The sequence below is a fragment of the Silurus meridionalis genome, chromosome 24 (assembly GCF_014805685.1).
Source record: "Silurus meridionalis isolate SWU-2019-XX chromosome 24, ASM1480568v1, whole genome shotgun sequence".
Classification (NCBI taxonomy): domain Eukaryota; kingdom Metazoa; phylum Chordata; class Actinopteri; order Siluriformes; family Siluridae; genus Silurus; species Silurus meridionalis.
Window position 1 is genome coordinate 7,888,763 of NC_060907.1, and position 57,931 is coordinate 7,946,693.

Consider the following 57,931-nt stretch of genomic DNA (forward strand, 5'->3'; position numbering starts at 1 on the left):
ATCTGAAGTGTAACACTTTTTTCTCCTAAATATCACATGCTTTGTGTTCTGTGCAGTCAAACAGCGCCACCTGTCGTAAATGAGCAACGCAACTTCAGTTCGAGGTTTTCCCTCCGCACACTGCTCACTTTAACCTTTCTCAGAGATCAGCTGCATCTATGCAGTTCATACAAACTAATTCCCCTTCATTATCTGTATAAAGGAACAGCAGTGGTGTGTTTCCAGGGAAACCCTTTTTTTTTATAATGGACGCGCAGGTAGTCAGTGGAAATGAGGTGCACCTGGACATGGCACTTTATAGACAATGGGCCGAGGAGCAGAACCGGTATGCTACTGTGATGGGTGAAGGAGCGAGCAAGAAAGAATATGAGTCAAGAAAAGCAGGAGAAAAAAAGAGGAAAGACAAGAAAGGAGACCAGAAAGAAAAAGAGACAACAGAGACGTGACAGACAAGCAAAAATGGGAAAGGTGAAGAGACAAGAAAGAGAGAAAGACCAAAGGAAAGTGATGCAAGAAAAGAGACAAGAAAGAGACATGAGATCAAAGATGATTGAGAGACATCATTTAGGAAGAGAAGGAGTTCAGAATGAAGGAGAAAATGTTGAGGGATTTAATGGTGCAATAGATACATGATGAGGATTTTAAAAAGTACAGCAAAAGGAGACTAAACATGAATAAGCTTGAGGATGAGATTAGAGAGAACTTGAGTTTCAGATATTTTGGGTCCTTCAAATCACAAGATTTGCTCCATTTTTTTTTTTTTTATCCCTGTAACATATACAGTTTATACACAACCATATCTAGCCCATAAAGATCTGTTGTCCAAATCCCTTTAGTATAATAAAATGCAAAAATGTATGAAGTGATAAAATGCATAATCACTACTTTACTAATCAGATTATAAACTCAAGTGCAATGCAGGACAAACATTAGAATCTGTAAAGTGGTGGAACAAAGTATTGTTGAAAACATTACCAGCTTCGTATTTCGTTATTCTCTCTTTAGAAACTGAGGTAACTGGGAAACTGTATTGTGGCTGTACTGCTCCTGATACACCAGCGATTAAACTGTAGTGTGATTGCAGGTTAGTTTCTGTGAGTCAGCATAGTGTGTTTGTATTTTTTTTAACATGCTCTAGACGGATAATTACATCAATTTAAACGTACCTTTCAAGCTGCCCATGACACCCTGGCCAATGGATATTACTACTTTCTTATTATTGTAAGCGTCTGCTCAGATTTTTCCCGAAAACGAACCCCACCTGCAACCAGCAGCTTCTTATCTGCCTATATATACATATATACACACTGATGACTAAATGTTAACTTATAAACAAATGTTCGATTTGACATGAAATTCATGTAGTGGACTTTTTCCTCTTCGGTTAAACAATGGTTTAATATAAACCTTGGATGCAAAAAAAATATATAATTAACCGTGTGTGTTCTAGGTTAGAAGTATTGAGTAGTATAGAAGGTCCTCCAAGCAAAGTGAAGGAGGAACAGAAAGTAGGGCAAATAAACAGAAAAATGTAAACTAGAACCCCAAAAATGATGTAAAATAAGAAAATGAGTCTGTGAGTATGTTAGGCTTTTTAATATGTGCATGATTTTACTATATCTAATAATTACAATATTCCAATACAAAGTAGTGAGTTGTGGGTGTGTGTGTGTGTGTGTGTGCGCACGTGTGTACGTGCACACACACTCTGTTTCTACATAAATGTTAAATGCTCTCGGAAACAAGTCTTCAGGCAAATCTTAACAGTTCTAAGGAAATTTGGAATCTGCCCCATATGCAGTAAACCTAATGAGGCCATTTCTTAAGGTTTCCCATTGTAGTATTTACCCCAAAGCGATGGGCACACATGCAGTAATGGCATCCCACAATGCATCGCAAGATGTAGATGAATGAATGATGTGCGGTACACAAGAATATTTTACACATGAAACTGGGAAACAAATGTCTGTTCCACATATTTTAAGCATAAAAGAAAACAGTTATCAGATACATTTTGAAAAAGGCAAATGTTTTCAGTAGGGTAGCCTTTAGCAGTCTCGAGCTCTCACTTGTCTTTCATCAGAGTACCAGATTTTCCATAATAAGCAATAAGTTCTTGTTTGTATGCAAATTCAGCCGAGTCACCAGACTGCCAGCTAATGTTCCCTCCTCGCTAATGACATAATCAAGTGATTAATTATATACTTACAACATCCCACTGGCCAACTTGCTGTCATTTACAGACACATTCATTTAGAGGCACTGTGACTAGCAATAGACTTTCTGTTAGTGATGGGCATGAAGACCTCTGCGATTTGATTCCTTAATTAGATTTCATCCCTTTGAGTGTCTTGTGTGAGTGAATTGAAGGAGTTCTTAGATTTACTTCATGCAAATGTCTGGTATGTGCGAGTTACATGAGTGATTGGACTCTGTTCATTTGATTTACTCATATTTCTTGTATATGTGAGCTGAAAAACTGAATTTTTAGACTCCGTGAAGCATGCAAATAGATTCTCTCCAAAGTGCAGATTTTAACACTTGAGAAAATCATAAGCTCCAATTTTTTTTTTTTTCAATGATCCAGCTAGTTCTCTTCTAGTACCTTTTTTTTGTACAATGTACAATTTTCAGGCTTGGAAATTAGCTCCATCCACCATTCAAAACACCTCCTCACCTTCTTAGTCCTGATTCTTTTCCTTACAAGGTATTCATAGTCTCAGCAGAGGTTCAGGAAAGTTCAGGCTATGAGAAGGCACTCAATCAAAAAAGAGTACCAAAAGTGTATAATATATTAGTAGATTAGCTTCCAGTAAAGAGAACTTCAGGGGAAAAAAGATCTCTGAATGAGGCATGAGTCTCACAGCAAGCGTGCAAGGCTGTGAAACATAATTGAAACATCAAATCATTAATTTATGAAATATTGTATTATGGATTTTTGTTTTTTGGCTCAGGCAAGAACCAGTCATTGACTCATATTAGAGCTCTACACACACACACACACACACACACACACACACACACACACACACACACACACACACACACAAGCATTGATTACAAAGTAGGTAATAACATGAGAAGGAAAATAGATTGACCTTTAAACTGATCGATGAGGAAGGGACTTTGCTATATTTCCTATGTTAGGGACCTGTTTTAATCAAAAATCCTATCGAATGTGCATGGACCAAAAGGGCACATCATTAGTGGGTTTTTTTTTTTTTCACTTTTTTCCCCTTCCCCATATTAGGTAAATGATTCGTTAAGAGGACATTTTCACCACCAGATGGCAGTGGAAGCTTTCTGATGTGGAAGAATCCCTTCATTTATTTACTTTATTCCCTTACATCATTTTATAGTATAAAACCAGTATTGATATTCGTTATAAATGAGCATTAATGATTGGATAGCACTGCTTAGTATTAGATTTTGTCCTTGTCCTTGTTGGATTGTTCATTTACACAAAGAGTAAAGTCTGTCTTTTTTTATCCTCCTATACATGCACACATGTAAAGCAAGACTTAAGCACTGTTGCTACATGCAAGATAATACAGCAGTGCAAGAGCATAATACAAAAAAGAGCAGTATGATACAATAAAATGGGATAAAATGTGAAATTTTAAATATTATTTATCTACAATTACAGCAGGAGAACCATCAAATTAACTAGACAATATATTTACAGTAGGTAGACTGGCTATCCAGACTGCGTATTATATCATCTATGCAGAAGTGCAGCAAATTATAGACATACACACTCACTCCAATAGGAGCGCCATTCAAACTGGTTACAACATGCATGCTTTATCAGAGCAGGAAATCACATGACTACAGCGCAACACAACACTCTAAACCATGCAGGTGCAGGTCAAGAGCTTCAGGTGACTGTCACAATAGGGAGAAGAAATGCATTCTCAGTGACCTGGCTGCTTGTTGGTTCTTGATATTCAATGGTTTGAGTATTTCAGGAACTGCATATGTCCTGGGATTTACACAACAATCTGTAGAGATTACACAGAATGGTGCAGAAAACAATAAATATTCAGTTGTGTGGGCAGAAATGCCTTGAGGTAAGGGGTGAATAGCTAGACCGGTTCAAGCTGATGCTGACAGGAAGGCTATCATAATTTAAATAGCCACTCTGTACAATTGTGGTGATTAGAAAAGCATCTCAGAATGCAAAAGACATAAATCTGAGGTGCTGCATTAATAGCAAAAGGTCATTAAGTTCCAGTTCTTTCAGCCAGAAACAAGAATTTGTCCAGATGCTTGCTAAATGAATAATTCCAGATGTAAAGGTGATCATGTTAATGTAGTGTGTGTGTGTCTGTGTGTGTACTGCAACACAGATCACAAGTAGCTGCGTTTGTACAGCATGTGTATACTTACTGATCGTATGACTTAAATTCAGATTTGGCAGAAGTTTTATATATATATTATTTTATTTTATTTTATTTTTTACATCCAACACACATTATCCAAAGCACTGCCTCTTTTCCTCACCTAAGTGCACCTTCCATTTCCCCCAGGTAATTTATCTCTTGTCTGTCTGTACCTCAAGGGGCACACGCCATCGTCTTTCAGCAGAGAGACTCTTCTGTGAACCATGGTTTCAGGCTCTAGTCACAGATTGGAACAGGTAACCCCCCTCCAGGCCTGTCTTTGGCTCGTTCCAGTGCTCACAGGCCACCCAGGTGGAAGAGCTCACTGCGTATCATGTTAGGGTCCCACAGCCGTCTCTTGCGCACCGTGTCAGATCTTATCGTTATGGGGCAATGACGGACAGCACACCTGGGCTGCAGGCCTGGGAAGGAAACACTACTGAGTTTTTTTTTTAAAAAACAGTATCTGTTAATGAATACATACCATGTATTAACTTATTTAATGTTATTCTGAGTTTAAAACCTCTGCTACAATGGATGTCAAAAGGACTGTCATTAAATTCTTTAAAAAATTTAGAAGCACTTATTTTTTATGTCAATTCAATCAATCAGTCATAGATATCTGTAAAATAAGTCGTGCTGGACTAAAAGCACATGGATATCATAATTTTAAAGAATTACCAGAGTAAAACTTGTAGGTCTCATTTTAATTCAACTATTTCAAGGCTTCAGTATATAGTGGTTAAATGTTTTTTTTTTGTTGTTAAGCATTGTAGACACTTTTGGATGGAATCTGAAAACTGCCCGTAGACGTCTATTTGCAATGATTGGTGTTTTGATATGCATGTTATTCCCATAATTGTCCATGGAAATGGCAACAGCGCTATAGATATTCCGGATAGGGACCAAGCTGGGAGATCATTAACAGTGTATGTGTTTGTAAAGCGTAAATGTGTTCCCATTTATATAAAACACATTGTGTGAACTAAATCCATTTCGCACAAAGGCATCTAAATTCCGAAGCTGTTTGTTGTTACAAAATAATAAAATGAAGTGAAATCTAGTTTCTATCAAATCCACTTTCACAAGTCATTATGTAAAGCTTTTTCTTGTGATGTGGCCAGACTTTTGCACCCTGCTGTATATTATGTAAGGTTTTATATCAAGATGTGTACCGATTGACCTCCCGTTCACTCTCAGTCTATCTGTCTCGTTTGCGCTCTCTGTCCTGGTCTTGCTCTCTGATTTTGTTTCTGAATACACATCAGGAAAGTAATGGCAATTTGTCAGACATGAGGAAACGCCTCAAGGCCATGGAGTCATAGAGAGGAGCGCAACTATGGGCCTTCTCTGTTTTCACAAGCTCTTTTCACTAACTCACTGTCACTGTTTGCTTGTCTAAAGCTACACACTGAGAGAAATCCTGTATGCCTAAGAAGTCACTAGAGTTGCATTTCTTTTAGAAAGGAACAAAAACTGCTATAAGAAATCATCTGCAAGCATGATTACATATTTATCGTTAGGCAAGTTTTGATTGCAGGTTTGGAAGTGTGACAACAAATGAACATGGCTAACTTCTCAATATGGTGCTAACATCTCAATATGGTGATACTTCAGCACACATTGTTTTCACCCACACAAGACAAGCATTCACAAAGACTAGATAAAAAAGGGACCTTTGTTTTACCACCCAAATAATTGTCAAACAGCTAGCTAGCATTTCCCAATTGTGCTAACCCTGGAGACAGAGATTTGTTGTGCTAAGTGACATTGATCTGGTTTGAATGAGCACAGGAATTGTAGGTTAGTGCTTCTGCTTCCTCACAAGTTCACATAAAGCTCCTCATGAAGTCAATGAAGTGCCGGTTAGCCACACAGAGGGTAAAAAACTCCTATTAAAGCTACAAAAGCATTTTTCTCTGAATACAAGATGTGATAAATGGACAAAATAAGTCCTACATTGCTGTTTACTAGCTTGCCAAATGAAAAGGTTAAGTGCAGCATGTCCTTTCAGTAATGAGAGAAGATTCTGGAAACACAGCAAGCAAAAGTATACAGCACAAACATACCAGTTGCCAGAGAAAACGGTTCTAAACTAAAAAAAAATCTAAATTCAGCAGTTTTTAGCATAAAATGATTTGCACTACTCTATGCATCATATGGCACTCTGGCCTTAGAGTTTAACATCAACCCCGTTAGAAAATGTGAAGTTCTAAAAAGGTCATACTATGAATTATTATCACTCTACCTCCTCTCCAAATAAAACTCATCTGTCTGAATTCTGTACTTCATTTGACGTCTTTATAATAAGAGTGATTAATCTGTCATGACAGCATGGTGTTATTTACATGCTGTCTCTCAGATTCATGCTCTCTGTTCTTCGCAGACAACTGTGACAACGCCTCAGGTATTTCCTTCTGTGGTCTCTAGATGTCTCGAAACCCCAGGGCGAGTCAGTGCTGAAGCCGTTGCATAACATGCGTACACTGACATATTTAGAGTAGCACCAATTTTCAGATGTAAACAGAGGCGGATGGAATTTTTGTTCCATCTAAGAGCCCATACAGTCGCTGTAGGTTTACCTTGATCTTATCCGAACTAGGGAAAAAAATGATTTCAAACTCCAAAGCTCTTTTTTTTGAAAACCTCATTTATTTGCATTTGATTTAACAAAGGTATGACCTGATTTAGAAAAGAAAGAAAAAAAGCTCTTTTTTTGGCAGCAGTTCCATTTTCTACTGCTACTATACCTGGTAGCATTGAATGTCCATTTTTTATATTAAATAAAACCTTTTGGTGAGTTTTTTCCATTTTTGGAGGCGTCTAATGTGAAAAAAATGGGGATGTTTGATGTCCTGGAGACTTTGTCATTCAAGATGAAAACACACTGCTGGCTTTTGACACATTCTTTTCTCTTTTGATATGCAGCCATGACCAGGAACACACTTCTCATGGTGTTTTCAAAGACTTTCACACTTTCCTTGATGCAAACAATCTATAAAAGAGACTAATTTGGTAGTTATATCGCAGACAAGAAAGATTTGTGAGCTTCAAAAATTGTCTGCTATCCTGAGGCGATGCCGAGAACACAATAAAGGGCTGAGACCTTGTCGAGTTTTAATGTAATAGTCTGTTTCGCAAAGATTTAAAGTGAGGACAGGTTTAAGCTGTCCTGTTAAGCTGATAAATGTGGGTTTGTTTGTTTGTTTTTTGTAGTTTATTCTGCAAGGAGGCCATCTTGTTTTGTACAAGCACAAATCCTGTATTGCTAAAGCAATAACTAACTAGGCATATCCTAAAATATAAAACTGTGTTGTCTAGGTGAGTCTGTTTGTTTATTTGATTTTCTAGTAGATATAGCTGTGAAAAGTCTGTTGCTATGCAACTGGGACTTATAGATAGTGCACAAGGAAGCTTGGTAGTAACTGAGGCTAGCCATTTCACTAGCTAGCATACTTATACCTCTGTAAAAACAGTGTGAAAGTGTAAACAAATCTGTCAGGAGTGTTTACATTTACCTCCAATGTTTTCATAAATAACTACGAAAAGACCATGTGACTAAAATCAGACTTCACCGAGCAAACCGCAGTAGATTGGCCTTGGGTTCACGTGAAAACCAGCCTTCCTTTTTTTCCTCTCTCTTTCTCTTGACATTTTTAAGACCATGGCTTGTCTCCATTCTGAAGACTTTTATATATTTTGAAAATTCCAAAAAACGCTGACATTGGATTCTCCATCCATGAACGATAAACATCTTACAGAAACCCTGAGGGACACAAACAAAAAATACTTTTCTTGTGTGTGATATTCCTATAAAAATGATCATTTATTTGAATAAGCATATACCATAAACCTATGATGTGCCTCAAATCCAGAACTACTTTCAGATTCGCTGTTATAGAATTGACCATACACCTCCATGAGACAGATTTCACAGCTAAAATGGTGCATGTTAATTCCAGATAAGTGTAGTTCTGACGATTAGTGCTGTAACCCAATCACAAGATGATTTGGATGCTCTTGCTTTAATGTTTCTATAGAAATGTTCAGAATCTAAGACTAATAATGAAATGACTAAAATGTCAAACCATATGTAATTTTTGATGTGATTTTTTTTTTTTAATGTTGGTGATTTTTCATTGCTGATGCATATTAGATATATTTATGTAACAATTAATGAAGGGGTCTTCAGTGTCAGTGCTTTGTAACATTTCTCTGGCATTGGACCGTATTCAAGACAGAGAGTCTTCAGTATTTTGGTTTCTCAGTAGCATGACAAGCAGCATTTTTTCTTTTTGTCTTAACTGCAAGACTGAGAGAAAAACAAGAGAGGCTGGTGAGCAAAAGCCATAACAGGAACTACCTAGTCTGGCAGAAGTGCCATAACATTTAAATGTAACTATAAACAGTTAAAGACAATGTGTCATTCTTTAAAAAGTATTCAATTAAATCAAAAGTTGTAATCATTGGCAAAATCACTGGTTGTTTAAGCGGATTAACTGTCAAAAATTGTATAACAAAACCTTCTGTCCAATCATAGTACAGTATTTGAGCTCTGCATCTGTCAGTTTGATGTCACAGTTTACACCGGATTGGGTTAATGCAAGTACTTGCATCCCTGAGTGACCATGACATGATATTGGACTCTTGGAAAGAAAACCTTTCAGCCACTGTACTTGGCATAAGCGTATCTTTTGATCGCTTTTTTTATTATTTTTTTTATACATGGGGAAAATCACACTTTCAACAATGCAATCTTTTTTTATAATACTGAAATTCTGTCAACCAAAGTATCTGTCATGTTATTTTTTATTTCTTGCACAGAGAAGACAAGTGTGGAATTTATGTGCTATTGGCCACATCTTTTAGTATGTCAGAATGTGCAGCTTCATTTTTCTAGTGGTTGTTCGTGACTGACAAGGCTAAACCACAGTAAGCTGAGCATATGTGTAAATGTAGGACACGTTTACTCTGAGCTACTGCAAACTTTTAAGCTGTATCTAAAAAGAAAAGGAACTAATGCTGCAAATTGGTCAGTTGGTAATCATTTCTAATATAATTAATTCATACTTGTTTAGAAAATGGCCAAGGGAAGGCAAGGAGCCTCCAGTGTCAGCAAATTGTAACTGTCTGAGATAAAGTCAGAGCTTTCCAGTCTCCTAATAACTTCAGTGGAAAATTTTGGGTCTCATTTACTAAAAAATGAAGGGGGGAAAATACTGAAAAGGGAAATAAGAAGTGCACTTTTGTGGACCTGACCATGAGATTGAACATCCAATTCCACATTTAGTCCCCATTTGCTACTATAAAAACCTCCACTCTTCTGGGAAGATGTTCCACTAGATTTTGAAGTGTGTTTGTGGAGATTTAGTAAAGTCAGGTACTGATGTAGGTGAGATGAGGAGGCCTGCGGTGCAGTCATTGTTCCAATTCATCCCATTCATTCTCTAATAAATGTTTATTATATAAGTTATTAAATGAGTTATCTAAGAAGTCACCATTTAATCACAATGTAAATTGTGGATATTTCATGAACATTAAAAGTACTTCCTTTTATAGGCAGAAATGTGTTCAGTGCAATAAGAAAAATTTGCTTTCTTATGAAAGTCTCTGCAGTTGGAAGAAAACCTGTGCTAAATGAAGTATGTGGTACTTTGATACCTGAAACATGAAACGTAATTCTCAACTGAACAATAGGTTATGTTTATTTGGTCATCGGCGATCAAAGGCCTGAGACGGATTAGATATTTCTCACTGTGGCCTGCAATGCACTCAAACACTTGCAGACACACTCATACGTTTGTATTACCCTCGGCTGTTTAAATGCGAACCAATTACGTGCCATTCACAAGCTAGAAGGCCAAACAGACCGCCTGGCCTCGGCAGCACGTGTCTAGAGATCAAACGTGAGTCTGTTATGAGCCAAAATAAACAATTTAGCATTGGGAGCCATTTCCAGAACTTCCACTGGAAAACAAGCAGTCCGATCTCCTGCGAGTCGGGCCATTGTAATGCAGAACAAATGGAGGCCATTAGCACAGCAGGCGGTGACATTTTTTATTATCCACCAGAGAAGATGTGGCAAGATGAAGGCACGCTGTGGTGACTGTGGTATTCCGATCAGTGCTTCGTGGAAGAAGGACTTCACATTCGAGTCTTGAGATTTAATCCACCACTATGGGTTTCGGGTGAGATTGTCAAGACTCGCAATGTGTTTTTGCTTTTCAGGGTTCATTTGTAAATCCTTCTGGAGTGATAAACGAGCTGTTGTGAGTGATGTCACTTTCTTACGAAAACCCGCATGGTGTTCGAGATGTTTCGCTCAAAAGAATGGAAGAAAAGTGAGTTATCGAAAGTTTAGACAACTTGTTTATTCGGCCAAGACGCTATAAAATACGTCAGTCATTTTTTTATTTTATTTTATTTTTTTGAATGCTGCTTGTTCATTAATTATTTTATTTAATGCATACTAAAATAACTAGAGGGGAAATCTGAGTAGATAATAATGACAGCTTAATTTCTTTAATAAGGGTGTGAATTGATGAAAAGTAAATTGCCAGTGGGTTGTTTGAGCTTCAACGCATGCCCTGTTAGTTTTTTAGGTAAACACACAACTAGGTTTTCCTTGAGGTGTGAAATTTGTCAACTTATTTCTTTTTTATTTATAAAGGAAAGCTGAATATTTTAGAAAAGCGATGACATACCACCTCAAAGGATTACTGGCGCTAAAACGATTCCACCCGAAAGTATTGCGATGTCAACACTTTGAAGTTAACGTTAATGGATAATTACCCGTTCTGCTTCATCCTGCGCCAAGATGTTGACACTACATGGTCGATTAAGTCATCCGGCTCCCTACTATGTGTGAACAGCTGAAAACCACATTGTGATAGATTCCCTAGAGGAACTTCGTGTAATCTTCTGTGAGGTGCTCGCTTTATTCTCTCTGTCTTTATTTCGAGACGGCGTGCAGAGGATGCCAGTTTCCGAAGGGTGACTGACGCATGTGCTGACAGTCTGTCATGATGTTTCAACATGTCCGTCCTCCTCGAACCGTGCTGCTTCTGGGATTTGTATAAACAAACCTACAGGTGTTTGGATGGAGCACATCTCTTTCAACTCCTACGCATGCCAAGATATCATCCATCACACTTCAACCGCTGTGACATTGTTTTCTGCAGGATTTCAGCGAATTGCACTTGTAGTTAAAGTGATCTGTGGGGTTGTTTTTTTTTTTTTTGGCACCACTAATCACATTACAACAAATTCAAAATGGTCTTATATACTGGACCATGTTTCGCTGTTCTTTTGCACCACCATTGACCATCATTCCCATTTAATCACAGCAAACCGAAATCCCTTTCTATCTGAAGCTTTTTCTGGATAAGCTCTGTTCATTTATGCCAATGCTGACTCAATCCTTCTAACAAATGTCAATCAAGATATAAATAACAAAATGATTTTTAAAATGTTAGAGCGTTCCCTTGAAATGCGTTGAAGTCAGTGAGGGCATGTTGAAAAGGGTATTAGAACACAATCCCTGTTTACAAGCTTTCAGCATTTGTTACAAGCTGGTACAAGAGCAAACTTATCTAATGAAGGTCCCTGGTGTCAAAGTGGCATTTTAAATCATAATGTGCTGGAAAATGTGCTGAAAATAAAGACTGTTACGATTATTTAAATGTCCCACTTAATGGAATGGTCATTTAAAGTAAAAAATAAATCAAAAAAAGTGTGAAAATCTTTGATCTCATTGCTATTATATTCAAACTAAGTAGTTTTGTTAATGACTGTCTTCTGTCTTTCTACCCAGTTTAGGAATTAAAAAGCTGTAATGGCTCGAATTAAGTAAAAAGGGTACATATTTGCTCTAAAGTTTCTGAAATGTATTTTGTGCTGTAATTATAATTAGCTCTTGGCTTAAGGTCATGATTTACTCCAAATTGGGGTTGATTTGGAACAGGCTGCAAATGGGGAAAAAACTGGTTCATAGGTGGTGTTTTTCTAGGCAAAACTAAAGCAAGCAAAAAAAAGTAAAATGTGTTGTGCCACTGTGCATCAGAATCCTGACTTCTTGACAGCTGAAGTTTTTGATGAATAACAGGTCAGAAAAGCATAATAGAAATGCCCATCTTTGTGGTACCTTCACTATATTTCCAAAATCTATCTGCGACTCTTTTCCAAACTGTTATCACAAATCTGGATGCACTCAATTGTACAGGACTTTAGATGCACTATAATAAAATTTAGCATTCACTTGAATTTGAAAACCCAAACCTGTTCCAGCATGGCAATGCCCCTGTGCACAAAGTGAACTCCTTGAAGAGCTGGTTTGGAGTGGCCTGCTATAGAGCTCTGATCTCATCCCTACTGAACACCTATAGAATGAAATGAAATGCAGACTGAACCCCAGGCCTCCTTACCTACATCAGTTCCTGTCTTTTGTAATACCCTTGTGGCTGATGAACACAAATATCCATAAGCACACTCCAAAATCTAGTGGAACATCTTCCCAGAAGAGTGGAAGGAATTATAAGAGCAATTTGGGACTAAATGTGGAATGCAATGCTCTAAAATCATAATGCCATACCTATGACCAGGTAACCCAATACTTTTGGAAAGATAGTGTATATCAGATAAGTAGCTAGCCATTATATCAGCAAATCTATCTAAGATATCAGGCCTAGTATAAGAGCATTTGGTGATTTATTCAGCCCACCTAACAATGGAGTGGGTCTGTTTGGACCTGGCAAAGCTGGCTCTGGAAGAACCCCTGTTTTAGACAATAGTGGTTTAGAACTGTGTAATAAACAGGCACAACCCGATGGAAACAATTACTCCATTATTCAAGAACGGTAAAGGGAAAACCTCTTAATAATTGTGAATGATGCTTTTTTTCATTACTTTAGAGCAATTTTTTCAGTGTTTATCATATTTTGTGTTGAACTATAAGGTCACCACTAGTCTGTTCATGCTTTTTCATGTTACCATTGTCAAATACATCAACTGGAGTGGTCTGGATATCAATAGACTTATATAAAGAAGGCATTTCCCTTGCGCTCTGCTGAAACCCAATGTAAAAACAGTGGCTAAAATGAGATGAAGCAAAAATAGAAACTTCGGTCGCTTTACAAGTCTAGCGCTGTTGAACCCGGTATTGGAATGAGCCAGGTCAATCTGGCAGACTATCAGACAAAAAAAATTTGAATGAATTGTGGAACTGTAAACCTCATCGTTAGCATACAGGAAAGAGAAATATAAAACACAATCATTCTGGCATTAATCACGGGTGACTGAGGCAGCGGTTGGGCCTGAAAGATGACGCGCCAAGAGAATCTCGTCTCTTGTTCTCGTTATCATGTGGATATGTCATGCTTGTGAACCGAGTATTGTTTAGGTATCAATATTATGACTAGCGTTCATTTGTTTCACTGAAAGAACTGTGACAAAATAATCACTTCTAGCCAAAAGACACTAAACTCAAATTAGAAACTGTTTCCATCAAATGGCAGATATCTCTCGCTGTTCATTTAATGCTTGTCTCTTTGTTTGTCATTTAACTGTGACAAAATGGAAAGAATCTGTTATAGCTTTTCTGGTTTAATTGTTTAGGTATATATCCTCTGGTATCATCAGAGAATGTGAAGATGATACAGTCAATCAGAATGAGAAATCAGGCCTTGATTCTGTTTAATTGTTTGTTTTTAAGCAACAACAGGACAGTTTATGTGTGTAAATCGGTTACCTGAACACAAGAGCATTCAGCATAAACTTCCAGTGATGTTACACTTCACTTTCATGGAGATAGACAGTGTCAAAGGCTAAAACGTTTTCCGAGGAAGATGGATGCTTGGGATTTTTTAAATACACAAAATGGCGTAAGTGTGTGTGTGTATGTATGTGGTTTCACACTTGCTCTTATTCACAGCCCATCTGCTAGTGTGTTCTTGATAAAATCCAGAGCATTATGGGAATGATGGATGGTGTGTCAGATGGCTCATCTGTGAGCATTTGTGTGTGTGTGTGTGTGTGTGTGTGTGTGTGTGTGTGTGTGTGTGTGTGTGCCGGCACTCATATTTTTATTTTTTTTTATGACGAATGAGCCAAGATCATAATCCTGATTTCAGATTAGGAGATTATATGCAACATTTCTTTCATAAACACCTTTTGTTTACTTCTGTTTCTTTCACACCTGGTCCTGCTTTGCCCAAACCACACCCGGTAATTTTCATTCACACCTGCGTCATGGTATTATTTTTGTTCTCTCATTTGTTTTAAATGTCTTGCTCTATTACAATTTCCTGGTGTGCTCTCTGGGCCATATTCAGAGTTGAGTTTAGAACATTTCCTGAAATGTTGAAGACTTTATTCAGATTTCAAAATGGGGTGTTCATAGTTCAGTGGTTAAGGCTCTGGGTTACTGGTCGTACAGTTGGGGGTTCAAACCCTGCTATTTCCAATCTGCCACATTTGGGCCCTTAATCCTCAGTGCTCCAGGGGTGCTGTATTATTGCTGACTCTGCACCCTAATGCAAAGAAAAAATTCACTGTGCTGTAAAGCACCTCTTTTTCTATCTTTTCCTTTTATTTTTCCTTGCGAGAAAGTGCCTTTAGACTTGAGTGCTATTCAGAGGATGTTGGATTTCAGCCTATTTTTCTTGTGCAATATCAGCATTTCAGTGAGGAACAGTTTTAATGCCCGGCACCACCGTTTGATGTTAAGACAATATGTCCCATTGACATTTGAGCTGTAAATACAATCAAACTACAGCCTAAACTATTTGACAGCATCGTTTAAATACAGAACATCAGTAATTAAATAATAGTAATGGCACTTTGAGAACACTGGAGGATATTGTATCTAACTTTTGTGGGGAAAAAAGATCTGTCAGATTTTTAAAGGCGGTATCTCACAGAATTGAAAACATCCATCACATTTCAGCAACCATTTTATGTTCACAAGGGAAAATATTATACAAATAAAGTAAAGACGTTTGGGCTCTGACATGTACCTATGTAAAACATAGCCATTATTACTACCTGTTTTAGTGTCACACTGGTAATTGGACCTCACATCATAATACATTAATACAAAAGAATTTCAAATTTGTTATCCAATGAATGTATCCAGGTTGAAAATCCACTATATAGAACACAAGCAGAGAAAAGATGATGATGATCAAGTGATCAGGAATGTCTCTGTTCTCAGTATTGTTTACATCACGGACTTCCTCCCTCTCATCCGCGTTAATCCCAGACTTGTTACCTTAGGCCTTGCTGAATGTTAGCTTTGTAAACTAGTCTACGTCTGCGGTGTGAGAGCCAGGAAATGATACACCGCGAAGAGACAAGAAATGAGTTGATGGGCAGAAAATGGTGCACAATGTAGGTTTCTTTCGGCTTCTCCCGTTAGGGGTTGCCACAGCGGATCCTCCGAAAATGGTGCACAATGAAAAGAAAAATATTTATCACATCACCAAATAGATTAAACTAAAGTAACAAGTTTGATTTAAAAATGTAAGAAGTACAAAGTACAAATATTTATGTAAAAATGTCATGAGTGAAAGTAAAAAGTTAGAAAGTAAAGTACTGATACTAGAAAAATTGGCTTAAGTACAGTAACGAAGTATATGTCTTTCATTACTTCCAACCTCTGAGTCAATGTGCAGCTTGTATAGCAGTACAGATTTACTGTCCTCTGAAAATAAGTAAACATACAGCCATTATTTGTCTAAATAACTGACAGGAAAAGTAGTCAAAAGTGTCAATATTTTGTGTAAGCACCATTGTTATGTAGCACTGCCTTAATCCTCCTGAGCATAGAATTCACCAGTTGTTGCTGTGATCCTCTTTCACTCCTCCTGATGAATGTTAGACATACTGTATGGTGCTTCTCCACCTTCCGCTTGAGGAGCCCCACAGGTGCTCAATATGTTTCAGGTCTGGAGACATACTTGGCCACTCCATCACCTTCAGCTTCCTCAGCAAGGCAGTTGTCAAGTTGGTGGTGTGTTTGGGGCTATATTATGGTAAAAAACTGCCATTCGGTCCAGTTTCTGAAGGGAGGACATCATGTGCTTAAGAATGTCACAATGCATGTTAAAATCCATGTCTCCCTCAATGAACTGCAGCTCCCCAGAACTAGCAGCACTCATGCAGCCCCAGACCATGATGTTACCACCACCATGCTTGACCGTAGGCAAGATACAATTTCTTGGTGCTTCTTACCAGGGTGTCAACACACATGCTAGACATCATCTGAGCCAAACATGTTTATCTTAGTCTCATCAGACCACAGGACATGGTTCCAGTAATTCTTGCTCTTGGACCAGTTGTCTTCAGCAAACTGTTTGTAGGTTTTTTGTGAGCCAGCTTCAGAAAAGTGTTTCAGAGTGCGGAACATGTTCTGAGCGCTGACAAGTGGACCTTCCAATTAAGCAACCTCTAAAGCACTCATGCATCTGTTTTTTTAAGCAGCTTCTGCACCTGACACACAGCACGAGAACTCTACTTCTTTGATGGACCCTTGTGAGGTCTGTTCCGAGTGGAACCCATCTTGGAAAACCTCTGTATGACTCTGGCCACTGTACTGTAACTCAGTTTCAGGGTGTTACAGGCTCTTCTTATAGCCTCGTCCATCTTTGTGGAGAGCAACAATTTTAATTTTTAAATACTCAGAGAGTCTTTGTCATGAGGTGCCATGTTGAACATATAGTGGTCAGTTTGAGAGAATTGTACCTTATAAACTCAATAACTGTATGTTGAGTTATTTTTAGAAGACAGTAAATCTATACTGCTATACAAGCTGCACATTTACTACTCTAATACAGTATATATCCAAGTTTCATTTCTGTAGTAATGTAGATATATTAAAATGGGTGCTGAAATGTGAGGGGTCTACTCACTTTTAATAGATACTGTTAGTAACAAAAGACTTAAAAGAAATGTATATAATGGTCCTAATTCCTGTGAAAAGACACAGGTGAGGGTATTTGAGACATGTGATGTGGCTGATGGAATTTGTACTTCAGCATGCCTTTGACACTATCCTGATGATCTGAGCTATTTTATGGAGAAACAGGATAAAGAATACAAATTTAATTATTTGATAGGGTAGAAGATGGGTGCTTGATCAGCTTGTCTTTCAAAGCATAGGCACATTTTTAAATAAAAATTTTTTAAAGAGTGCATTTAATTACCAAAACCATTTCAATTATTTAACAATCGTAAACATATATGTATCATTTATATTGTGAAAGAACAGTGCATTAAACGAAAGGCCTTCTCTGCTGGCCTAAACCCTATCAGAAGCACTGACCTACATTCACAACCTAAATTCTAATATTTGTTACATGAAATGTTATTAATTCATTCCCAACAGTTTATTCTCCTCTTTTTGTAGTGTTTCTCTTGGCTGCACTGCTTCCAGTAAATGTATGTGGATTTTTTTTCTCTCTATGTGCTGCCATTTCAATTTAATCTGCCCAGGGCCTTCACACTCAGTAGTGCTGGCTGATGTACCTTAGACTATATTAGAAATGGGTCTGTTTCTTTACTAATCAGATTTCAATTTCGCCTCACAGGTCCAGCTAGCTGTTGTATTGAATTTACATTTTTAATGTTTTTGTCATTTTATAGGACAAATATTGATTCTGAACTGTTCCAGGTGATGTAGGTGCACAGTTGTGGTTGTAGTGTAGCGGTTTGGAGTCTTAACTGGGTTTCTCGCTTTAGTAAAATAGTATTCACCCTCCATATGTTAAACGTCTCTCTCTCTGTAATGCCACGCGTTGTTTGTATTGCGTTTTTGTGGGTAAGTCCCCACTGAAGGCCCAGGTACCAAATGCACGGCCCGACACTGCTTTCACACATCACAATTTCATGAAGTATTTTCATAGATAAATTAGATATAGATTGAAAACTGTAAGCATAGGATGTTTTTTTATTTTTTAAAGGCACTACTCCTTAGTAATATATTGAAAATGTAAAAGGCATCTAACAGATGTTTATTTAAGTGCTTGCCATATTACATATATAATCCTATTTGTTTTCAAATTGCTTCAGATTATTCCATGCTATTACATCTGACAGTATAGAAAAAAATCTTGTTTCCTTTTTCTGCCTGTGTGATTTTTTATCACTATTTTTATTTATTTATTTCTGCCTCAAACACAAATGCTTGCGGTTTGGTCTAGACGATACAGAAATACTCCACCTTGTTTAGTTTTTTTATACTCCTTGTAATTTGCACAACCTGAATAACAAGTCCCGAAAGTCGGCATAATCGCATACGTAACCCGACTCTGAATACGTATAACTTTCTTTGCGTAAATACTGACGTATCTTCTGGATTGAAGTCTCTGAGCGTGACCTTCTGTTTGCAGTGTGTGGTTTTAAAGTCTAGCAATTTATTGATGACACATTCGGAGTCTGATGACTCAGTTTCTCGTAGTTTTGGATTTCTTCGTTTCTTGCTTACATTCACATTTACGGCATTTGGCAGACGCCCTTATGCTGAGCGACTTACAGAAGTGCTTTGTAGTCTTTATCAAAAACATATCCTCATGCTAGTTCACAAGGTTGGGAAATAAGAACACCAGCAATTGAACAGTGATTCCATTTATTACTGCTCAGCTCCAGTGTTGGAATAGAAACTCATTTGGAAACATATTCTTCTATAATTCTTTCACGTTGTTTTGATTTCTCTCTGGTTTTGCCTTCTAATTGTCTTTATTATAGGCGTTTTCAACATTTTATAAACCTAATCTCTTTCAGCCATGTCTTTAGTGTGTGTGGGTGTGTGTGATTTATCATTTACACAAAAACCTTTTCCTTTACTCAAAATTCAGGCAGTGACGATCCTCAGGGAGGTGATAAGGCAAAGATTTTTTTCCACCATACATATAAAGAAAATTGTGATTTAACCTATAAATCTATATCATTTATCTTTTTAAGTGTGGGAACTAGATTTCTAAGGATTTGGAATTTGTGGCATTGCATAAGCTATAGGAATATTGCAAAACCTGTCTAAGCATTTGATTTGACATTTTCTGGCTTTGCTTCAGTGCAGGAATGTTGGATTATCTCCCTAAAAGCAGATTTATTAAGACTTTCACTTATAATATATCTTTTTCCTAAGACAGTGTAACAGGTGTGGTTTTAAATTAGATTTAAACGTTGTATATCACGGTACATGAGTTTCATTTTTCTTTCTCAGTCCATGTAAAAAAGTGAATTATTTATAATCCTTTATTTGTAATCCATGTCCAGATCTTTCATATTCTATGATTATGATGATGAAACCAGTGTAGACCAAAATCAATCTTTGCCTTTTGCTATTGATTAAATGTATGATTGTAAACTAATGGCCAGATAATAAGTTCACATAATCACAACACAGGGTGTCTTTTTATATAATAATGAATGCCACTAGGCCTTGTGGTTTTTGTGGGTGAAGGAATTCTCTTTACAATGCAGGTCAAAATGTCAAAGAAATCAATAGCAGTGTTTTTATCAGTGTAACGTACCATTTAAAAAAAAATTAATTTATGCACTAATGTTTTTTGATGGCTTGACGCTCCTACACCACAATTGTGTGTGTTAATGAATGGATGTGTAGTTTGGATTTATTACTTTTTTTCCCTCACATGAACAGCACAGCATAATTAAATAAAAGAATACACTACAGGTTAAAACTATAGATACTGTGGTTGGTTTTTCTTAATTAAGCAAAGTAAAGATCCGGTTCCAAACAATCTGGAACACTGGAATGTATTTCTACATCTCACAACTTTCAAACCATTTTAATTATCCGGTTCTTCTGAAAACGGATTTTTCTGTTGATTTCTTGCTATTTTTCTGAATCTCTATATACGATCATCACAAAAGTCTTCTACAACAAATACACAATCTTTGCATTAAACGAATGAACAAATCATGACATACTAACAACATTTTCAACAATGAAATGAAACGTCTGTGCATATAAACATGCAAATCAACATGCAAGCAGAACAAATGAAAAAATAATCCTAGAATTTAATATAATATGACCAATAATGATGACATACAAGCAAATAACACACAAGAATCGAATACAACAAATCAATAATTCTTGCAAAAAAGCGTAAGACGGCTTCGTTACTGATGAGGAACCGATAGCACTGAGAAGAAAGAAAAAAGTAGAGAGATGAAGCTACTGTATAAATGATTAATCTGCTTTTTTTTTTTTAAATACAAGCTCAGGTTTTATTTCTTATTTAATGCACATAACGGGTTTTCAAGAACAGTGCAGACCCGGACGAAAGGGTCATAATCCGAATGATTGATTGATCGAGGTTTTGAGTCAGATGCATCTGAAATGAGAATGCCTAGCAGCACAAAGTGGCCATGATTAAATATTGATCCGCTGCAGCTATTTGAACAGTTTCCTAATGAGAGCTCATCTACATGTCAATCACTGCAGGACGGGCATCAAAATGACCTACTTGTCGATTTCTATCTGGATGATTTCAAATTTCCAACAGTGTGTTGTCTGAAAAATTTATTATTATTTTTTTATAATAAAAGCATTGTCATTCCTTTTGTTAAAATACTCAGTATGATGATCTTCTTCATAGCAGGAAGATATCTCAACCCCTAATCAGACAGAATGATTTATACCCCTTTATTCCCTTCTTTGTCCATGTATTATTGCTTTTTTCTTTTTTTCTTTTAATAATGCAATCCCGTGAGGTGTCAATCAACCATTCTGGCTTGTGCTGCGGTTTTACATGTTATCATGCATGTATTTTCCTAAGCGAATATGCACTTAAAGTGTGTACCATAAACGTGCACTAAACGAGCTCAGAGGTTCTTTAGAGTGTAGTAAAGCGATTGAGAGCATGCACACTTCGGGAAGGGTGAGCCTCTGCGGGTCCTTCATGGCTAATTTATGAGTGAAATCTCATCTCGGGAGTGTGATTCCAGAGCCTCTGCTTTTGATTAAGTGCTGATCTGTGCCCCTCATCAGCACTATAAGAGCAATGATCCTTCTAACTGTATCATGGCACACACTGTTGTAAATCCACCTACATATACAGTATACACACACCTCTCTCTCTCTCTCTCTCTCTCTCTCTCTCTCTCTCTCTCTCTCTCTCTATGTGTGTGTGTGTGTGTGTGTATGTATTTTTCTGTTGCTCTCTCTGATACAGAAGTTATAGATCTCCCTCTTGGCTGTGAACAAGGCCATTAGAGCCCACGCTGATCACTCTCGACAAGCACCAGCACCGACCGCCTGACACATTCTTGCTCTGACATAGTTTAAGGCTGTCTGATCCAAGATCCAAACAGCACTGTCAGCTCAGGTCTATTCGTTTAAAAAGGGACTGAGCTGAGACTGAACTCATTTAGGATCATATTCAGTTCCAATTGCAGATTTAAATTCAAATCACAACTCATTTGACAAATGAGTTTAAACCAAGCTGAAAACGCTACCATGTAAAATGGGGGGGTTGTTCATACTGTGGTATCATAAAAGCATGGCAGTCATATTATATTGCTCTATTATGTGCTCTAGAACAGCAGCATGAGAAATTTTCTATACATCGCAGCATTGCATAACTATGATAATAAGGACAATGTAATGCGTGTTTACAATCACTTCACCTTCACAGAGGAATGTTTTATTAAACCATTATAAAATTCTCAAACTGTACAAACTGCATTAACCTTAGTAACCTTAGTCAAGGTTCTATATGGCCAATTCATTTTTATTTGTATATTGCTTTTAGCAGTGGACATTGTCTCAAATGAGCTTGACAACGAGAAAAAAAAAAGTAATAAAGTTGTATGAACAAATGTATCATTTTAGTGCTTAAGTTTGTTCCTTGTAATTTGAACTTTATCCCTAATAAGTGAGAGTAAGAGTTATTTTATCGTCAAAATAAAATGCTTTGCTATATTATAAAAGAATCAGATACTAGACCAATAACCAATGAGTTTTTGTCATATATCATATTTCAGTTTTGGCATCACAAACTGTTTTCTGTTGCTGTGTAAAAATAAAAATGAAACAAAGTTAAATAACTTGAGATCTTTTGCTACCTACATTTACATTTATGGCATTTGGCAGACGTCCTAATCCAAAGGGATTTACATTAATCCATTTATACACCTCAACAGTTGAAAATAAAGTGCTGAGATTTGAACTTATCACCACCTGATTCACTGTGAAAGGAGAGCAAATAATAAATAAATTCCTGATTGAATAAATTGTGCATAGATTGGTATTCAGACTTATACAGGATATCGTCTTCTAGCATGACACAACAAGCCCCACATGATGCTTCAGTGTGGTTAGGATATTCATCTGGTGATGAATAGCCTTTTTTTGCACTCTCTATTGGCAGCCTCTCATATTTTCTTTTTGTCCTTTTGACACCTTTGGAGGGACATCCTGTTCTTGGTAATGTCCCCATAGTGCTCCTTTTTCTCCACCATTGTTAAAGGCTTCATCAACGACTTGACCGTGAAACTATTAGCATTGCATAACACATTACAACTTTAACATTGATGAGTGTGTGTGCATGTAGTAGTTTGCCTCACATTATTCCATGATTTCCATTTTTTTATTTGTTTCTAGTCCATTATGCTGTACTGAATAGAAGCCGTATCCTTGACACTCCCACCTCTTAAATCTGAATATAAATCATGCTGAGATTTAATTTCACATGATTTTACACTCATGTTATACCATTTCAGCTCTTGAAATCTGCACCCAGTTCACATGCACACTCAGAACATAAGGAGGTAAATTGTTTTGTATGTATATGAAAGCAGGAGAAGGGCACTATAGGCCAACTATGACTCGGATATTATTATTTTGTCTACACGTTCGTTAAGCAACGAACTATTAAGAAGCACTACTACTATGTTAAAATTTCACTTACACATTTTGCTCAAGGACAGATTTCTGCAATATCCCTTAGTCAAAGCTACAGAGATGTTTTGCTACAGTGGTCATTTTAAAATCTTTGACAGAGGGATTTTCCCAGGAACATGGCAAAATAAAAACAAAAATTTAAAGATTGAAATGGCTAGTAAGGAAATAACTGTTTATAGCTGCTCTAAGGTAAGTGACAATATAATTATAAACATTTCATGAAATCAAGCCAAAAACAATTGTTCTTTAATCGATCAATTGTGATAGCAAGCAAATTTCTGAGGTGATGCAAAAAAATAAAAACTTAAATAAAAACAATAAAAATAAGCAATAAAGCTAAGAACACTAAGACACAAAGAAACCTCTCCACTTTTAATCACTTCAATCCATAATACTTAAAAATGCATTGAGCAGTTTTCAGTCTCCTTCACTCTTTTTCCCTGTCACACACAAAACCCATGCTTGTGATGTAAATGCTTTGTATAGCGTGCTGAATGTAAGAGACGTGCAGCTCAGACTATTTTACGCTTCATTATCAACTAGCTCCATACATTCGTGCTGGTTTGTCTCATGTTCTCAGATGTATATGATTTTGCACATCAGAGAAATAAACCTTAGCTAATGCATTTAATAAACTCTGTGGTAAACAGTGGGGGAAAAAAAACAAAAACAGATCTTTTTGGAGCAGGCGCATTATGCTGGAGTCTTAACAATCCCAGCACCCTCATGCTACATAATCCATATTAAAGAGGATTTGGAGAAAGAATAAATATGAATATGCATTATGAAATAAATAAATAACTGGAAATAAAAACGGCTCAAAGACGCCTCGCAAACAAGACATCACTGATGCTAGCGCGGAGGACCGCGACAAAAGTGGTAAAGCATTGCAATCCATTAATCCTCGTGCAAAGGGAGGCAGCCATAATCCGTGCAGAGAGAAAAATCCAGGCCTCCAGATGTCTGTATAAGATTAAAATGTTTACAGTCTCATATGGTTTCAGCTCACTGTAGGATCATGTCTGCAGCTGTGGTCCAAGTACTAAGATCAATAATAAAATCACTGATTATCTATACTTCTAGAAGAGAAATGATATATAAATGCAATTAGTGAAAGAATATTGACATAATTAGGGCACAGCTTTTCTCTACACATCTGCATACTTCATTACAGAGGAGAAACCCAAAACCAAAATGTCAGGCATATATCATTTTCTGGAAAAACTCAAATAAATTTTTTTAATGCATTCATATTTTTTAGCAGGGGAAAAAAACACCTGTGAAACTCTTACACCTGCCAGCTAAGGTTTGGCCAAGAAGCTTCCACACAGGACTACTGCTCAGGAACACATAAATAAGCAGTCAATACAAAGTCCTGTGTTGAAAAAGTGCAGTAGAATAAGAATAAGGTTAAAGCAAGGGGATTTGTAAATGTACCAAGGGATATAGATGTATTCCAAGGATGTGTTTGGCTGCAGAATCAGGGGTCTCAATAAAGTTCATGTTACACTTGATGCTCATGTCATCAGCTGTGATTTGTGTTGGAGTTTGAAGTGTTTGTCATTACTGGACTAAAGAGAGCATTTTACGTGGTTCAGAACATCAACCCCAGTCAAATAGAAATTAATGAAGGATTCATAAATTTATTAGAGGATTCCTCAGTTCCAGCGATGTGATTTGATAGACAATGAAGCCGCTGAAAATGTGTTCTTTGTGTTCATTTGTAAAATATATACACTTTTCAACAAAGGTGTGTAAGGGAGGTTAGGGTAGCTCAGTGGTGAACATGTTTGACTTCTGATCAGAAGGTCATGAGTTCACATCTGCTGTGCCTTTATGCAAGGCCCTTTACCCTCAACAGTCTAAATGAGATAATTGTCTGCCAAATGCCATTAATATAAATGTGGCTACTCTACTTTGAGCTAAAATTGTGATTTATAACTAATTTAGCTAAGAATTAGCACAAGGGTGCTGGTTTAGTTGTCCTGCATCCAGTTGCATGAGATGCAGCTCCTACATGGGTGTCAAGTGAAACAGGACCTATAAGTTAGACCTCAGCTTGACTATTATGCTACAAAGGAATGTCGAGCCATTTGCCTGACTTGAGTGCAGATATACTAGGCTGTTTTCTCTAAAATGTCTAAAAGACTGAAAAAGAAAAACATAAACACATGATGTTGTATGCAACATTGCATGATGTGATTCAATGATTAATCATGATACATACATACATACAAGTTTCTTTGGGTTGGTTTGTAAAGACGGTGGATTCTGTGTGTGTGTGTGTGTGTGTGTGTGTGTGTGTGTGTGTGTGTGTGTGTGTGTGTGTGTGTGTGTGTTTGTGTGCATTGTTTGTTAAAAAAAGAAATAAATCAAATATTACTTGAATTGGATGTCAAATGTAAAGTGACATAACTGGCCCCTGTCTGTAGAATAATGAGAGACAGAAAGAAACAGAGAGAGAGAGTGAAAGAGTGAAAAAGAACTGGAGCTATAACCCTGAAAATAATACGATCGTAACTGCACATCTGCTGGTTTTACACACATACACACACATACACACAGAGGCACACGCCTGTCGTTCTACCTCCGTTACACACACACACACACGCACACACATATCGGCTGTGTTTTCCTTGGGCGCCCTCTCTCTCCCTCGGTCTCTCCTGTCTCCTTAGTGACAGTGTTGAGGCCTCTAAATAAGACGCTGCTTACTATTCAGAAACAGCTCTGTTGAGATAGTGCAGGCTTTGCAGTAATGGCCTCCCCCCTCCTTTTCTTCTCCCCACACTAACTCAAGGCCTATTCTGCCATCCTGTCCTATTAGATTACACTGGAAAAATTACATTCCATCAAAGGGACTTTGCATTCATTGTGGTCTGGGCTTCCCTATTATTAAATCTCCGTCGATCCTATTCACGTTCCTTCATCGGTTGGAAGAATGAACTGACAGATAAAAAAAAAGGAGGGCATTATCCTTTCAGCTCGTACACAAAGTGCAGCGCAGACGAATACAACCGTTAGCATGCGGGACTTAAATTAGTGGAGGTGTGTTGCAAAACATTTACTGTATTACACATATATAAGAACCAATATCAGTTTTTATTTGAGCAAATTAATACGATTAAGACAGCGTGGAATTATAGAACAATCATGGGCTTGATATAATGATTTGGTCCTCAAGACCAGTGAAGATGCAGCTTTTTATGGTGTGAAAGCTGAATTACATTATCAAATTGCAGTGAAACAAAGGTAGGAAACACTTGAGGCATGACAAAGAGGAAATTAGTGGATGGTATGACATGGCTAGATGCACATTTTATTTATTAAAAAACATGCATTATATTTATCCATTTACAGTTGCAATATATGTTGGGAAAATATTTATTTCCCTCATTCTTTTTTTTTTTTTTTTTTGCCAGCTTCTGTTTTCTCACTCTCTTGTACTTAAAAGATAAAAAAAACACAGCTTTTTAATTTTGAAATGAACAAAGCTTTTTCCTAAATATTGATCCTTTGGGCACTGGAGACTCTTAAAATGTAATTATCTACTTAAAGGTATAAGGTTTAAAAGTAACAGGAAGTCTATAGTTAGCATATGTATACACACCAACATCAAAATCTGGTGAATGGCATAACGTTTATTACAATAAAATGGCTCCTGTCAAATGGAGGCAAATGCAGCAAGTTCTTGAATTGGATGTTTGGGAAGCAGAAAATCTGGGAAGGCACTTTTTGTACTCCTCTTCATAAAAAGTTATTCCTTAATGGCAGTGGCCACACTCAGCATTATAATACTCTCTGCCATACTGCAAAAATCTTTCAGGAATTATTTGAGGACCTAGAGTTTAGTTTATTGACTTGGCATTCGAATTCCTCAGATCTTAATCCAATTGAACTTCTAAGAGATGGGCCAGACAAACAATTCTGTTTCATGGTGGCCCTATCTCACGACTTACATGGTCTACATGCAACTGCTGTTAATGTAATGGAGCCAGATATTACACGCACCTTCAGGGCAGTTGTGACAGGTCAGAACTGTTAGAAGGAACTACACAATATTAAGCAGGTGTAGTTTTAAGTTATAGCTGATTGGTGTACATACGAGGTGGTATCACAAAGTTTTGAGACTCGCTCTGTTTACAAGAAAGTACTTTATTCATCTATGTTTAGACACTATGACCTTCAAAATAGTCCCCTTGCACAGCAATACAGCTCTCCCAACATTCCTGCCACTCCTGGAGTGTGTCCTGGAAATCTTTTTTAAAACCCTTCTGCGATTCGCACTGGATCTCAGCAACGTTGTCAAAACGGCAATCTATGAGCCGGATCTTCATATTTGGGAAGGGGTAAAGTCCGCAGGGGCCAAATCTGGCAAGTAGGATGAGTGCAGAATTGAGATCATATGGATTGTTGCTAGACGAACATGCACAATTTGCTGATTGGTTTCATTTTCGAGGGTCGAGTTGGATTAGGGTCTTCCTGATCCTCGTCATCTTCCAGTGATGTGCTTCCGCTCTTGAAGAATCGCCCAGTTTCACTTAGAATTTTCACGTTTGCTCTTTGTTTTAACTTGCTGTCAATGATGAAATCCCAGACTTTTGGTATTGCATGTTGTCAGAATAGCACCATTAGTCTCAAAACTTTTTGAACCACCACCTTGTAGTTAGCATCCCTGGAAAGGGCATGAGAATATCAAGGCAAGGAGATTCTCATATTTTGCCAATGTTTCAAATGCTTTATCTTTACTTATTGTATGTCTTTCGAATATATATTAAACCCAAATAAAGGCTGATATATGCAATGCCAAAAGGTGCATATAGTTACGGGGAGGTGGTAGCTCAGTGGTTAAGATGTTGGACTTCTGATCAGAAGGTCATGAGTTCAAATCCCAGCACTACAATGCTGCCACTGCTAGACCCCTGAGTAAGGCCCTTAACCCTCAAGAGCTCAGTTATAAAAATGAGATCATTGGAAGTCACTCTGGATAGGAGCGTCTTCCAAATGCCATAAATGTAAATGTAATACGAGAGTAGGAATTGTCTGGACCAGCCAATGGATCCTAATGGTTAAGTCAGCTTTGCTCTGAATCATCATCAGTTCATTGCCTCCAATGACTCACCTGACTCCAATTCATTTATTATGCATTGGGAAATATCGAGTGACGAGACACGAGCAGAATAGCCGGACGCAAATCCAACGACCCGCACGAATCACTGGGGCGAGCTGCGTTTTTTTGGTCTATCATTAGGGTTATGTGAAGGTGACTCCTAAGGAGCTCTTGCCAAACTCCGCTTGTGAAATCGCACAATGAAGCGTCGCTGTAAAGCAGTCGTGTTTGAATGCTATGGAAGTCATATGGCATGCAGCAGATGAGGAGCATTCCCTGAACAATTGTGCAACTCATTACAGCCCTAATTTTTCCAAATGGCTTGTGTTTGGAGCTGTTTAAAAGGCAAATGCCATGGAGCAACTGTAGTTCCAATGTGTTTAAACATGGCAGATCCAGACTATTTAAATCCAGGCAAGTACACTGTTTCCTACTTTCAGAGATGCCAAAATCTATGGTTTGGCAGCATTTATGATTGTTAAAGCCCTTGTTAAGGTCACAAAGAGGACACCTGAGAATAACTATATAATAAAGCGGTATAGCAAATATGAAAATTCATGTGATATTTGAAAGAACACTAAAGTTCTAGTTGAAAATATAGGAAATTAAGAAAACGTATGTATGTCTGTTGTAAAAATGATAGAGTTTGTAAGGCGTTAGCTTTGTACAAATTCATGGTGTCCTCACAAAAAATGCAATTTTTGCTCTCTACGAGTAAGAATAAGAACCCCAAGAATAAACATACTACACTACTAAACTTTACTTTGGAGTATTTCTTGAAAATTTGCAAAGCAGTAAGTGCATTTCTCAAAACAATTTGTACAAACAGCACCACACAATAGATTACTTGCAAAAGCCTGCTCTTTTCTCAAAACCCTTAGTTCATATCTCAAAAGTAAGAATTTGTGTCAATGAACAGATCATTGATCATCATCGATCATAAACAAGATCATCAAAATGTTTGGTAGTTTGGATTACAATGATTAAAAATGCACAAGGCTGAATTTATTCTGTATGGTATATATATATGAAATTTAACAGCACAAATATACACATTACTGTATGTACTGTACTGTATGTATTACAATTTGCATTTTTACTCTACTGTACTATTGTTTGTTTGTGTTTCCTGGTTTTTCATCCATTTTCAAAAATTGAATTCTGTGTTTTCCTCTGTCTGTATACACTCGCCAATGGAAGGATCATGAGATTCACCTTTGACCTAAAGTATTTTAGAGAACTAGTTGATCATTGGTTGATCTGATGCAGTACACTCGCCTTCATTAGAGTCATTCAAGATTCATCTGCACAGTTCATCAGTTCCAAAAAAGCTTAATAGAAATATGAAGAAGAGAAGCGTGACAGATTATGACAGCTGGATTAACCATTTTGCATTCAATGATTTATGCAATGAACTGAAGCCTAGATGTTTTGGGGTTAAAACTATTCACGTCCAAACAAGTATAATATATTTTGATTAACATGAAATAAACAATTGCTAATGTAGGAAACAGCAGACGATTGCACACAGCCAATTAAATGAATGTAGCGAAGCTTTCGCAATTTGTTCAAAGCAACAAGAAATTGCTTTTTTTTATACAAGTGACATGATGTGGAGGTCAATAAAGTAGTTTTGAGAAATTCGTTTCTAATCTGAGAAACGCTCTGCAATGCAACTGGGAAAAACTGTAAAAACGAGGCTTGATTCCAAAATTTTGACTTTTAATAAGGATCTTCTGATAGTGGTGTAAATCATGAAACGTTAACATTCAACATTGAGGACTGGTGCACGTGTATATAACACAACTCTCATTAAGCATGCTTTTTCATCTGACAGATGCTTTGGAGGTGTGTGTGTGTGTTTTTGTGTGTGTGTGTGTGTGTGTGGCAGGGGGGGTGATAAAATTGTTTCTTCTCTGCCCACTCAACATATTTGTTAGCAATCTGAACACCTGTATTTATGGAAGGCAAAATGCTGAACAAATGGTGCCAAAGCTATTCAGTATGCCAGTTTGGGAACGAGTAGCGGAAAATGTGTGCGCGTGTTCCTAATCTCTGCCTAAATTAATGATCAATCATGTCGATAATGATAAATGCAGCATGTGACATGGTTTTAAACATCTGCTGCAGTTTTATCAAGTTACACACACACACACACACACACACACTGTCCCTTGTTCAGCACAGATGTTAGACCTATAATGCGAGGACTATTGAGTAATCACAGTCCTGTGCTCCTCTCCAGAGAGAGTCCTATAAACCATTTCCACCCCACGGCCTCAACGCACTGTCAGTGCGTGTTGATTCATTCGAACATGCATTCCCCATGGGTGGCTTTTGAAGTGTTCGTATAGAAGCTGGCTTTAATGAAAACTCCAAAACCGCATGAGTGTTTGCGAGCTGTTGGAACGTCGTCAACGACACAAGGGGCATGCGGTACCGTGCCGATTAACAGCGACTGCGAAACCGATGTTGTCGCGATGCCGTTGCTTTGAACCGATCGTCGGGCTGCACGGCACGATAAATACGTGATTAATGAGGATCCACGCCATAAAGATGGTATGGCGGAGGGAAATCATTCTTGAAAACGTCTGGCGGGATTGGCGCGTCACGAAGCGCCTTGTCGGGGAGGAAATGCTCGTGGGGAAGGTGCACGTGGGGAAAGAATAGGGAGGAAATATCGCTTCCTTTTCAGGCCCAAAGAGCGCAAACTATTTTGATGTATATTTCATCTGCTCCCAATTTTTCATCCGGAGAACATCTATTCTCACTCTCTCACTTTCTTTCGCAAATCGCTTTCTCTCGCTTTTCCCCCGCCCTGCCTTCTCTGGAGCATCATAAACATGTTTGAACCAGTCAGGCGTTTTCTCTCTCTCCGTCTCTCGCGCTCTCTCCATCTCTCTCTCGCTCTCTGGGCGCTCATAAATCCAGGCGTATGGTTTGACACCTCACCAAGAAGAGAGGAGCTCTGTACACTCCCAGCTGTACCATTCCTCTCTCTAATGCACTTCTCGGCTCACTCTGGAGCGCCATGAGGTGCATCTGTTTAAAATCATCCTCCATTTCAGCCCAATTAATCAAATCCACACTTAGGCCTTACATTCTAATAACATGTTCGTAGCTCTGCTGTCAGATACTAAGCCAATGTGCCAGAGCGCTGATTTGTATCGAGATTAGCAATGCGCTTCCCTATCGGTTTACCGATAATAACAGGAGACCCTTGGATTTAAAAGTGCACTCCTGTGAGAATTTGGAGGTAGCAAACTTCGGGGTTTGACTCACACCCTTTCTGTGCAAATCCAAAGTTTTTTTTTTTTACATAGCACATTTTGAGACACTCCCTCTGAGATCCGAGTCAGATAAGTTTCACTCAACCATAAAACATTGCTTATAGCAGAAACCTAGGCAATAAATAAATCAGAATATCAGTCCATGCTCAACACACACACACACACACACAAACACCCACACAGACCCCAGGAGCTCCATATGGAAGCCATACAATCCGTCCTAACCATGTGTAATATCCATCATAAGACCGTATCCATCATGCGGGGAAGGCATTTGATTTGATTGCTGCGTTATTGCGTTCTATCAAAGAATCACGCGCTGGATTTTTGATCGCGTGTAGTCTGGCCACTCTCACACTCGGGTGGAAACAATAGACAGCTTTTTAGCCAGCGTATAGAGTGACACATGCGTGCACTTTTTCGGCGCACACACACCTCCGGCGAAATCCTACACGCATTGTTGCAGCTCAGGGCTTTTTTCCAAAAGCAGTGCATGCAGATGCAAACATGCATGCATGCATGAACCTTAATAAAGAGGAGCACAGACTTGACTAGTGAAGCCCCAGGTGTGTGTGTGTACTTATGCACATGCGCACACATATATGTATCCCAGGGGATTTGCTTTGTTTGCGCACACACACACACACACACACACACACACAAACTGTACACATACAAAAGACTACAAATAGAAACCAGGAGAATGAGCATGCTTTAACAGAGCACTTTTCCCTGTGTGTGTGTGTGTGTGTATAACCCAAGTGAGATCATTATATAGAGAACAGATAGCACAGTGTGTTAGCCATGATGGGATTTTAGTTTGGCTGGGAATGACAGCTTGCCTTTATCACAGAAGAATGCAGTATATCTCAGTGTGCCAATTCTGAACACTGTTCTGATGGATTATGGATTCCAGGTGTAAGGAAATTTTTATAGCCGTTAGTCAACTGAAAGCTTGAAACTTGTATCGCTTTTAATAAAATAGCAATAATATGTGCAGAGGGACAATATGGATTAGGGTGTGGGGATTTTTTTAATAATAAAAAAATATGTACAGTACACTTTTTAAATCCATGGGAATTTACAAATCTATTTTATACAAAACTCCTCACAATGATGCTTATAATAGAAGGAATACACAATCCATTCTCTCTTTCACGCTCACACACGCATACACCAATATTACACAGCTGTAGCAAATACAAATAAATAAGGACATGTAGTATATACAAGAATTACATGACGGACAACATCTCACAACATGAAAAGCACATGAAAAACAATACTCTGTTTCTGTGCTTTAGGGGTGTTACGGTTTGGAGTTTGCGCACTATGATGATCATGGTGAAAAAAATATAGTACTGTTTGACTTTTTTTGGGTGAAAATTCGAAAATATCTGTAGAAAAGTCCGACATATTTGAATTTATCATATGGCGGCAAGAAAAAATGGTGCAGAGACCAAAGAAAATGTATTTTCAGCAATATTTGAATTTTTTTAAACTGCACCGTGAAAAAACATAAAACCGTAGCAACCCTATTGCACTTACAAGGAACTCACACAGAATCGATAATGAGCACAGCGAACATGAATCGCAATTTGTATAACTGTAATTTGACACATAGTAAAGGTGCATGCCCACAAATCAGGAAGGGGGGGGTTTAAATATACATGCAATCACACACGACTTCACTTCATTTATGGGTCAAAGCAAAACTTCTCACCACATGCAACACTGGACCTGCAGACACTTTTATAATTATTTTTTAAACACAGATTATGCTGAGGTGAAGGTTAACAGTCAGTCTGCTTTGTCGGTTAAGTGCCATTGAAATAAAGGAATATCAAGGGTTAAAAAAAAAAAGACCGAAAAGAAAAAAAAAAGAAAAACAATACAAACTCACTCAGGTTTATAGTTGCATATCCATTTATGATCATTACTTTACTATTTCTTTCCAGTTTCTATGGTTTTGTTTTACCAGTGTCCGTTCCTTTTCTTTCGGCTCTCTGATAGATGGAAATCCTTTGTCGAGAACGTTTGGGATGGAGTAACTGCTTTCACAATTTTCTCCTCTTGGCTCTCGCAGAGCCAGATGTTTTCTCATTGTTCCGATCCTCTTAGTGAATGATCCACTCAGTGTTCTTTGGTTCTGTCTGTTCTTTGTGTTCCTGAGGAGATGGGTTCGGTGGGGGAGGGGTGGATGAAGGGGTTAGGATGGCATGTTCCAGTGTGAGCTTCAGTGCTGTTCTATGACTGACCTCAAATGGTGCTTTTTCACCTTCGGTTCTACAAAAAAACAGAGTGGGCATTCAGTTAACCAATGAGGGGAAAAACATCTGTGCACAGTTTCTCATAATTATTTAACTTCATCTTTGTCCCACTCGCAAGATACCAAGACTTCTGATTTAAAGAACTGTTTCAGATACTGCTATTAGAACAACCTGTCAAGCAAGAAGTCATTCATTTCACACACCCACAGACCATCAGTGTGTGGAATAACTGTGAGCTGACATGGAAATTAGTGTTTAAATAAGCTTACTGTAGTGTAGCACAGGCCTGGCATGGCCTGGAGTCTGGAAAGTTCTGAATGTTGTCGGGCCCTGACCTCCAGTGGTGATCACTCCCACCTCCAGCCTGTAGAGAGACGCCAGCTGCAAGCCGGAGACAACCAAAACATTTCGTTCCTAGACGAGAAACAGCAAGAGGGTGAACAAGGTGCAAATACAGAACATCTGAACTATCCAAGAGCCACTGGAGTCAATATTTTCTAGTGGAGCAGCATTTTAAGTGGCGTAGGTAAGACATCTGCTTGCAAACAGTCTATTAAGAATCTTTTGAAACATGGCAACCAGCATTACTTCATAGACATGACTGAAATGTGTGAACGAGCAAAAGCAAGTCAACACAAATCATACACAGCAAAACAATCTGCCACTATGAGAGAGATACTGTATATGTACACGTTTGCCTTCATTAAACACAAACTAATGCTGCTTTGCCATTAGCCTCGCTTTCCCATAGATTTGTCATCAGTAATATTGATTGGCTAAGGATCGGGATGAGGCCTAACGCTGGTGAGCATGAGCTTATCCACATTGTAGCAGTTTTAGGCAGAAAATCAAAATCACTTGTCCTGCTTGTGGGACTTTACTCTATGAAACTGCAGATAATGTGAAGTGAAAGATTTTCAACATGCATCTCCTTATATTTGGTCACAAAAAAACTGGTAGACAGATAAAAAAGTGTTTAACCTTACTTGGCCCTTTTCTAAAAAGTTAAACCTTTTCAACATTGGATGCTCTATTGTGCCCAAATAAATGTAGATGGCGACACGTTTTAAACGCGCCCACATTGTGTCACATATTGCCTTGCTGTCGCTTCACATATGATTACATGTAAAATATGCATTGGTGGTTGAGCATAAACAGGGCAAGTGTGAAGGCAGACTCAGATCTCCTGATGCTGCATTCATCTTATGAACAAAGACAAATTACTCTGAACTACTTTCTTTAGTAATAAAAAATACATGGCTGTGCAGTTCTGGAAGTTTAACAGCCCAGGTTTTTGTATATGCCTCAGTATATGACAGTTAGGCAAAACCCACCAAAACAAATAGTGCGGAAACTGTAACGTAGAGATGATTACGGACTTACTGGAGGAAGGATTTGGGACTGAGAGATGAGGCTGTTCGCCTGGTTGGTTTTGTGTCTCTCAGCTGTAACATCAGCCCAGGTGACTTGGTAACCTGTGACCTGCTGAGGTGGTCGGGTTACAGCTACCACCCATGAGAACAAAGCTGTTACGTTGCTGTTATGCACAGAGAAAGCTGCAGTAAGGTTCTCTGCCCTTGCCTGGACTTTTGCGGGAGTAACTAAAAAAGAGGAGAAATAATTGCATATATAAAAAAGTTCAAACATGTACTAAATCATTTAAACCTATATAACATACACCTCTACAATTTTTACAGGCACTGCTGACTAACCAGGATCTCCAGGGCAGGTAATGGGCTTGGAGCTCTTTCCTTGAATGGTTGCACATGGTGGGGTGGAGAAGGTGGTGCTTTCTGCTTGTGCTCGGCTCTTGGACCCAACTGCCTGGATAATCACTTTATACTTGCAGGAAAACTGAAGACCAGGTAAGCTGGCGTAATTCTCCTAAACACCAACAACAAAAAATTATTAACCAAACACAAAACTATATCTATCTTGACATGCTGAAGTCTGTTCACCCCATACCTGTGAATTCATGTGAGGTAAGACATATTGAGATACTACCTGTGTAAAGAGCTTCTCTTGGATTCTGCTTCCATTGTGAGAACAAAACTCTGGGAACCACTGCACGCGGTAACGGCTCACGGTCGGGTCTGGTGAAGAAAAGACATGGTGACTTTAACCTTGACGTAAAGTAAGATGGGGCTTGACTGAACCAAATACAGAACATATGCATCGTACATGCTGAATCTATAATGTGTGCCGGTTTCTTTGGAGTATCACTGTAGATAAAGTACCGAAGTGATAAGATTTCTCAAATCTGCTTCTCATTCATTTAGAAAGATCATAACTGGATCTGAATTGTGGACAACATTCCAGTTTTATATAAAAATGATTTATGAATTGTCCTTGGATAACTACACAAAGCTTTTAATAACATAAAAGAATGAGATTAAAAAGGCACCATACTCTGCAGGGTTCGTTTATCATTCACTAACCGTCGCTGTTTCTTTCTAAGCAGACATGGTCATGTTAGCACACGATAAAGAGGACAGTGATTTGAATAGACTTCTGTACCAAGTGGAGAGGCTGCTATTGTTCCTCCTTTAATCCTGATCCTTGACTTTATGATAAGCAGTTTGTTTACCCAAAGGCAGAACTATGCTTTGAGGTAGCGGCCTTTAAAAAAAAAACTAGCGGAGGGTTTTCCCCCGTAGACCAGGTCTGATGAAAGACCCAAACCACTTTTCTCTCACCTCGTTTCTTCCAGTAGACTCGGACCTGGAGTTGTCCTTCCTGGTAGAACGGTGTGCCCACATCCAAAATATCAGACTGACCTTTCTGAAGTACAGGGCTAGCTGTGGGTTCTAATATTAAAAGAGAAAATTACTATGATTATAATAAACATAATATATATTAACTACATAAGGTGATTGAAGATTAAAACACACAATGTATTATTTCTATTGATATAATTTATCTTGTTACAAAGAGTATTATTTATGAAAGACTTGTGTATTAGCAAAGAAAATTACATCCACAAGGAATACATGAGATGTGCCAACATTGCTAACATGAAAAGCCTAGCAGCCAGAAAGCAAAAACGTACTGTAAATACCATATATATATATATATATATATATATATATATATATATATATATATATATATATATATATATATATATATATATATAAATAAATGCTCCCAAACATACCATTAAATGCAAATGACATTTTATAACAGGTAAATATTATCTGCATAAACTGGAAGACAATAAAGGAAGATTCCCAAAATAGTTTAATAGAAAGAAGTATAATAAAAGACATTAAGACAAATGTCAACCCATCTTCTACTGTCTGCATTTAACAAGTCAGCAGCCATTTCTGAGATAAGTGTGTAATTGAGTTTTTACCAGTTTTTGCTTGCTGTGTCGAGAAGCGAAGGATAGCTTTGGAACCCTTGAGAGGAAGCTGCTCCCAATAGGACACTGACTGGATCTCCAGTGTGTAACTCCTGTCCTCCCTCAAACCCTCAAGCTCCACCGAGTTAGAATCCTGCACACCCAAACAACACACACACACACAAACTTTGAACTGCTGAGATGGGAACATTGGAGGTACAAAGAATAATCAGATTTCTAAGAATGAACCATTATTATACACGCCACCTGAATGCACAATGAATTCATCACACTTAGTGGACTTGATCATTAAATGTATACAACATGATAAAAAAAAATATATTATTATTATTATTCATTTATTTATATGTATATATATATATATATATATATATATATATATATATATATATATATATATATATATATATATAAAAATATCAGGTGAATAAGGTTCTTTTGAGAACTGCGTTTATCATTTTATACAGTATGACTCATTTTGTATGATGTAATTCCACATTTGTATGTGGTGTTCCGGTATGGCCTTGGTAAAACTAATTGCATCATTTTCTTTTTGTAATAGTAGCTTCAAATGCAGTGCGGGAGGTTCCCTATTAAAGCAGGGTTTTGATGTATCCCAGTTCATCCAGTGGTTATTAAAAAGAAAAGAATTCACTTAACAAGAAAATGGCAACAATCCTCGCTGAAACCTTCTTTAAAAAATGCAGCATGTACATAAAACACAAACATCGTTGCTGCCATCCCCAAAATGGCTGGGGGAGGAAAAAAAACAAACTCCTTAAAAATGATCTCACTCAAAGGAAAACAATTTGGTTGTTATTAAGAGATTTCCCACTCTCAAACAAAATGAGAATTGATATGCTGTTTTTGGCCGTTTGCCGGACAGACTCGTGAAGTGCGGCCTTTAGCCGGTGGGTTTGATGCAATATGATACCCTCCTGGCATTCAATTTAAGGCTTTTCATGATCAAAGGCAAACGCATGAGTTGTTTATCTTACGCCTTTTTGCACTGTTATACTTCATTTGTTGTGGCTCGTTGAATCAAAAAGAAAAAAAAACGAGAGGGGGTTGTGGATCGGCTGGCTTCCAGCTAGGAAGAACGATTTACACTATGCTTGGGGAATAAAGAGCTACAGGATGAACCCAAAAGTGAGAATGGAAGAAATGTGAGTAGGAATTACCCCACTGATTGTCTTTCTCCTTTTGACTTTGGAGGCCACTGAGTACCCTCCCTCACTGAGCGCCATGCTCCACGACAGTTTGTAGTGGTGCACTGGGACATCTGGGTCTGCTGGAGACACCCAGCTAACGTGCACCGATACCGACTGGTCTGATCCAAAGGTCATGTGACTAACCTGTAAGTCAGAGGGTGCTGGGGGCGGGGATGGATCTGTAAGAGTCGAATGACAACGTGGTAAAATATGAGCGGGAAAATAATGTTTCCTCTGCCACTCGTCCCTGAATACATACCAGAAATTATAAACATATACCATGTTATGTGTTTATTGTTATTTTGCTTAAAAGTGTGCTTAGACTTCCATTAATAACTTTAACTTTTTAACATTTAACTCTTAAATTCTGTAAAGCTGCTTTGAGACAATGTCCGTTGTGAAAAGCGCTATAGAAATAAACCTGACTTGACATAATAAGCATATATACACATCATAATCATCCTTTAATCACACTATCTTCACTGTCACTCAAAATGTCACACTCTGGTACCACCAGAAGAGAATGGGTTTACTTTTTCCATGTCTGGTTGCTTTGCTTCCTCATATTGTCTTAGAGGTTTTCCTCATTCTGACTTGCTCATTAGGGATCCAAATCTACACCGGATTTCACAGAAGCTGCTGTGTGACACTGCCTATTGTTAAAGGAACTATAGAAATAAACAATTCTGTGTGAGCACTCGCATAATGGAAGGTACAGGAATTGCTCCAGTGTTGTGAAGTTGGAAAAAAAATATTTCTTTCCTCTATCACCACATGAGCGCTTACAGGTTTTAGGTTTGAGTAACATAGTCACTTATTTTAGTCAATTGACAGAATTTAATACTTTCCCTTTAGACTTAAGTTAAAATATATTGTTTTGAGTGAATTGGTTTTCGGTTATTTTCTCAGTTCAGGTAAATATTTCTGTCAGTGGTATGTACACATGTGATGTAAAATATGAATATTAATTTTTTGTTTGTTTTACCTTTGGAAGCTCTGAAGTGTCTACTGGGGGTGGTGTACCCTCTTGTTCCATGTACATTGACTGCTGCTACTCTGAACTGGTACCAGCGGCCTGGGCGAATATCAGCCAGCCACACACGTTCTTCTGAGGTCTACATCAAAAACACAGGATTTAGTACAACAGACAGAAAGTAGACTTATCTCAAAGAAGAAAGCATGAATCAATCAGTCAATAGATGGGTGGATAAAAGGATAACGGATCTACGTGTTCAACCACACTGAAAATAGGTACCAAAACATATCTTCCCAGGTGCAGAGCTATATAATGCATCTTTCATGTAGGAATGTAAATATCGTGGCTTTAAACGTCATACATTAAAGGACCACCGTAGTACCTTTTGAGGCTACGTTTACTTTTCTACCTTTGCTGGATTCAAAGAATTTTCCAGAACAGAAAGAATGCAGGACATAATACTCGGTGAGTGTTCACAGCTCAAACCATATTCGCTCCTTCAAATCTAAGCACCCTAAACATGTTCCTATCTGTCCTTGGCTTATACAAACAATCAAATACACACACACCTGTGCTACCACTTCCCAGTCAGTTGCACCATCCTCGCTTGGGTGAATGCCATAGTTCCAGCGCCTCTGAAGAACATTCAGCACTGGCTCAGCCGACACGTTGAACTTGGACGACCAACGGACCTCCAACACACCAGATGGCATCTCCTCAAACACTAGCTCCTTCCTGGGCTTCAGAGGTGCACCTAGTTATGGAGTAAAATTAATGTCAGTTTACTTTTAAGTTTACTTTTAAAGCCTTTTAGTGTTTCCCTACCTCAAAAACAAAAAATCTAATTTTTACATAGATTACGAAGTAAAAGTCAGATGTTAAACTAACACTGGAGATTCTTTCCATAAACAACTTCAGTATCATATCATCTACACAGGTTGTTACTACAGAAATGTGAATGTTATAATAATAAGCAAATTACCATAAAACTGTGAATTGTTTTTCAGCTGGACCCTGTTCATATTTCTGAATAAAGAATGAAGAGTCGTGACATATTGTCAGTGTATTGCATTTCCTGGTGTTGTTTTTTTCACGAGTGTCAAGCAGAAATCCAAGTTTTTAAATTACAGGTTGGCAGGAAAAAAAAAAAAAAAACAGGAGTGAAGGGAGGTTTTTGTGGCAGCACCAAAATTATTTACATACAGCATGAGGCTGCATTCGAGACACATGTGTAGAATGACATTACTGGAGGGCATGTGTCGTGTTATACCTCTGTAGAGGTTTCTTGGCGGTTGGCACGTGTGTCCGCAACCATTGGCGCAGCACTTCTTGTGTCCTGGGCACTCGTTGTCCTCCTCGCAGCTCTCTACACAGGCGGCTGCGAATCCGCTGGCTCGTTCTGGAGCCGGACATTCGCCTTGTTTCAGCGCCATTACAGAGCGCAGAAACTCGCAGCTCGTCACGCACTCACCATGGCGCTTGGCAAACACACGCTGGGGCAAAGAGGACACAGGAAACTGCATCAGCACAATCACATACATTTGCTTTTTAACATGACCTTTCATTTGGCAATTAAAGCATGAATAAATATTACAACACTCGAGTCCAGGAACATCTCTGTTTAGCCATTTAGGCCAAATCGTGGCCAGTGAAAATAATTTCATTTATGATTTATGAGAAATGTTGTTAAAGAAATGGGCAAAACCCTCATAGCCGGGAATGAATGATCGCTAAATTTGACATCGTTTATCATTACATCATCCAAAAAAAAAAGACAAGTTGAACCTTGTATTTACTGCCTGTTTGTGTGTTTGATGTGCCATGCATTTCTAAGTAGTCTGAGCACTGAATTATTAAGCAAGCCCTATGTGTATGGTACTAATAGTGTTCTTTCTTTTTTGGCAGTAAATCTATGACCAGAGTCGAACTGGTACTGCATGTGTTATTAATATAACAGTCACACTGGATGAAGTTGTTGGCACGGATGCAGGTATCAAGATGTTTGAAAATCCCATTGTTCTTGTGATTTTATGAATCATGTAACAGGAAAGGAGAAACACTGCTTAGCCAAAAAAAAATAATCGTTTCGCAATTATACAAGAAATTCACGCGCACACGTACTTTTAGAACAATTACAGGATACGCAATGTCAACTGAACACTGTAGGAAAGGGAAAAAAAAAGTTGGAGTTTAATAAAAGGAAGTTAATTTAGAGGATTATTATTGTCTGTTAATATGGAAGCCAAGTCTATCAAAAAAAGAACAATATACAATCAGCAGGATTTAAATACCCGCAGCAGCAGCGTCAGCCGTTTTGAATCGGAGATCGCTTTTATTTTGCTTACTAAGTGTAGAGTAAGAACAACCTTTGAAAATGTGAGGAATTCAGTTGCCAGTACCTCGCATGGCTCTCGACAGGATTCATCCCTCTGTTCCCAAGATTTTTTGCACGGCTCCAGGCACTGCGCACAGACGGGAGAGAGCGTAAGATTAGTCTACCCCCAGCAGTTTTTATAGAAAAGACACATTGTGGTAAAACATTGTGGCGCTGTTGTTTCTATAAACTGTTTAGTCCTGATTTTCTTTCGGGTTCTCTCTGAGGTGACAAAGAAAGGAAATACTGCGCTTGAGCCTTCAGCAGCATTTGACATTTACATTTAGCAATTTAAATGTACTCTTTATTCTTGTCCCAGTAATATTTCTTGACATTCTGCTCTCTCTCTCTCTCTCTCTTTCTCTCAGCCTCATCTCTGGTGTCCTCTATCCAGTCACCCCAAGAGGAACACTTCTCCTCCTGCATGAGTGAACAGGGGTCTGTGTGCCTTGGGGGAATTCGCATTTCCAATTTCATGCTGTATTAATGAGACGTGCCAGTCACTTCTCCGTAACACTGTGCTTAAAGCGAAAGTGAAAATAGCTGGGATGCACAATTAATCATGCTTTAATTGTGAACACAAGCTCCTTTAGTTAATTAAGCAATATGGTTTATATTGACTGAAGCTTCACACTCATGCTTTAACTGTCAATTGGTTTGCACACTGCGAGGACATATTTAATTACTGACATGTACTTATTGATTTGAAATATTACCCATTCCCACATTAAAACCTAATATATTTATACAGTCGATTTTTAAAAGCCATTTAAATATTAACCATTAGTCTTTTAGGCTTGTATTTTTATTCATTAAAATGATAACAAATGGCTGTTTCATTGGTTTAATGTTAAAGCTATTATTTAAAAATATGAACCATTAGCTGTTTACCTGCTAATTTGTTGCTTTAGGTTTTTTTTTTATTCCGTTTATTATTTATTTCTTTTATTCCAATTGTGTTTTTTAATACATTTTCATTTTTAAAGTTTTTCTATTCTGTTTTTAATTATTCTTGAACAATTAATTTCTCAATTTTTCCGCTTTTTCCATAACATTTTGTGTATTTGCTTGTTTTAATGACCTTGTCTGCATTTTATTGTGTGAAATGTCATCTATATAATCAGCTCCTTGTTAAGTACAACAGTGACTGTTTGGAGTATCATCAGTGATCGTGTGCCTGCTATATATTCACATTTACATATGTATAAGTTGAGTGTGTGTGTGTGTGTGTGTGTGTGTGTGTCTGCTCACAGCACTATTTAAAGCCAAACTTTGTTTCCGATTGTGAATGGGAAAAGCCGTTTATCACAGAGGGCAGACATTTAAAAGTGTGCGTGAGCAGGTTGTCGGAAACTATGAATAATGGCAGAGAGGCTGAGGGGTACTGAGAGCGAGCAGGACTAGCCTGTTTTATAGAGCGCATTGTGGCTAGGAACCTGCTGAAAAAAGGCCTGAAGCGAAAGCACTCTAATCACCACAAACACCCTCAGCACACTGGTGGAAGATCCTGCACCCTGCCTATGATTCCCATGTACACTCCCCTCATAAATATAGTCGTTTTCTGGTAGCTATTTAAATGGGTTTAAATCGTTATATCCATCACTGCCTGTAAAAGGCAGGTATGTGTTCAGTGTTATAAATGACGGTGTTTCTACGCGAATGATGAATACAAAAGAGTGAATAATGGAGACTTATGGAGACAAATCAACTGAAGTGATTAATGCTCCTTGGAAAAATCCATAGCCTGGGATATTTTTAATTCATGTATTTGTTGGAAAGTGGTTTCAGTAACTGAAGAGGGAAAAATTATTTTTTGCTTTAAATAAAACGAGAGCTTTCGCTTAGTGTGTATGTGTAGATATAATGTTGACATGATGCACCTTGCAAGCAAAACTGTCCAGTCACCTCACAGTTAAACACTGGCCAGACTCAAATCTTTTTGTGAGCAATCTGAGGACAGAATACCACAGCTTAAGGCTGAAATGCTTGCCAGCGACTTTTTGAAAAGGAAGCAAACAAAATGTTTCATGATCATATACTAGTTGCTTTCCATTATACTTTATCCTTCACCAATATTTTGCTTAGTCAGTTGGATTTCCAGGCAAAACCCAAGACTGGGCAGCACATTGGGGCATTCGCAGTGGACTGCACTTGCTAATAAATTTTATAATTTGTTCACTCCTGCTAGCATCACAAATCCTTATCTGTCAAGCCCCAAAGGCAGAAACACTCAGTTTATTGCTTTGTTCCTGGTGTGATCAGTTTGATCAAACTGACCTTGTTTACAGCCGAACCTGCACAAACTTAATCTCCAGGCTTTACACTATTCATAAACCTCTCGCACGGCAAACTGCTGTCTTGATAGACCACTGTATTCTGGAGTACATTTTAATCTGTCAGACTCTGAACAGCGCAGCACTCAACTAACTCAACAGCTCTCTCAACTTGAATATATCACCCTTATATGATGCATTCCACATTCGGTGGGGAAAACCGCAGGACCTGGTTATTAATCACACGCACCCCAGCCAACTCTTTGGCCCTGGAGGATTAAAACCACTGGCCCTGAAAAACCTGAGACTGCAGTGATCACCTTTCGAAAATCACCCTTCAGCTCGTGCCAAGCTTTCACACGAGGCCCTGCTAATCCACTCGGACGATCCTGAAAGCGCCGTAACCGGTATTATACCCCAGCGCCGGTTAGTTTTCCGCCCCATTTCAGGCGCAAATCATGCATTCCTTTCCACGCTGCAAAATAAAGGTTATTTAAGAGCAGCAGACAGCGTTTAAAAAAAGAGGTCACTCCAACAGCACACTAACGATCTCTACCCTTAAATCATTTTGCACCTGCGCTGTTCAAATACGTCTCATCGTTCTCAATGCCTTGATAAAATACAGCATCACACCTTTCCCTCTGAGACAGTCATGTTGTTCTCCTTGGTTGCGTCATTCTTTATCGCCAAGTATCTTGCAGTTTTCCCTACGACTTACTACTGGTCAAAAAGGGTTCATTTGTTTTTTCACTGTCAGCTCCTGTGGCATCAAGTTGATCGTGCTGTCTTCTGCTTCACTTGTAAGTCAGTTTAGATAAAAGTCAAATTTAAGTGGGCCAGCCATTCAGGATATGTAAATGTCTGGATTATTATAATTTTTATTTGTCATTTCCTAAAGGACATGTCGGTTCAACAATCGCAAACCCTACCAAAGATTAAACAACAGTACTCCAACCAGCAAACAGGGCTGAACAGTACATTGGTTTTACATGTCCAGCAGGCTAGCTAATGAATTTATGATATATCCACCCCTGATGATCTGCACTTTCACCAAGCGTGACTCTACAAAGCAAATCGGAGACATTTCTGGCTCTCTGGTTAGAACTGTGAGTTGCTTTATGAACCAAACCGCATCAGCACAGTCCATGCATAATGCTAGCTCTAGGTAAAGAGCAGAACGTTCACTCCAGGGTTTAAGACAAACTGTGATGGGAGCCAATGAGTCAAACGGAAAGCCAATGTTTTGTTTGTGGTTTGCATTTGAACTGCATTTGCTTTACAAAGTTTCTAGGTGAACTTTATTGGGCCCATTTCCATGTTTAGCCTTTCTAAGATTCTCATTCGTTGAGTGGCCACAAATGAATATGCGGACGTACTCACAGCAGCTTATAGTGTTCTCACAGCATATACTAATTATTCTGCTGACATTTAAACAAGGGGCACTTAAAAGGTTGGGGAAATGTAATGACATTCAGTGAAGTGCAGATTGACAACGGATTTTCTTGTACTGTTAATGACTCTACAGGCCGTTCAAATGGGCAAATCTCTGGATGCACAGGCTGCAGGCTAATCCCTTTGGAGTGCTGCTTAAGTGCTGCTATTGTGTTTCTATGCTTTGGCGCGACCAACTTAGTGGTGGAAAGTGACATTTAACATTAGTTTTACCATTCAACATATTAGACAAATGTACATTTTGATATGGAGTGACTAGTTTTCTTTGGGTAGACATAAAAGAAGAAATTGGCTCCAGTCAATATATATATATATATATATATATATATATATATATATATATATATATATATATATAAAGAAACAGAAGTAATAATTCTCTTTTTCAGTTTTATATTGGTAATGTATTTTATTTGTTTGTTTATTTATTTATTTACTTATTCAACGTTCTAACTGTTAAATTATTGATTTTGTAACAATTTTTGTTTGTGAGATTATTTGTTATTTATTTATTTTCTTTTTTTCCTGGTTGTGAAGTGACTGACAGCCTTAGGATGTGAATGTGTCTGAATCTGGCTCTACATAGTCCCTTTGTAAACACCTTGATGATGATTTGCAATCTAGACAACAAGCCAGCAGGATGACAGTGTGATAAACAATGTATCAAAAACAAGAGCCGACTTCTTGCTTTGCGGAGGGCATGCAGTGGACTTGCTGCCAAGTCAGAAAGTCTTTAATCATGCAGATGCGGACACTCTGTTCTGGGATACTGCTCTCATAAGAGTAATTGACATTCAGAGGCTGTGTACACCTGAACACAAGAACGGAGGAAATTTTAAAAGGCCTCTGGAATATAACTCTAACCCACTTGTGTTATTTTGGGAAGTTTTTATTAAGCACAAAGGCTCCAGACAGAGAGTCATAAATAAATTTGGTTCAACTTATGAAACATGTTGTATTCACATACTAATTACTCGCCAACTACACTTTCGAGGAGTAAAGTGATTCCTAATTAGCAAAAGAGACCTTTTAATTATCTGATTGAAGGAGCAGCATGAGATAATAGTACAATTAAGCCTAGTTGAGTAGGTGCAGCCTGGCCTACTGGCAAAAGCTAACGCTGTTACCACCGACACACTGCCTTTTAAAAGTCTATTTGTCTCTGCTTGATGGAGCTCTAAACCAATAAGCCTCTGCTAAAATGAATAGAGAGGAATTGCTGGTATTTAAAGCGAATTTGAGAAGTGACTCTCTGGAGAAGGCCCTGAAAATGTGTGGAACAGTCAGCCAAATGTTTTCATGGATGGAAGGAGGGAGGTACGACCTCTGGCTGTACTGTGAGACTACTCAGGGGGTGATGTGGGAAAACATGTGCGTCAACAGAGGGAGAAATGTCTCACCAGTGACAGCCTGTTTAGGCAGTCTGCTATAATCGGGAGGAGGGTATGACTCCGGTGACACTTTCCTCCCATGTTTATAGTAATCTTGACCCTAGATCAGCTGGTGAGACATTTAAGGGGTTTTGGGGTTTAAGAACTGCCATGTATGTGCACTGGATTCTGCTTAAAAAATATGCAAATGTATGTGTCAAATGGAGACAGATGAAAAGAAAAACAACACTTTTATTAACCATAATGTACATCAGCAAGAGAGATAGAGATGGCGCTTCATATTTTGAACTGAGCAGCATTATAATGAGAATCGGGTGGAAAAGCAGGAGCAGTGTGCTGTGGCCCTATACAATGCAGACCGACTATTATCGACCTGAAGTTGGGTTTTTTTTCCAATAACAGCATACGATTAGTTTTAATCCTCTAAAAACCAATGACCATTTCTTTTTCTGCACAATGTTGTAAAATGTCTATTGAAGACGTTATTAGAGTTAAAACAACTATGATAACAGTTTGTCGAATTGTTACAAAGAAACTGTAAAACCCTAAAGAACACTTTATACCTCTGACTGTTACAAAGCATCTGCACTGAAGAATCATACAGAACCATACAAACAATTAAACACAGGTCCATGAACAAAGCAGTTACTATAGAAACAATAACGTTCTAGAAAGAGCGTATTAATAAGACCTTGTGAATTTGCCTGTGATTATAGCCGGCACTACTTTCTGAGCTGCTGTAACTAAAAATAAAACCTCAAGCTAACTTTGGACCAATCAGAATTGAAAACAGCATTACAAATTCAGCATTACTGCTTTGTTGGCAGTTTGTTAGCAAACTTGTATATTGCAATGCATATCATTGGATATGAAAATATGTTTGAGAATCATATGATATGTTTGCAATAACACCCGCCCTTAATTCCTGGAAACTGTGTAATAAAAGCTGACAGGGATTAATTACAGACTGGAAGCAGCATTTTTGCATTACGGGTTAAGAAAATGGGCCTGATGGATTTGCACCAAAGCTCTTATTCATCCTAATATAAATATGGTAGCTCGGTGGTTAAGGTGTTGGACTTTTGATCAAAGGGTCATAAGTTGAAATCTCACCACCAAGCAGGAACTACTGGGCCCATGAGCAACTGCTCAGTTGTATTTTAGACATAAATGTAATTGGACCTGGATAAGGGCGTCTACCAAATTCCATAAATATTTTATATAATTATATAATGTTATATAACACAAGGCATTTGTTAGATTTAATGAAACCATGAAACTGCATTGAATTTTTAGACTCAATGCCCAAGGAAGCTTGTGCTGAATATATAATACTTAAATATGTGCTTTTATGTTATTCTTTCAAAATGTTTTATCAGTCTGTATAAAGGTCATGTAACTATCGTATCATATCCTTAGCCACTAATCATTAATAAAGATTGACGTAAAACCATTGACACATTTCTGTAGTCGTATGCAGGATGTGTTTACCGTGTTTTCTACACCTACACATTGTATAGATGAGTACATATTTTTGAGCACACATATTTTTGGCATGTCTTTCAATCTCATTTATTTCACACTGATTAATTTTCCAGGAGCTCGGCCAATATATCACACGTTCACGTTAGGGTTTAAAGCGGCTAAGAATAATGGTCTGCGTTAAGAACCGTCACGACGCTCTCAGCGTGATGTATGATGTCATTATGGCAGGCGGGGTGAGCGCACCCATGTTTTAAAATGACCGATCTGTGCTGGCTTTGAGTCAAGCAGCAACGTAATGCTGCGTAATTTTGACAAAAATTACCTTCGCGCATTGCTTATGGCCTTGACACCAGCCCAGGGATCCATTACTCTGTAGAGAGGGAAAGAGAGAAAGAGATACAACTTGTTATAACAATTTAAGAGGGGGAAAAAAAACAGATTTAGATTTATGTGAAACATGGAAATTCAGCTGGGATGGGGGCTACTGTTAAACTGGGGCTTTGTTAAATAAAACATTTGGCTTTAGTTATATAGGATGCATTTCTAATTTCTGTTATTGTGTATGTAAAAAATGACAACCTAATAAAAATAAAATAAAATAAAAAGTTAGTTGCATTGCACAACAACATGTGAGTAACTCTGACCTCTAAATGAACCTGATCAACATTCACCTTGGGAACGCTTTGAATCACTCAGAGCTCAGTCACCAAGGTGCATGTGCTGTTAACCTCTCATAATCTCTTATCACAGAGTTTGTTTACATGCTATATCTCGTAATGATCCTTGGCGTGACGGGAACCGTCACAAATACGTGAGTCTTTTTTTCTTCTTCTTCTTACGTTTCAACAGGACGATTTCTCCGGCATACAACGAATCAATGCGAAACAAACTATATGGATGATTTTATTCCTCATGCATCTTTAATTGGACCTGCAATGGGGACGAGCCAGAAACATCCTTTGTGACCAGTGAAGCAGGATCAATAGCCAAAGCCTCAGGCAGGAGCATGGTGTAGTTCATGTTTTTTGAGCCATAAACGTCATCCAAATCTTTTCCACTGAATGGAATGATAGATGAAGTTGAACAGAAATATTGCAGTGAGATTTCATAATGTTTAAAAACCCTGTCATTGTTTGAACATCGTTTCGTCTGGTTTGTTTTCTGTTTGAGAAAAAGCGATCAAATAAGGTCTGTACTGAAGTGGAAAAAAAACAGGAACAGCTTTAACTGGACACTGGAGACTCCTTCCATAAACATTTGCTGGCAGAAAAAAAGGCATTGTATTAATGATTATTTTCTTTTCTTTATTAAATAACCTGGTTTTATTGTTGATTATTGCACATGTATTGCATATAGCGTCATCTTTTGCATTAACAAGCACATTTATATAAACCTGTGAATCGTCCTGTCAGAGCTGCTGTTACTGACTGATCACATTTGAAAATTCTGTGGTACAAGGTTAAATCAGACACCTCGTTTTTTGGATCGGATATTTAGATAATGGATGAAACCTGCTCAGCCTGGGCAATAAACAGACCACCGTAAAAGCTTGCATCATTTGCTTAATCTCTGATCAGCATGACCCTCTAAACCCTCGTGACCTTGACAACGGCTCATTGAATAAACCCATTCAAATGAAATTTCATGGTCACACTTTCTATCTCCTATCTGAATAATTGACAAAGTGGCCTTCGTCATCCTGAGAGAGATCTTTAGAAGTGGGCGCTGTAGATTGTGGTCACTGGCAAATCAAAGGGTTTCACAGAGGGATCTCCAACCCAGATGGCCGTTCTAAGAACACTGGCTGTTGTTTGAGCAGAACAGCGGTCTTTCTTTTCACTTCCCCAACAAGCATCACGTCCGCTTTTGATAACGTTGCCTAGATCACCGAACCAAACAAGATAAGCTTGTGCGGTAAGTGACACCGATGTGAGCCGCCTGTGTCGAGGGTGTTTTTAGACAGGTCTGTTCAGACAGGATGACATCATGGGTGCTCGATTCTGGATAAAGGTCTTTTGGCTTCGGGATATTGTTTTTTTTTGTTTTTTTTAAAGGATATGGAAATATAACACGGGATTGCCTTCTTTGGCTCTGGGCCAACTTCCCATCACAAAGATTCAAAGATAGAGCTACAATATAATATATACATTATAGTATGGATTTGTCAGATGAATAGAAAAAGATTGCATGCGCAGTTTTTCTCCTCGTGTTCAATCATGCCAGTCTGTACAGATTCTGAGGCACAGCTTTCTCGAAAGGGCATGCTAAATGAGTCTGGCTGCACTTGTGGGGCAGCTGCTGTTCAGTGAAAACAACATAATGCATGATTATGCTGCAGAAGAAGAGATGAGTAAAGGCATAATCACAATAACAAAACCACACAAAAACACACACATGCTGTATGGATGCTCAAATTCGCAAAATCAACAATCTGCCTTCGGTCCTTAGCTCAGTTTACAGTTTGTGAACTTTTTAGACTACTCTAAATTTAATGTGCCAACAGCACTGTGTGTGTTGCGTCCTGTGATAAACTGGATACCCTTTTGGGATGTTTTCCCACCTTGATCCCATGTGGGTTTCAGCTGGGTTCCCTAGTTTCCTCCCAACTCTCAAAAACAAGCCAGGACACAGACACAGACTCTAAATCAAATTTGTCGGCATCAATGGTGTATATGATGCCCTGTTATAAACTGGTGTCCCTTTTGGGATGTTTTCCCACTTTGCTCCCCATGTGGGATTCATCTGGGTTCTCTAGTTTCTTCCCACCTCTCAAAAACAAGCCAGGACATGGATAGGTACACTAAATGAAATGTATCAGCATCAGTGTTGTGTATTGTGCCCTCTGATAAAACCAGCATCCCTTCTGGGTTTTCCTGCCTTGCTCCCGGTATTCCTGGAATAGGCTCCAGGTCCAACATGCTAAAGCGCTCTCTGTAGATGAATGTATGAAGACAGACACAAACACATACGCAGATACACAATAATCCATGGCCTTAAAACAACCTGTTTGTTATACGATGTATGCAAACTGTAGTTATATATTTGTTTGTAGGTTTGGTACCAGGTCAACTTTATAGCAAATTTGCATAATTATTTGATTGTTTGACAGCCTAATTTTCTTTTAATATATATTGTATATTTAACATGCAAAGTTTACATTTATTGTGTATGTTTTGTACATTTTAATTACTTTTTTATCAACACTTGTGCACTAGCCCTTTTACACTTGATGTGAATTGGAGCAAATTGACAAAATAGAGAGTTGTTTCATTTTTTGTTTTCATTTTAAAAAATGCATCAATGAATTTGTGATATTTTAGAAATGTGTCCATTTGGAAACCAAATATACATTTCAAGGACACTGGTAACAAACAAGAAGAAGAAAAAAGATGCTATTTTAGACACTTTTTAGAAACAGTTTTCACTTTATATAAACCTACGCAGACCTACAATCTTGTCAATTATCTTTATTTATTTATTTGTTTGTTTGTTTGTTTGTTTGTTTGTTTGTTTGTTTGAGAAAAGGAAGTTTTACCTGAAAGTGGGTCGGCGCGTGAGCGATGCGCGCGCTGTGAAGGCTGAGGCACCTGGCGGCGCACCTTGCGCGAGAAATACCGCTGAGAGCCGAGGACGAGTCCTGCCTCCTGCCGAGCGCAACTCCGCAAAACAGCGCCAATATAATCCGAACCGGGACGACGGGACCCATCATGCGCATCTCTCCGGAGGAAGAGGTGGAGGGAAAAAAAGTAAAGAGAGAAACAAAGCTGCTGTTTGGCTCCAAGTGTGTCCTCACTGTACAAGCGTGAACGCGGATTTGCGCAAAGGCGACGGACGATGCGAGACTAAAAAAACTTCAATCGGTGTGAAAGGAGGCGGGGCCAAAGCATGATCTCTGACAGGCGATTGGCGGAAATGTGCACGAGGGGGAGGCGGGGGTTGGTTGGAGGCGCTGGAGACGCGCGCGCGCTCTCAGGTGCCGGCTTGTGCTTGCCTGTGCGCGTGCAGGACCTGAGGACCTGATCAGACGCTTTCCATACAGAAGTTACTTACACAGGACTTTAGGAAATAAAACGAGATCAAATATTTGTATATTGCATGTGTAAGTCTTTTCAGTAGAGACTGCAATAGATTTGTAGAGTAATTTCAAGATTTTTGCATTTGACATATTATGCAATATGTCATTGCACAGGTCCTGCACAGGCCCTATTCCTGTTATATCTGTCGCCCTGATAGTGGGAAATAACCGTCTCCGGCCAGAGTTGAGAATGTATTTGTAATTTCTCCAGACGATTTGTCTCACTATAACCTACAACTTGGAGTAGGAGAAAAAACAATTTAATTGCTGCCCTCTTTTGGTGACACAAATGATAGCACTCATCTCTGATACGTATTAGATCATATAAATATACACTTTTGTGAGGTAAGAAATAAATGAGAAAAAAATCCAAAGACCTGCAAGATCTAGTCTGCTTAACTCAAAACAATGTGTGTGTGTTAAATGTGTGGTATGGGGTATGGGGAATTGTTTATTTGAGCTGTTAAAAGCCTAAGTGCCTGTGGTAAGCAACACTGCCAAGCAATGCACGCATTTTCCATTGAGCCTCAGCTTTGGTGCTGAAAATACAGCTCTGTGTATGTGTGTGTGTCAGACAGAAACTCCAGCAGCCTCCCTGGCCAAAATCCCAAACTCTGAGCCTCGACTCGAAGAAGGCAGTCAGGAAGCATCCAGGGAACCCCACAACTATTAACGGCCTTTCGCCGGTAGCTTAAAAACAACAACTGGTTTTATGTGCAGAGTAATTAAAACAACCACTACCATACGGCATGGGGTCTCTCTTGACGGCCTGGCTATGTGCCCTTGCCCAAGGAATGGAGCGAAACATGACGTGTAGGAAACAATGAACAAAATACTACACGTTTTTCACTCTGGCATGCAAGCTGGCGTAATGGATTTGCACCCGACGAAGGGGGAGACCCCAGGGTGTTAACAAGATGTGCCATTTTTATGAAGAAGCTGAGCTTCCTGGTGGCTGCAACAGCTGTTCCATCATCGGTTTACCATGTTATTTGTACAGGTGGTGCATTTCAAATCCAAGTCCTCCTTCCATCAGGCCAAGGTGACATCACACCTCTGTAATCATCAGCAGCTGATTATCACCACAGTGTAAGCATTAAAGATAATTATTCATTTTGAGGAACTTGAATAATAATAATTATAATTAACGTCTTGTAATTAACACATTATAATGAAATGGTAATTGTAATGAAAGTCTGAGTTGACGTCTTTGGTTTAAGCTTTCTAACACTTCCCACAATTCCTGAGGCAAGTAGTATTCCAACTTCAGTCGAAGACACGCAGCAGCGCTTAAGTCCTTAGTCTGTCCAGCATTTTGGCCTTCATAGCCTCACATTGTGCACAAACAGGTCCAAAGCTTTTAAAGGTTTCCAAATTGTAACGCTAATACAGCTTGCAGAAAAAAAAAATCTCCTGGAATTGCATGATGGACCAAAATCTAAAAGGAATGTTCCACAACACCTTGTGGAATCTGTGCAGTAAACAAATGTGGCAGTTTTGAGAACAATATTAGACGGACCCCATTAGTGGTACTAAAATTAATACCAATATTAAAGTTAGGGTATTTCATAAAGTGTTTCATTTTAAAAAGAAGTAGTAAACAGTTGTACTGAACAGGGGTTTTGGTGGTCCAGCTTCTTGAGGTGAAATGCCATTCTTTAAAATGTCAAATGTATGTTTTTCCGGTACATAAATGTAACTGACTGTGACTGACTAATGGTCTGTACCGCTGTAAATGTGTGGAAATGTGTGGAGGAAACACTGAGGCAGTGTGGGGTCCCGTTGTTCGTTGTTTCTTGTGGAACACGATTCGGCTTCCCCCATGTGCCTCTCTTGCTTCTCGGGAAAATGCCTGTGCTTGTAAAGAAGAAAGATCCGGGGGATCCTCACAATTTATTTGAGCTAAGAGGGGTGAGGTGGTGGTGGTGGTTGGGGAAACAAGGTGGTCGCCTACATTAGTTTTTTTTTTTTACTATGAGAGTTACCACTGGAAACTTGAGTTTACCTGTGTAAACATCTATAAAAAGTGTTATTTTTGGAAATGTTGGTATGTTGTGGGTTTAGCACATAAGTATAAAATTGCGTTAGAGGAATAAATGGCATCATGACTAACCATGAGCCTGCAATGATTAGTTCCAGGCCTAATCTAACACGCACCACTTAATCTAGGTCTGAAGTAACTTCTAAATAGTATGTTGAGGTGTGTGTGTGTGTGAAATGGAATAAATATGATCTGTCTAAAGTAAGTAAATATGTTGACATCTGAAACTCCACTTTAGAATTCCACAAGAGTTGCCATTCAGTTTAAAGATTTTGGTGCCATCTGGTGGAATTAAATAATATTAAAGGATCATTCTTTTTTTCAGTTTTGGAGATTTACATTTTAATTTCAATAGTCTATAACAGGTATAGTTCAAGAAATAATTGGTTATTTAAAGATGCAGTCTTTGGGATGGCTTGTAAACATTGCTGTTTATTTTTATTATTATTATTTTTTTTACAAGAGTAAAATAAATACAATGGATACCTTTATCACAATATGCATTTAATTTACACCATTTATTTGTAATGTAATGAAAATAAAAATCACAAAATAATTGTCAAATCACATTATAGAAACACTTCATGCAGAGACGCTATTAATTCTAGTAGTTTGATAAACATTTTAAATGGTGTGTAGTGTTCAGTGCTTTTACTGACACCAAGTGGCCAAAATATAGCACTACAAAACATCTGTTCCATGTATTTGAGAAATACAATGGTTTAGACTTGTCTTATATTTCTATTTTATGAATTCACTATTCATCTAACTCAGCTGTACTTCAATTAATACCTTTAAATGAAAAGTCACAAATCAGGTTTACAATGACAAATTCTGCTTTCTTTTTGTAAAGACTCTGAAAGTTCTGATATTAAACTACAGCCAGTGATTATGGAGCCATAATGCTTTATAATATGACAGATGGATTATATAAAAAAAAAAAAAAAAGCTATTTGTTCTTTCTGCATGGCACAGCATTTTTGGAAAAATAAACTAGGATGATGAAGTCAATATTGCATTGTCAGCTCTCGAGGGAGTCAAGTGTTAGTACTTTAGCCGTGTGGCTATGCGCTCCCGGAGAGCGCTCTCCGAGGAGAGTCCTCTCCCTCGTGGCTCGGTCCTGTCTTAGCAGAGGCAAAGCGGCACCGGGAGTTGTGGGGCTCACAGATATTGCAAAAGGCACAGAGATGGATGAGTTCTCTCCGGCCTCTCCTGCAGGGTCTGAAGGATTGAAGCTGCGGGTTGTCTCCACACGATGAGTGTGTTGCAGGCATACCAGGCTGACCTGATACGAGAAATAGACGAGGGATTCAGCTCTGGGGCTGACAATTTAAGGAGTTACATCGTGCTGCGACCTAACCCTTAGGGCCACCAAGGAACGGTGAGGGCCATAGAACGTGATACGTTTCCTATGCAGCACCCAGAGGCTGAGGCCCGTGATTTGACCCAGCGTGCCTGTGTGGGACCATTGTGTTGGTGGCTCTATCTGAGCCCCTCTTTGAGGCTTTGTCTAAGGTGGCCCTTAGGTACCTGTCGATAAAGACCGCCTTTTTCTGGCAATATCCTCCCTTAAGAGGGTCAGGGACCTATAGGCTCTTTGCATGGCCCCATCTCTCCTGGAGTTTGCCCCTGGCATGGCCAGCGCTTTTCTCTACCCTAAACCTGGGTATGTGCCTAAGGTGCCTATGGTTTCCTCACAACCTGTCATACTGCAGGCATTCTGCCCTCCTCCTTTTCTAGCCCCCAACCAGGAGAAGAAAAATCGACTGTGCAAGCAATAAACACAGGATGAGTCCATGGAGAAAGTCAGAGCAGCTGTTTGTCTGCTATGGCCTTTTTCCGGCCAATAAGCAGACTCTCAGCAGATGCATAGTAAATGCTAATTCCCTATCTTTTTGAGTCCTCTGGTCTTCCCACTCCTTTGGGAGTCGAGGCTCATTCCACCCGAAGTATGGCAGCCTTTATGGCCTGGTCCGCTGGAGTCTCTCTTCAGGACATATGCAACGCTGCAGGTTGGTCCACCCCATTGACCTTTGTCAGGTTCTTTGACCTGGTCAGTATGGTGTGATTGGACACTCGTTCCCAAAGCATTGTGATGCAGAATCTCGTTCCCTCAGGGAACTATTGTTACATACGTAACCTAGAGACATTCAACAGCAAGCAGAACATTTTGAGAAGAATAAATAATGTAAGTGATGGATGAGTATCTTGCCACAACACGTGGCATTATATGCATTATTTTTCTGAAGTAGTTAAAAAGGAGGTTTTGGGCTCATGATAATTTATTAGATATCAATCAGTGTTTAAATCATGAAAATAATTTTATTAATAGGTTGGTGTTCTAAGAGTAACTTTTGAATCTTTTTACATACACTGAGTTGATTAAGCAAAGAGTCTTGTGATAAAGATTATAATAGGATCATTATTATAATATTATATTATTATATAATTCTATTATTATTTTATATATTCTATATTCTTTTAGTCTAGAGGATGTATGCATTGTATGTAAAATGCAAAACATCAGTCATTTTCCATGCTGATATAGATGATAAATGTACCGGATATGACATACACTCACTGTAACCACAGTGTGTTAACTAGTAATGCTTAGCTACAGAAAAGAAGAAATTGAGAGGAAACCATGCAGAAAATAAGATGCAAGATACAAGATGCATTTCATGAAACTGTTCAACCCCTATTTGTACTCACTCTTTTCTATCTAATTTGTGTTTTTCTCCTGTTTATATAAAACAGCAGTGGTGGATGAAGTACACGAAGCATGTAGTTGAGTTAAAGTAGACATACAGTAGGTAAAATATGACTCCAGTAAAAGTAAATGTGCTCCCTTTAAACTTTCACTTGAGTAAAAGTACAAAATTATTTGCCTGTACTCAGGTATCCAAGTACTATGATTTATTATAGCCATAATGTCCTATTATTATTTTTATCACAAGACTCTTTTCTTAATCAACTCAGTTTATGAGAAAAGACTCTAAGCTTACTCTCAGCACACCAAACAATGAATAGAATGATATTTATGAGTTAAACACTGATTGATATCTAATAAACTATCATGAGCCCAAACCTTCTTTTCAACAACTTTACAAAAAATTATGCAAATAAGGCCACAGGTGCTATAGCAAGTTAAAGTCAGGAGTTTCTTTAATTTATTATTCTTAATATATTCTGCTTGCTGTTGAACTGATGCTAAACTGAATGTTGGTTTTAAGTAGATAGCAGTCATATTTGTGGTGAGAGTAGGAAGAAGGTTAAGAAGATCCTGGAGAGGTGGAGGTACACGCTGGAGAG

The 57,931-nt window shown here is 38.4% G+C and overlaps 1 protein-coding gene across 1 annotated transcript; it reads right to left on the minus strand.

Annotated features, from left to right (window-relative positions):
- Nucleotides 1-32,721: 32,721 nt before the first annotated feature.
- anos1a (anosmin 1a) lies at nt 32,722-52,373 on the minus strand. The gene is made up of 14 exons (XM_046837893.1): nt 52,039-52,373; nt 48,826-48,873; nt 41,928-41,990; nt 40,799-41,021; nt 40,098-40,282; nt 39,538-39,667; nt 38,523-38,731; nt 37,333-37,474; nt 36,674-36,784; nt 35,982-36,070; nt 35,690-35,861; nt 35,361-35,578; nt 34,247-34,391; nt 32,722-33,993 (listed from the first exon to the last, which is right to left on the minus strand). Exons 1-14 carry the CDS (start codon nt 52,216-52,218, stop codon nt 33,944-33,946), a joined length of 1,965 nt encoding a protein of 654 aa, XP_046693849.1. The 5' UTR covers nt 52,219-52,373; the 3' UTR covers nt 32,722-33,943.
- Between the last annotated feature and the right edge of the window lie 5,558 nt (nt 52,374-57,931).

Bases quoted from the DNA above. Each gene is read 5' to 3' on its own strand.
- anos1a (XM_046837893.1), bottom strand. From the start codon at position 52,218: ATGCGCATGATGGGTCCCGTCGTCCCGGTTCGGATTATATTGGCGCTG. The intron at 39,668-40,097 runs GTGTGTGTGTAT...TTTTTGATGTAG, and splicing joins ACTGGGAAGTGGTAGCACAG to ACCTCAGAAGAACGTGTGTG. The intron at 36,785-37,332 runs GTAAAAACTCAA...TTTTAATATTAG, and splicing joins GACACAGCAAGCAAAAACTG to AACCCACAGCTAGCCCTGTA.